The sequence below is a fragment of the Dipteris shenzhenensis genome, chromosome 9, assembly GCF_047967505.1.
Source record: "Dipteris shenzhenensis isolate YYH24624 ecotype China chromosome 9, Dip_SZ_1.0, whole genome shotgun sequence".
In the NCBI taxonomy this organism is placed as follows: domain Eukaryota; kingdom Viridiplantae; phylum Streptophyta; class Polypodiopsida; order Gleicheniales; family Dipteridaceae; genus Dipteris; species Dipteris shenzhenensis.
Genome location: NC_141604.1, coordinates 47,221,650 through 47,287,401, shown reverse-complemented (window position 1 = coordinate 47,287,401; position 65,752 = coordinate 47,221,650). Strand labels below are relative to the sequence as shown.

Genomic DNA, 65,752 nt, shown 5'->3' with positions numbered 1-65,752 from the left:
CTAAAAAATGGTGGGCAACTCAACCATGCTCACATGTCCATTCACCCAAAAGTTTGAGTAAGGCCACCAAGTTACAGGGCTAATAACATGCTTATATTGGGCGATAAGTACTTGTGTGGATCGACAACTCCCTCCTCCCTCATAGAAGGCTCTTCATGTTCCCATGACATGGACTCAAATAACATGAGATGGAATCAAAATAATGGGAGCCTAATGCAGTCTTATTTATCAAGGCAAGCACCTCTACAAGTCTTCAATTTTGACTTTGATTTGAGGCAATGTGGACATTCTTTAAACTCTGTCGCTAGTATACTTGGAAACAAGGTTGTGCCTCTACCTTCTCATCCATGTCCCTCGTGCTTTAGGCTAGGCTACTGAAAAACTTACAATTCTTCATCGGCCTCTCATTGAAGGTTATTCATGCCCAATGGCAACACAATCCACAATGGAAGCCCAATCTTAGTCTTCCATTTAAGCAACTATCCCCCCATGGATGGTCCATTGTCTTTTGATACTTTGGATTTCTAAAATTGATGATGGCCTCGCCATTCATGTAAGAGGCAAATATCAAGGATAACCAATCGGTGATCATTACAGCTATTACAATTTCCATGAACTTTTATGGTGATGTGTAAGGGCCATTCACCTTATATTTAGTGACAATGTCAAACTATTCTTATAGTGACACATGCACTGTTAAAGCATGTTCACACTCAATGTCTTGTTCACTATTAGTACATGAATGGTCGTTGAGAAGATTTAAGACAATTTACTTGATGAAGTTCTAGTTTGAGAAGTAGTTTGATAATGCACATGGACTCACTCATGCTTATGTCTATTGGTATTGGAATCCCCTCAAACCATGTATGAAATTTTATGCATGCTCCATCCCACACAAATATGAGCTTGTATTATTCTATTTCGCAACCTCAAGCATTAACTTTCACAATATTAAGTCATATCAATGCCACTATACCAATGCAAGTGCTAGCCTTGGAAAAACAAATCAAGGGAAATCATGCTTCATAAATTCCTACTCATGTTAGTGGTCGTTGTAACTCATGCTTCATAACGTCCTCTTCATATTAGTGGTGTCGATATGGCCATGTTAGCAATCATGCCAGTAGTGTGATGGTGGCAAGGAGAAGAAAGAGACTTGCCCTCAAGCCCAAAATTTCACCCCTCTCCTTAGCTAAGCACAATCTTAGCTTCTTTGTAAAGTACTTGAACCCTTTAGATATAGTGACTACAGCGATAGCTTTGTCAATAGGGTACTCTTCGCTAGAGCTGCAAGCATTTGAACCACCATAAGGGATGCCCCAACCAAGTCATTTCCATCGGATACCCACCCTTCCTTGTGTGTGTGTGAGTGAGGGATGTGGAAGGCTGCAAGAGTGAGGGGGCAGGGGGGGCTAAATTCATTCCCTCCTTGAGTCCTAACATCCTCTCTCTCTCTCTCTCTCTCTCTCTCTCTCTCTCTCTCTCTCTCTCTCCCCCTCCCCCTCCCCCTCTCCCTCTCCCTCTCCCTCTCCCTCTCTCTCTCTCTCTCTCTCTCTCTCTCTCTCTCTCTCTCTCTCGCGTGCATGCATTTGCTCGCTCTCTCCCTCTCCCCCCCTCTCTCCCTCCTCCCCCCGCTCTGTGTGTGTGTGTGTGTGTGTGTGTGTGTGTGTGTGTGTATGTGTGTACACGCATGCGCAATCGTATGTGTGTTGCATACATGTACACATTTATGTGTGCATGCATGCAAGACATGGAGGCATGAATCAGATTCATTCATGTCTTTCAACTCTCAATTAGCCAAGCTTGGAAACAAGAAGGATAGTTGAGGTTGTGATTAGATCTCTTTTCATGAGGCTAGCAACATACGAGCTAACCCATCAACCATGGTAGCACAAATGAGCCCTAGCTATAGTTTTCACGAAAGCAGGGATGGAAACCCTAACAATCGTACTATCGTACCTCTCATGTCCCCAAGCCTATGTGTGTTGCATGCATGTACACATTTATGTGTGCATGCATGCAAGCATACATACAGAGGCATGAATCAAATGTGTTCATGTCTTCCAACTCTCAATTAGCCAAGCTTGGAAACAAGAAGGATAGTTAAGGTTGTGATTAGCTCTCTTTTCATGAGGCTAGCAACATGAGCTAACCCATCAACCATGGTAGCACAAACGAGCCAACCTAGCTATCACCACGCTCAATAATTCATGTGTGAAGCAAGGATGGAAACCCTAACACTAGTACTACGGTAACTCTCACCTCCCCCATCCTTTCTTAAAACATCACTTCGTACCTCCCAGAGAGCTTCCAACACCTTCCCATGCAACACAAAATACCTTCAAAATCCTTCTTCCCCCTTTCACATCTCTTTCAACTCCCACATGTGCTTCTTTAGGTGGTGGTGCACACTTGCCTTTAGGACAATCAAGCACCTACTAGGCATGAAAATGTGAGTGCATAGGAAATTGAACCACCCAAAAAATTCCATGCACGGCTTCGAAGAATTATTGGAGCATTCTTTTATGCACAATGATTCGCAAAATAAGCTCTAGAGTGAGGACACACATGCAAAGATGCAAAGATAAAAAAGCATGCCCAAAGCTATAAAACATTCTTTAATGACTCAAAGTGCATCTAAAAATCCAAAGACAAGAAGGGTGGGGCATGAAATGGTTGAGCAAAAGTGAAGGGGAATCTCAATGTCCATTTGACCATTTGACACACACATGCACAATGATAGTGATTAATCATTCAAATTTTTTTATTTTTTTATTTTTAGAGAGAGAGAGGAAGGGGGGGGGAGGGGGGAAGGGGCAAGGACATTATGCAAGCAAAGAATGTTCAAATCACTCCAACTCTTTATGGTGAGCCTCTTTCACTCCTGATGATAGAATTTGTGCATAATGTGCCTTGAAATACAATTACACTTTGCCAATTGAATCAAATTCACCATCACTTTTAACTCCCTATAAGCCCTAGCAAGCTTAACCTTATGTTTCGCTATATTAAATATGTGATCCTCTATTGGCTTATAAAAGTGTAAGTTCTCCAATAAAAGATATAAAAGGGTTACACATAATGGAGATTTGGGGGTTTTGAATGAAATATACATATGTTCATTGAGTTAAGGTACATGGTGGCACAAATCATATAATCATCCACTCTAAACAAGTCACAATACTTTAGTATGCTTTGCAAGGCTTTAGTATGTCATTCAAGTATTAATGAATACTCCTAGTCTTCAAGGGTGGCATGTTACATCCCTATCACCCCTAGTCTTCAAGGGTGGTCAAATGAGATAAACTAAGAAAAAAAGCATGTACCTTCTTCATAAGCGAACTTCACAGCAGCCTCTTGAGCATCTTCCTCTCTGTCTTTTTTTCCACAAGTTTTCTTGCTCTGCTTTCACATGTCTAAAAGAACCAACTCCAGCTTCGCCACCTCCAATCAATTGGACAAAGTGTAGGGGACGAAAATAGGTAGGGGAAGCTAGCGCACCAAAGTCGATTAAAGATTACAAGCAACGAAAACAGAACCATGCCATAAATGTAATCGAAATAAACAGTGCATAGCACAATAATAGAGACCTTGAATAGTGTGTTTGCCAGAAACCGAGAAACCATTCTCCTTCATGGGACGTTTTCTCAGCCAAACATCAATTCGTTGGGCCGCTTAAACACCATTGCAAAAGGCTGGTGCATTAACTTGAATGAAATTAGCAGTCTACTTTCTAGTAAAGAAATATAAGAAACGTCAAAGGATCATGCGAACCAGAATAAGCTACTAGTGTCATGAGTTTCTGGCATCACGTCGTTGAGCATATTTGCGTTAGATTCCCCACAATCACTGATGCAGAATTGAGAAGTGTCGAATTCTTCCTTGATTGCAACCAAATTGTCGTCCAGTTCTTCCTTCACTCTGCGACCAAGCTTGCTTCGTTGGGCAAATCAGTCATGCGAAAATCCAGATCGTCTACTTCCTGCTTCACTTCAACGAAACCTTCTGCACCTGTACAATCACAAAGGCATCTTTGAATTAACTCTAGGGGAAAAGATTGCGTTAAATTTCGTAAACTAAGGGTTACATCCCTATCACTCACATTGAATTTCTTCACCTTACATTTAGATTGTTGTATCAAACGTCCATGATTTAGTGTTGATGATGTTTCATGAGATGAAAATTACATTTACAAAATTATACATGTTGTGCCTTAACATCCTTAGTAATAAATTCATGAAATGCCTTTATATTCAGTGTTTTATCTTAAACACATATGATATGGGGAAAGGGTCTACAATGAGATGGACTGTTAATCTTGGCCAGAATGGGTATGAAAATTAGCTACACTAAATAAAAATTTCCTCAAGGACTCTAATGGACACTCATGAGTTTATGCAATCCAACAAAGATCCTCGAATGCAAACATATAAAAAAAGCGGTAACAAGTGTGTGGGATAATAGAAGATCACTTTCAAAAACCCATGGCTTTTGTAAATTATGATTAGCAATATTCTACATAGCCATATGTGCAATGCCAAGAGGCCAAAACAAAATGTCCCTAAATTGTGGACAATGTTTTAATAGCTATTGAGCCTCACTTACCCACACAATCCCATGCCGTAATGTTGCTAAACCTAGCCAAAAAGTTCCTATTGATGCACATTCCTAGAATTGGAATGCCCTTTATTGCCTAAGCCACACATAGAAGAAATGAGCTAACACCTCAAATTTTGAAGACTATTTGTTCTACAAGATTATGTTAAAAATGTGCTCTCAAAGTATTGTTAAATAACCCAAAAGAGATAGCATGACATAAGACTAGAATGCCAATGCACATAAGATAAAAAGTTGTTAAAAACAAGGTGAATTATATTCACTAGTTCTACCCTTATGCCTTTCTTAAAGCGGCGTGTAAATAATGGAGTGATCTGACCAATAAGCAAAGTTTGTTCCGTACATAATATTTTGTATGTTGTTATTCGTCCAAATATGGTCTATAGTGGATCCATATATAGTTGTTGCCGAACTTATTAATTGTGTCATATGTATTTGATTCATAAATTGTTGTAACTTTTTTAGGGGACTTGTTTGTTTGTAGTAGTCAATGTTGAAGTCTCCGATGATGCAAGTTATTGTTTCTTTTTTGTGGTTGTTTACAAATATTGCAAGCAGTCTATAATGTTTTCTGGTTGTGTTTTTGGGTTTTTGTAGACATTGAATATTTTGTTCTTTTGGCTCGAAAATTGTAAGTAGGCACTCAGCTCCATCCATTTTTTTGTAATGATGTTCTTTCAGATTCATTTTTCTTTGTAGTATGTTGCTATTCCATACCCATCTCGTCTTTGAATTTTTTGAAATCCTTGTAACTGTAGTATATCGTCACTTTTTGCATGTGTTTCTTGAAAGTATATTATGTTTACTGCCATGAGGCTCTTTGTTGTTTGCTAATATATCCTCTTTATATATAGCAAACGATGTTGTGTTTAGTGATTGGATATTCATTTTCTGGTTTTCAAGTGTTTGCCAATCTATTTGTTGAAATTGCCATGCTAAATGTTTTTGTAGCCTTTCTATTTCTTGTAGTACCTGACTGTCGACTTTAATGTGCTTTTTTTCAATTTTGTTTAGTAAATATAAGTTATTTGGGTCTCGTACTCTTGATAATGCAGTGTATACTAAACCATGTGTACGTATACTAGTTGGGTCGAATGCGAGCGAATCCAATGATAGGCCTTGTGAATGATAAATTGTTCTTATAGATGTTGGTTGGATGGGAAACTATATCCTTGTTACAGTGTTTAGTTGGTTTTTTCCCCCTTGAAACTCCCTCTTTATTTGTGCTATTGGTGTCCATGTTGGTGGTATGTTTTTGTTGTAGGCTTCCTTGTTCTTATAGCATGTTCTTTTTCCTGTTTTTTGATCTCTAAAGAGAATCCAGACTAAAGGGTTGTTGTTGTTGTTGTTGTTGTTAGTATATGTCATGAATAGTCCATCCGCGCCATTTACTATTTCATCCAATATATCTAAGTTACTTGAGCAAATTTCTACAATCATTCTTTCTTTAAGTTGTATTTTGGAGTGAAGCCCTACTGTGCACTTTGGATCATTCGGTATTTTAATTAATTTGCTACATGTGTTATGTTTTTTGTCTATTGCATTTAGAAAGTGTGCTCTCCCTTGTAGGATTTCAAAGACTTCGGCATTGTGTTTATCTTTTAATGCATTTGTAAAGAATAAGTGTGGAATATGTTCTTTGCTTATCAGTTGTCGATGATATTGATGGTTTCTAGCTGTTATGTCATCTTCTGCTTGCTCACCTATTCGTATTCTATTTAAGATTTCGATGTATTGTCTATGTTGTTGTCTCATTGGCTGATTAAGCTCATAATATTTTACGTGCTCTCCAAATAGTATTTGCTGGTGTCAGTTCCCCCTGTTTTTTGTGAGAAGATCTAGTTGTCCTTGGTTGGGCTTGCTTGACAAAGCTCTCCACAAAATATGACGTCCACACCTCCCAATGGTTCGGCGTGGTTGTGTTTAACCTCATGCATGCGCATGTCAATAGCTGTAAATGTGTTTTGGCCTACCAATGATATCTCATCGATTACCAAAAGTTCCAATTCTGCATACATTGTTGATAATTGATGAAGTCTTTCTAGTGATAAACCTGTGTAGTTTGATGTTAACAGTGGTAGATGAAGTGCAAAGTGTATTGTCAATCCACCAATGTTGTATGCAGCTTTTCCTATGTATGCTAGGAGTAATGCCCTTGGGCTGTCTATGTTTTGTGTCTACTTGTGTGTGTAGTGTCGAAGAAGCATTTGTACTAGTAATAGTAAGATGTGCATCTTTCCTGTTCTGGCATTTCCTTAAAGAAATAATTTGATTTGTTGTGCTGGTTTAGTCCTCTTCTTTCGTGCAATGTCTTCGACAATCAAACGTTGTTTGCAGTTTAGCTTTCGAAATAATTTATGGTACTCTTTATTTTCCATTATCTTGTATGTTTTGTATAGCGTTGCAACACGTCTTGACTACTTTGGGCGGAAGTCCATATCTAATGCAAGATCGTATTGTTGTGTTATTGGTTGTTCAATTGTGGTAGACGATGATGTTTCTGATGCCATAATTTTATTGCTATTGTCACTTATTGGAAGTATTTTTTGAGTGAAGTTTGATTTGTTGTGTTCTATTGTGTTCTTGTTTTGCATATACAAGTTGTGCCAGTTGTTGTTTATTTCATCTAGTTGGTGCTCCTTCAATGTGAAAGGAAGATATAGTAAGCAGAGTTCTCTGTAATGGTTCTCTGGGTCTTTGTTTTGATTGTAGTTGTTAAAATGTATCATTCTTGGTTTTCTTTTTTTAATTATTTTTTGTGTACATATTGTGTAGTTACTACAGAATTCTGCTAGGCAAATGTCGTTCATGGTATGTGGTCTTTTCTTGTATTTGATGATGTCTTTGAAGAATACATTTGTGTCGATCATCTGCATCTTCTCTAGTTGTGTCCATCATTTTAGCATCAGAGTCCATTCTTCTGGTTCACTTGTGTTGATGTATGTGAACTCCCTAGTGTTGCTACACAGAGGTAGCGATAGTGCAATGTAAACTACTTGCCAGGAGCTAATGTGTTGTGCATTAAGTATTGCATTGCCCATCCTTCGAACCTTTCATTTGCAGGAGCTCCCATCTAAATACATTGCGTTAAAGTGTTATTGACTGCAATCGATGTTGCTTCGTCAACTTTTGCCATGTATGATGTGCAGTACGTTGCAGCTCCATGTGGATTGAGTATGAATTGTATGTCGGTATTTGCCTGCCATAGTGTCGATATGGTAGGGTTAAACTTGTTTGTGTATATATCTTTTGGATGCCGACGCAAGTACGCTGTTGGTTGGCTAGTTTTGTAGTGTAGTGCGTTTATGTACTCATTTCAATAAGTTCAAGCTGTTGCGGGAATGCTTCGAAGCTCAAACTCATTGTATTAGGATCTTGTAGTGTCTTTGCTAATTTTTTTAAGTTTTCTCTATGCTTGGCCTCATTGTTGTTGTTGTTCAGTGGCATTCAAATTTTGCTTTTTCTCATCGGCAGTTTAGGAAAGCCAAAACAACAATGCTTGTTTCTTCTCTAACAACCTTTTCGATGCTTGTGTGTTTGGATTTCCCTTTCACGTAGATGCAATAGTGCAATGTCTATTGTTATATATTGGTCTATGAATTCTATTATATCATCCATTTCAAAATTGTGTAAAGATGGCACTCCTTTATCCACAACAATCCTTTGTTATTACTTTCATTGCTTTGAAGAATAAGTTCTCAATTGATAGTGTGAATCTTCAATGTTTGTTTTTATATTCCCACTATGCAATACTTTGATATGATGTGATTGTCGGTATTCTGTATGTTCTTGGGTGTTTATAAAACAAATTGGGAAACCCAAGCTCCTCACAGTGCTTAACTTTAAAGAAGCCAAGCAGCAAGAACCGCTCAGAAGGTGCAACATTAATCACCTTGTCTTCAAAATCAATTGCCTACTGACTAGTGTAAATTCCATGTAACGTGTCCATTTCTACATCTATGTCTACCTCATTGGAAATGTTGTTGATGTCGTGATCAGTGTTGCTTCCAAGATTTGATTATAGGTTGATGGTGTGGTGCATCCAAGTTGAGTTTAGCTTTATGTTGTTTTCCTTGTACAATGGGCAAAGCAATAGTTCTTTTAGCGCACGCATTGTTAATGATGGACATACAAGACCACACAAGTAGCTGTGGTTGTACTCTAACTTTCGCTTCAAGGAAACCATGACTATTGCACTGTCGTCAATGAAATGAGGTAGTACAGTTTGTGCCCTATGCACATCTGCGAATACATTCACAATGCTACACCACAACCCATATTGCCCTTCATATGATAATTCCTAGATTTGGGAGAATGGAATCCTAATTGCTATAAGGCGAGCTTCGATGTTGTTTAATAATGACACATAATGTGTTTTTGTAGACATTGTCATGCTTTTATTATTAAATATTGGAACCCTTTGTCTCCTAATTAGCCTAGAATAAAATTGGCATAAATAATCTCTATTCTTTTGAAATTCGGATGATATGATTTGTTGTGATTGTAGGAATTCCCTTTTGCTGGTTGTCAACGCTGTTACATTGCTTCTAAAACCTAATGTTCCACAGCATACACATTCGTGCTTAGGGCTATCTACAACTTTAATCTGGTATACCTCATAGGGAGAATTTTGTTTTTTCCTTTTCTTTGTATGTCTACCTTGTGTTTTTGTTTGTGGGGTTGTGTCCGATGTCCACGTCATTTGAGTATGTAACATTGCCTTTAAGCTTATACACTTTATTCATTACTGCCATAAGTGTATGGGTTGGTGATTGAGACATGGATAAGAACTTGGTCGCTATGTCCCTTGAGGAAGTTTTTATGTAAGTCCGCACTAATTGCTCGTCAGTCATCCATAAGATATACTTTCTCTTGTTTTTTGTGAAGAGAGGATAGACAATTGGAGGTTTGAATGTCTCATCAACTAAGATTACATAAGATTACATCGGTGGCAACATTCTGACCTCCAAAAGTTTGACTACTTTTTGACCATTGGCTAGTGGTACTTCAAAGGAAAGTTGAAGTTGCTATGAAAAATGAAGAAGTGAATCATGAAGTAAGAACTAAGAAGTTGATGTTGCACGAATGAATAATGTAATATCACGCCGTGTAATTGAGAACAGTTGTGCTTCATATATAACTTTGGTGAGAAGGAACCAAGGGCTTCTTTCTAAGCTTGCTGTTGCTATGATAGATGTAGATAACAGTTCGAGCAATTGTGCGTATGTACTGTCTAGAACAAATTGTTGCACAACCTTGATGATGTCTGTGTTAAATTGATTGCAATGATTAAATGTTTTTGTCTTGTCGAGATCAAGTTTATGTAGTTCCTTCTCAAATTCCATTGTCATAGTAAAGTTTGATTTATGCTTACAATATGAAAGTAACACAACAAATACTTGAGTTACATAATTTGTTTTGCAAGGGAACTGTCTTTATGAAATCAAGCTTTGGCACTCAAAAGTTCTTTATTGCAATAGCAAGGCAAGTAAACATAGAGCAGAATACTTACAAGTAGGGCAATTCAAAATGAGGGCATAAATGCCTCTCTCACACATTTAAAAGCGACAAACTAAAGCCAGGAAGTTCTTTGGAGTGTTTTTAGTCTACATCAAACGCTATGATGTGGCCAGAGCTATTTATGGTGAAGTAACCAGTTGGCTTCAGCTCTAGAAGCATTGAGCAAACACATAGAATGTTGTCATCATAAAGTGCTATGAATGGAACCTCCAAACACATCACATTGTCCACATGCAAGCCCTAATTTGTACTGCAATATCTGAGTCGTCCTCTGTAATAATTTTGCCCTTCAAAGATGCGGTGCAAACAACTACGTCAGGAGCATCACATGTGAAGCAAAAAAGGCGAGCCAAGTCCCTACTAACATAATTTATAGAGTAGAAAAAGCAAATGTAATCTAGTAGTTGCCCATTTAGACAAATGAAATGTAAAATACCATGCACCTGCAAAATGTCGGTTATGACTTTAGGTGTGAGGGATAAGATTCATCTAAAATGAATGAGAAAGCATTACAACTTACCCTTCGACCATATCCTAGACCAAAGACTTGATTGATGAAAACTTTTTACAACTCCTCCCTTTGATTGCCCTCGGGGACGTCTCCCAAGATCGTGAAGTCAAAGACACACAATGAGTCACGGGCACGCATGTACGATACGTTTCGGAGAGTGTACATAGCTATTCCATTGTCATGGAATTCTTGAATAAGCTATACTTGGACACTCTTGTGCTCGTTCACAAAGGTTAACTAGGTCGAGAAATTGTATTAACAAGCTAAAATGCCATAATAATATTTAGAAGAAAATACCAAGAAAGAAGTATTAAGTAATCACAAAAAAGTTTTGGTATGTCAATCAACTTACAGCTGCTCAATTGTCATTGTTGCGAGGTCCATCTGCAATAATAATTTGATCGTTCGAGCTGCGCTTTGTATCCACCTTGATTACAACAAATGCAATTGTGCCAGCCACACTAGAAATGTTTCCCGAACCGGACTTTATAGCTGTTGAAGCCCAAGGGAAATATATTGTGATAGTGGTCTCTGAAAGTAAGAAGCACAATGGGCGACTCACTTCCTGCACAGACATTCCCATGAGGTTCAGCTCGCAATGAAGAGCACTTTTTCTCATCCCCTAAAAGAAGCCATTTGAGAGTCCATAAGAGTGGTTGAAAAAGGTAATCATAGTAAACAACATCAAAGGCCAAGATCAGAGGTCGAAAGAAAGCCCAATGGCATGCATGTCCTCTTGCTCACCCCAACAAAGCACTTTCATGGTTATTTTTTCTCCTCTACTTGAAGCTCTCAAGGCCTCCTCATTTAGAGAAGCGTTGTGAACAAGATTGGGAATAACTGTTGGAACAGTGTAGATAATGAGGCAAATGTTGAGGCACACTGATCAACACTTTATTCATGAGTGATTATATATATAAGCAACTGCCTCCATGTTGGTAGATCCCAGATCCACAATCATCTCCCTGATTATCTCAATCAATCACCTCCTATGATCACTCACTCATCACACCAACTTGACACACCTAACTAGAACCTTCTAGCACACCTACACTCACACACTTCTTGCATAGGACTCCAAGCCCATAGGCACACACACACACACATCAATTTGCCCCTTCATTCCCCCTCACAAATTGATGACCTCATTCTTTAGCAGTAGTACATGGGATGCTCCATGGCTTGCCCACTATCATGTGGCAACACTCATGGCCCCAACCTGTGACTCACTCATAGGATTCTTGGTTTACAACTAGGAGATGGACACAGACTATGTATGTAAAGCCCAATGAGTCCAACAAGAAAAAATCTCAAAAGACTAACAATCATTTAAGGATGGACTATCCATGGCAGAGAAACATTATTTACTCAAAACATACAATCCTAATCTTAGAGTTTAGGGCCAATGCCTCCTGGATGAAAGTCTCCTCAATTGATTCCTCATTGGTAGAGGTATTTGCAGCATCTTGGTCTGGTTCTTTCTTCTTGGTCTTCATAGTTTCCGAGAGCACAAGCATATCATTGCTAGTACAACTGCTTTGTTTTATTGCTCCTTTCTTAGTGAAGTTTGCTACCAAAAGAGTATCCTCTAGCAAGTTGACTTTAACTTTATGATCACATTTATCCCATATGCCTTCAAATAAATCAAATATGAAGAGGGTCTTACCACTTGTCAGTAGAACAAGGGCAGTGTCTACTCTTGTACATAGAAGCTCATATGACTCGTAAGTCAGTAGTGTCTTCTTGATGGCCTTGTACTTGGTCCTCCTTGTCTCCTCTTCCTCGAGCTTTGCCTCCTTGGTTTTCTTGGCTGAAACCACACTTGTGCACCCTTGAGAAGTAGGCATTATGCCAAGTCAAACATGAAGTCAACTATGGTCAAACTCTTTCCATAAGCATAGAGTTCCAAAATAAATCAAATGTGAGGTATAAACTCAATACGTTTCTTGAAATCAGAGTTCAGGGAACTAAACCAGATAGAGGAGTAAACTTTTCAATGGTCAATTGCAAGAAATAGTCAAACTTTGACCATCACCCCCAAATTTCTCCCAAATTGAAGAAACAAGAACTGTAAGCTGAAATTGGAGAGCTTCGGTGCATCAATTAGAGGACTTTTAGGTGGAAATCAAAGCTCTTGTAGTCGCCCATCAGCAGCAGGAACCATTTGCAAAGAATCGTGCCATGTTGCCCACAGTATTGCACTTGCAAAATCGTGAAGAAAAATGACGAATGCGGCTTCTTCTGTGGACCAATCTCGACCAAAATTCGAGCAAGAAGCTTGAGGCATTGCTGAGCCTCATCTAAGATCTTGGAACCCAATTGCAATAGCAGCTCCAAAATTTTGTAAATTTTTGCTCAGCACATGTCGTGTCGGCACTGCAAATCCGCGCAGAATTTCGTCAATCCCTCCGGTGGGAAGGTGTGCCCTAAGGAGAGGATTGTTGGGCTCACTGTATTCTAGAAATCAATGGTTGGATGCTACGAATTCATCCTCACAAACTCGGGGTAGAAGAGTAGAAGAAGAGGAAGCTCATGTTTGGTTTGGGGAAGAAGGTGGACACGTGGCAGAAGCTAGGTAGGCATGGCTAGAAGTGGTTCAAGGCTCTGATACCACATGTTGGAACAGTGTAGATAATGAGGCAAATGTTGAGGCACACTGAACAATACTTTATTCATGAGTGGTTACATATATAGGCAATTGCCTTTATGTTGGTAGATCCCAGATCCACAATCATCTCCTTGATTATCTCAATCAATCACCTCCTATGATCACTCACTCATCACACCAACCTGACACACCTAACTAGAACCTTCTAGCACACCTACACTCACACACTTCTTGCATAGGACTCCAAGCCCATGGGCACACACAGCAATTTGCCCCTTCAATAAGATGGGGCAAATTAGTGATTGTGGCGTCACCTCCTAGTAGGGCAGATAGAATTCCAACCATGCCAGTCCCTGCTCCAATTTTTAGACTGCTTGAACTTTGACGTGTGACTTTGTCTCAATGCGCTACAAATAAATCCCCTGAAGTACTAAGTATATAATTCACAATTCCAAGGAACAAACATAAGATAAGCAATGTGACGAATTGTGAGAAGAGACAGCAGAATGCGGAGGTCTTGACGAGGAAAGCGTTAATTTAGAGCACCATCGGTAGAAGACGAATAAACCATGGAAGGAAAGCTGTATGTAATTGCAATGCTTGAGGAAGTTGTATGCAATTGCAATGCTTGAGGGGGTTGCATATATATAGAATATAAGCATGGAGTGTGTGTCGTTGAAGCATTTGATTTTGGTATCTAAGTACTATTTCCAAGTTTCCATTTCTTACCCTCAAGACCAACATTGAGGAGCCTCCAACGCAATGAAAAATCCACTGAATCGACAAGCTTCAATATGTGTGTCCTTTGGCACTCATTTCGCAAGAAATCTGCTGCAGCTCCTTTGCCCATCACGAGTCCATTACTCTTATTATTCGCATTTTGAGGTAGATGCGTAGATCTAAAAGGGGAGCAAAAAGAGTCGGACTTACCTTTTACCTCGACATTAGATCAGAGACTCGGAGATCAGCAAATTTACTCCGATTGCATGACACAACGAAACTCGTTCCGGTCCAGGTAAGCCCTTGAGCCTTGACGGTACTATGTACACTTATCTCAACTCACCTCTCACTTCTCAAATTTCTGGAAATGCAAAATTCAAAATTGTACGTTTTTGGATTTCCCAGCTAATAAGCAAGCTAATCAAATGGGTCTGCAATTTGGTATTCTATCCAAAATGGTCGCACACACCGCGAACAACAAAACTATGCATGCACTTGAACGTTAGGTCAATCGGAACTGCGATTTGATATTATACACCATGGACAAGCCTTAAAAACTATAAAGTATTCGGGTCACCCTGATTCCCACTTTCACACAAATGTAGAATGCTCGCAACGGCCATTACAGAAGCCCCTCATTTAATTTTACTATGGTAGCTTCCAACAGGATAAAAAAGATGCCTGACCTGTCTAAACCACGTCGGACGCTCCGTTCAATAAGCTCGGTGAAAGCGCACACTTCCATTACGTCGATTGGCTGCAGATTCGTCAGCTTGCCCTTCCACCTACCGACGTCGGTGATGTCCTCGATCACCCGAAAGGATGTGATCGTGTCGAACCATGTGTGGTGGTTGGGTGTCGGGGTGCTGAACACAAAGAAGACGAAACAATCGTCTGGCTGCATCGTATCTTGAAGGGAATGATAACATGCAAGAACCCCATTAATCATCCTGAAGCATTTCTAACCAATAGCAATTCGGCCACAGATAACAACTGCAGAGACTGCCCAAAATTTTGGAATTACAGTGGGGTACGTCCTTACGACGCCCTCATCCATCTGATACTCTGTACATGCTTTACTCGAGTATACCCAAGGATCTCATTTCTAGCCAATAGCAATTCGGCCACAGATAACAGCTGCAGAGACTGCCCAAAATTGGAATTACAGTGGGGTACGTCCTTACAGTGCTCTCATCCATCTGATACTCTGTGCATGCTTTACTCGAGTATACCCAAGGATCAGGGGATGTTTCACCAACCACCTCAACAAAAAAACGGACGCTAGGTAGCCAAAACAAAGCGGGCAACAGAACTTGGTGACAGCGGAATAAGAGAAGCAAAGTAAATGCATTTTTGTGTATTGAATTGATTTGCATGGCTTGCAAGAATACCCCTGCTATACACGATCAGATCGTGAAGAAGCTACACTGCTTCATTATGCCATAAAAGGAAAAGAAAACACTAGCACCGATTGCAGGGGAACCTAGACTAAAACGTTTAAGTTCTTACATCGCGTGCTCCTAAACATGAACCACCTCAACAAAACGCGAAAAGACCGGCCGCATCGCTCTAGAGATGCTTGACGACTCGCATCACGTTGCGGACAAATAACCAAAAAGCAAGCGAGACATCATGCAGACCATGGATTCCCACTGGTCTCTCCCGAGACGGTCTCCAACAAGGCAAAAAGAAGAACACACGTGGCAGACGATGACTGCGCATGCACACGGGTGGTGATTATTCGCCAAAGTGACAACGTGGACGGAGAACATTCGACGAAGAATTAGGATAGTCACACGCGGCTATGAATAACATTCCACGATGCCCAAAACCAATATGACATTGACACACAGCTAAACACAAAAATACAAAATTAGGATGGCCAAAACCAATACAACATTGACACGCGCCTAAACCCAAAAAAAGAAATTTGTCATCTGCCAAAAAACGGACTCATCACTATACCCTTTCCTCTGGGGCAGGCCAATAACAAGAGTGCAGGAGTGTGCGTGGTCACTAGAAGCACTTTTAGATGCAAAGAGAAAAGCAACAATTTTTTTAAAGGGAGTTGGGCTATTAAAAGGCAATTTTTGTACGCTCCACAGATGGCAATTTGAAACACACAACTTAGTTAATTTTAAAACAAGGTGAATGATCAAAATCATTCATGAGGCCTGGAAGCTGAGAGAGAGAAAAGAAGAAGAAGAAGAAGAAGAAGAAGAGAGAGAGAGAGAGAGAGAGAGTGAGAGAGAGAGAGAGAGAGAAAGGGGGAGAAAAATATGGGGACACAAATAGCAAGCAAGAAGAAGAAGAAGAGAGAGAGAGAAAGGGGGACCAAAATGGGGACAAAAATAGCAAGAATAGAGGATAAAAATAGTAGAGGTGGATAGCCAATCACCCGTTTCCACGCATCCAAAAATTCACCAAACTACCACTCCAACGCGGCCACCCGGCAAGCTACAATTAGAAGCTTTATCATCTCAAAACAAAGAAAACGATTACTGTAGCCTTTCCCCTAGGCAGGCCAAAAATTACACATTCATATGAATCCATGTAGACATAGGAAGATTATTATTGTTGTTTAATAAGTGGCTAATGGCCCTCCCTCATCTCCTCCTTTCAAATTAGAGAAGCTCTCTAGATTTTATTATAGATACCCTTCGTTCTAGATCCCAACATACTATATTTAATTTTCCAGCTAAATACCTATTCTTTACCAAGTGGCGGCCCCTATTCTCCACATGGATCTTCCTTCATCAAACTAGGGGTCCTATATTCTTAAATGGATCTTCCTTCGGATCCTTTCTTTTTGGAAATCTGGATTCACTTTCCATTTTGATTGTTTTTGGACTATATCCTTGGCTATATTATTTTTTGACCTTCGAGTGTCGCTCTATATGCATTTCCTGATCTCTAAGTTCGTGGCAATTTATCTATTCTCTCTACCAAATTCTCTGTTTTCGAATCTCTAGCGTAGGGCATCTTTGGTTCCAAAATCTATTTCACAGTGGGTTGCTCTTTCATCCCCCGTCAACTTGATCATCCAAATTTACCACTCTGTAGGCAGTGGGATGTTTGCTCTATACTTTCTTCAAACCAAGCAAGTTTTCCACCTCGAACTTCTAGGTGCCACAATTAGTATCATCTAACTTGGGTATCTTTGCTTCTTTGTCAATCAGTTTCTGCAACATAGTCGTCTTCAAGTTGTTTTTAAAAGGATGACAATCCATGTGATAGTCTCTGTATCTATAGTAACTTGTAGCAAAACATCGAAATGTTGTTGCAAATTATGGTTGTGAAATCGGGGCTTACAATGGCATAAATGCCTTTTGTTGCTGCTATGTTATGCTTCTTGAATGAACTCTAAAATAACATCAATGACCGTTGAAAACTATGTTTGGTCTTGTTTAGTAATCCGGATTTATCATCAAGACATTCAACACCAAATCTTGTACTCTTTGTCCTTACTATTGTATAAACTAGCTGAATATCTAACATTCAGGAGCTTGTAGTAGACTTCACAAATAGCTTGAAATACAAATCAAGCTAGAAGAAGAGATGGGTTGATTGCATTGAAGAAGATTCTCGAAGATAGCATGCTAGAGATATGTAAGAACTAGTCACGCAATCGTGATCAATATCCGCGATGTATTCAAAGTTGGATGACCTGTGCAAAAGAACTGCATGAATTGAACTTTGAAGCTTAGTGGACTGACAAAATCAAAGTCAACATCAAAGATGAATTAATCTCCATCATCAAAGACAAAACAAGTCGTATCATAGCCGAGAATAATTTGGGCTAACATGTCTTCCATACTTCTCATTCAATAAAGCTAAGAGAAGCTCCTTTGAATCTAGTCTAGTTCTTTGGTAAGGTTGAAGGATCTTGAAGATTAGCTTAAAAATGTAGATAGGAAAAGAGCACGAATGGCTTGGGAAAAGAGTATGAAGGGTTTGTCACCCTACCACAAGATTTCACTCATTTCTATGGAATGGAATTGGCCTAGAAAATAAATATGCTAGAATAGAGACAGTGCATTCACATGACTATCTGGCTTGGGAAAGAACACATGCTTTAAAGGATAAAAGAAAGAAAGCAAGAGACATGAAGGCTATGATTACAAGTAGGAAAGGACTAGAAGTTACAATTCATGAGTTAACTAGATATGTATACAGAAAGAGGTTTTGATGGTAAGATACCAACACTGGGAAAAGATTACATAATATGGTGTGTTGTGAACAAGCTCTTATTGGCATCACAAGACAAAATGAACCTCTAAGTGTAGCTAGATCAATGATATTACATTCCTATTTGAGAAAGCGCTGGCAAAAGGCACGTGCTCTTTTACATAGTGCAAGCTTGCTAGATCTTGAGTGGTGTCACATGTAGAATCAAACACTACCAGAGGTGATGGAGAACTTCGATGATGTAATGCAAACATGCTACCCAGAACCGATCCTTCAATTCTATCATGTGAAGAGAATGGCCAAGGAGCATGCTATTGCATTCAAAATTGGTACATAAATGAGTCTAGTTGTGAGAAGTTGTAATCTCTTGCAATAGAAGTTTTTGCCCAAACTGTTGCCAATTCATATGGTGAGCATAAATTGAAGCATGTACAAATATATTCATAGTACCCCTTGTAATCGACTTCTAGTAGATAGATTTTACAATTTGGTATATTTTTATACAAATAAAAAGTTGATTGGTGGGTTTTCCACCATTCTTTTCCTTTGTTGTTACCTGATTACTGTCTGAAGTCTTTCTATACAAACTCATGACATGTATTCGGAGTTTCCTTAGGGTTGGCTGCCGCCGGGTAGCCAACCCTGAAAGGAACTTTGATTCGCCAAGCTTCGCCCTCATCTTAATACCGAAAGCTACTCCTCTACCTACTATAGTGCTCTTCTGCCTGCTATTTCACTTTAGTGCTCCTTTGCCTGTGTAACATTACGAGAGGGTTAAGAGCAGCTATGAAGGTGATGTAACCAGAGGAAGCTAGAAAAAAAGTGCTTACTTGGTGACATCACACTGCAGCATTGTGATAGCAAAGAGAATGTTGCAGACATCTTTACCAAACTTGTCAAAGTGAGGGATCAAGGAGGATTAAAGCACCACAAGAGAGACATAGGGTACCAAACACTCAATCTATTACAATGTGTATCAACGATACATAATAGGCTTCTTATATAGAGAGAACCTTTAGAATAGTCAACACTTGTGGGATCCTCTAATCCAGATCTCTCCTTCTGGATGTCCTCGATCCACATCCTCGCATCATGTAGTCCACATCCTAGGGTGGCTACTTTAATACATTCCTATACCATACCTTAGCCTCTAATTATGTGCTCATGGTCCCATATCTCAATACCTCCCCTTGGTGCCATGATCCATTAGCTACTGCAAGGTGGTCAGATGTGAGTTACAAGATCAAATCCTCCCCTAGGTGCTTACATGGCTACTCTCAGGTGGTCAGGTTTGATGATGCAAGAAGAGATATATGGGCCAAATTTTTGGAACGAGCAAGAAGACATATACAGATTATCCTTTTGCTCTCTTTTCAACTTGTAGCAATCCTTTTTCATGTGGCCCTTCTTGCCACAATGGTAACACTCAATGTTCCACGCCTTGGATTTGCTACTAGACTTTCCTCTTCCTTGGGACTTTCCCCTCGTCTGTGATCTACCCCTATGCAAATTTAAGGCTGCATCTTGCTTGTTGCCTTCCATAGACTTTTGTCTAATCTCCTTGGCCAACAAGCTACCCACAACATCATCAAACTTCAATACTCCACTAGGTGTAGAGTTATTGACAGCTGTACGGAAGGCATCCCACAAAGATAGCAATGAACATAAGAGGAATATTGCCTTTGTCTTTGTCTCAAAATTCAGCTTCTAAGCCTAAAGCTGGCTGAAAATAATATTGATCTCATTCAAGTGAGAAGCAATGGAGTTCATCTGTAGCTCAAACAATCGCTTCATGAGGTAAACTTTATTAGAGGCAGTTCCTTGTCATAAATGGCACATAATTTCTTCCACAAATATTCCGTTGTCTTCTCATTTACTATTGCGAAATAAACCGACTGTGCAAGATGAAGTCTAATAGTAGACTTTGGTAATGTATCCAACTCATCTCAATCATCAACAGACATAGCTGCAGCCTTAGCTGCAATCCCTTCCAAGGGTTTAATCTACTTTTGTATAAGCACATGCCTTATCTGTTCTTTCGATAGAGAAAAGTTTGTCCCATCAAGCTTTTTAATACTCAAAATTTCATTTTCAAACATGGAAGAGGATGCCATGATGCAAACAAAGCAAAATCCCAAGTGGCTCATATGCATATACTATGCATCCATATGAGCAGATATGGCCTAGAAGAAAATGCCACTGCAATGGCAATCCAAATGCCTTAAGCATAAACACCATCCATGGGCATATGCATCAACAATATCTCATCCAAGAGAGCATAGCACTATCTGTGCATCAACTGCAATGTGTCAAAGTTGTCCCTCAACATAAAATAGCATCCATGTGCAAAGAGTCCATCAAAACAGCATCCTGCAAGGCAATCTAGGCCTATCAAGGCATCCAACAAGGACTACAATGCATCCAAATGGCCTGTAAAGCATCCACTATGACTCAATGGAAACCACGAATGAGTGCACATGGCTCAAACAGCAGCCATAGTGATCTGCATATGGTATGCCCAAAATTATGGCCTCAAGACAATGGTCGATACTGCAAAGCAAAAAATGATATGCCTCAAACCATGGGCGTCAATGCACATCCAAAATTAGTGGTGCAAACTATACATTTCTCTCTTCTGCCACAACTCCAAAATCCCATCCGGTGATAGAGAAAAAGCCAGTCAACCATGCATTTGACTTTGAAAATTGAACCTTAGGAAAATTGACTTAAGGGGTCACCCTTATCTACCACGTGGCATCCATTTGGAAGGTCTTGGAACTTTGGAGAAATTTCCTATAGTAGAGAAACGTGACGATACAAAGATTCACCAAGCGTTCAAACCTTCACTGAATCAGAAGGGAATTTGAGGGTAGAGGTTTTACACTGTCCCAGATCCAATGGAGCAGACGGAATCATGAATGGATGCCGGTAGTGGGAGATCTGATACACGGTGGAAATGTTGAAATAGAGAAGGAAATGTCTGTCGACAGAGAGATTCAGAACTCTGTCAATCCACCTTGGAATGGCGAGCAACTTTGCAGGTAGAGGTCTAAGACCATCTCAAATGCAATGGGACTGACGGCACTGCAAATGGTGGTCTCAATCTTTGGATCCACAACACTCGGAGAAAAAGGTGTAGGTGTTTCTCCTCTCCAGCGCCTGCTTTTGTAGAAGCTATATCTTTTGATACATAGGTCAGATCGAGACAAAGTAAAAAGCAAAAATGTAGCTCTTAAAGTCCTCAACATTACTAAAGACTTCAAGTTAAAATTCCACCCTCAAATTCTGCATATCAATGTCGCTTCAAAAGCTGCTCCTGGCTCGTTGCCTCACAAATGCCTGACCAGAAAGCTCACGGGGTCTCTTCACCGTGCTTAGGAAGAAGACAAAGCGCCCCAAAGCTCTGATACCTGCTAATACTAGTTGTGGGGAGGGCTACGCTGAGAGAGAAAACGTTAGCCACTGGGGGGGGGAGAGAGAGAGAGAGAGAGAGAGAGAGAGAGAGAGAGAGAGAGAGAGAGAGGGGGGGGGAGGGAGAAAGACCTAAATATGTTGGGTGCAAAGTCACCCTTATCTTCTATGTCTTTCATACATATATATGAGTATGTGTGTACTTTAGTATATAACCGAGGTTAGTCAAGCATAGGGGCCTTTAACCCTACAATGGTATGTGCCCAATGGTCACAAAACTTTGCAAAGATTTTTAAACAAGTAAGGTCTTTTTATATATGAAATTTTCATATGGATCAGACATCACTTGTATGGTGGAACATGCACTTTTTTCTCATTTTCAACCATGGAGGTGTGCAAGTGCCAAAAAGTTGTTCATCGTTATTGTACTTGATGGTCATGAAGCTTTTCAAAGAACTTTGAATGAGTAAGAATATCATACTCTCAACATTTCATAAGGATAAGATATCATTTGCATAGTGGGACATGCACATATCCTCATTTTTTATCGTGCATGGTGGGATGTGCACATTTTTTGCATGGATGGTGCATAAGTGCCAAAGCATTGTGCATATACCATACCAATCCTAATGGTCCTGAAACTTTGCAAAGACTTCGCTCCTGTGGAGGCATCGAGAGGGATGGTACATATTGTACAAACCATGTAATGCAACAATTGGTGCAAGATTCTCTCTCTACATGAAACACAATCAATCTTGGCCACCTGATAGTGATGTTCTCTGCATCTCGTGATGCATTGGTAGACAACTATCACTACCTATCATCGACCTTCCAAGCCAATTGAAAGCTCGATTGAACTGCATTCAAAGAGCTACTCCAAAGGTAGCCACCCTACTTGATAATGCCCAATACCCTCCTAAAATGCATTTGCAACGTCTCTATCCTCCTCATCTTATTCAACTCAACTGTTTGTGCATGCATTTGTTCTTGACGCTCATTCTTTGTTCCTTTTGCGACTAATGGTATACCTTGTAGTGATTTTAATTATGTATACTGGTAGATGAACACCCTAGGAATCTAATTTTGCTCCTCTTCCTCCCCCTCCTTCATTAGGCTTGTGTGGTGAGGAAAAGTCCATTGTACATCCCCTTAGGAACTGTATAGTTGCTGGCAAAAAAACAAAGGGAGATCATTGTGATATGGCAGTCGTCCATTCATCTCTACAAAAATTGTTTTAGCATGATGGCACATATCCTCATCCCCTACCATGCCTCTCATCATGAGAAGTAAACAAAGATCCCACATCTGCCTTGCTCATCTATTTCACTACATCCTTCTACTTCATGCCCGATGGCTTTGCCCACCTATTACTATTCCTCTTTATAGATTCCAATGTGCAGGCATTGTACTCGTTCAAAGGAACAGTGCATATGTTAGACATAGTCTAATACATCCTATGACCTCTGCGACTTTGGATTCCTCCTCATGGACTTCCTCATTGATTAACACGTGTTTCTCTTCTCTTCTTTGGTGTTCATGCCCCTTACACTCCCCTTGGATGTTCCTTTATGTGCTCATGCTTTCACACCGTGAAGTCTAAGGTGAATTAGCTATGCAAAATAATGGTGTTTGCTCTCACAAGTAGGGGGTATGTTTGCACAAACTCAGGGACATTGAGACATGCACACATTAAGGGATGCTTTGGCTACATAAATATCAGAGTTCGCTCATACACGTGGGAGGACGATAGCCTACAAAATCATTAATTGAATATCTTTGCTATCTTATGCTCCCTTCAAGCCCATTATATAGATTTTGACTAGTTGCTTGGGTTGTGTATGACTCTTTTGAGCTTATGCGCTTAGATGAGCGTTGTTGCACTTTAGCTTAGTGCTACTGATACAATTAATAAACATGCAAATTGCTTTGGCCTCTGCCAAACCTTTCTCTTGCTTGTGCAAATACTTTGGAGCTCTCAAATAATACCACCTTTGGAGTTAGCCGAGGTAGATTTGTGCTCATTAAAGCGTTCTTCCACTTGCTGTAGGTTGGGATGTGCATTGCTAGTTGAGATTCCCCACTGTCTGCCACACAAGTTGCATAAGACATCTTGATCCACTTTTTTTGCTGGATCAAGCTCCTTTACTAAAATGTGCTATAGTTTTAACAGTGTGTTACAAAGTGCATTTTCTGCAAACCTCTACCAAGGCTTCAAAACCTTAGGAATAACTACCTTGTCATTGCCAAGAATAGGAGGGGACTTCTCTTTCACCCCTCTAAAAACCCACAGAAGGCGCTCTCTGCCGAGTCAGACAAAGTGGAGGAGGTGCCCTTCTTCCCTTACACGACTCGCATCGCTTGTCAATTTTAGTTACACAGCTTGGACCCCGTCGAGGGAGCGCCACTGGGTTGAGCAAGATGTCCCCAAGGAGGTCATCTCTCGTTTTTTGCCTTGCCTCTAGAACAGCCTGAGGGCACGGAAGATCTCCTACGACTTCTGGTTGATGGTTCATGGAGGGCTACCCTTGGTCCCTGGCTAGAGTAGATGTGTGTTGACAACAGATGCCTTTGTTGTGCAGAGGGAGTACTGGAGATAATTCCCCACTATTGCAAGGCTGTGCAGAGAATCTAGCTCACGACATTTTGGATTGTGGCCAACACACAACAGATGTGTTGGCCACATAGCAGATGCAAAGGGACTTCACTAGGGGGATGGCAGCATGGTTCACAGAGGGCAAGCATGCTTTTTCCATTGACCCAGTGTCACAATCTTGGCCAGGGGGTCTCCCGGATAGAGGCCTTTGACGTAGCACCACCCTCTTGTTCAAGATCGACGTTCTCACTAGAGAATAGTGTGTAGGAGACGATAGCCAGCATCACCGCCAGGAACATTTGGGTTGTTGGTTGCAATCATGTGAGGGACACATGAGGACTCCAACGGCTTACCTAGCATCCATCTAGCAAGATATCATTGTCACGCTGTGCACAACTTGAGAGCGCAGCACTCCAACTTCGAGAGGGACTGCTGAAAGGCGAGACTGCTTCTGCAAGGTTTGGCTTGCAAGGATTTTCTGCACACTTTTCGCGGGAGATATGCATTGGATGTATAGACCACCTCCGTGTTTTTTAGCCCCTGTTCCACAGACAACCTAGGCAATAAGCTAGTGCCCCAAGAACAGGCTGGTTTTTTTTCTGACAGCCTTGCCATTGTAATTACCGTTTTTTCAACTCCTTATGGGGGCTGAAAGCACAGAGGTTTTATTTTCAAGCATTAATAGTAGTTTCTTTTCTCTGGGAAAAGAAAAAAAGGCACTCTCCCCCATAAAGAGACTCTTCTATCACATATCCCTCGAGGACATAGTCCCCAAATACTAGTACAGATAGCCTTCCTAAGACAAGTATGGGGGGCACCGAGTCTTAGGTATCTGCCAGAACAAACTAAAGATTGAATGAATCTCAATCTCCTAAAGTTGTCCCTCACACATTTTAAAATTACTAAACTACTGATGTAAATTGCGGGACAAGGTACTTTTACCCTCTTTCCAATAGCCAAAAACGAGAAGTAGCACAATCAACGAGACCATTTGAAACACGAGCTCTCTCCTTTGGATTGACTATCACATGGATATAAGTTTAGAGAGGCCTAGCTTCTTGACCCCTATACTCTACGAGAAGGTTAAGTCATTGAAGAGTTCAATTCAAAATTGAAAGAAACTTGCACTAGTATGCGACCAAAATTAGTGTCACCGATGAGATACTCTTAATACAACTTAATTCAAAATTCATTCTCTCCCACTCCCTTCCATGTGCACATGCAGATACGCTTAATACCACTATAAAGCATCAAGTATCTCATATCACTAGTGTGAGATAAGAAGTGGCAAGGAGACTCGAATGATATCGAGAACAAGAAATTTATATTGTACCTGTATCATACAAAGACACCTCATTTATAGAGTGAAGAGCAACACTTGAACCTTCTAGTCCGTGACGGTAATGCTTTGTAGACTCTGCCTCAAATTAAAGCTCTTCATGGTAGCTGTTGTGAAGGCTCAGCCTCATGGGAAGTGTTGGGTCAAAAGGACAGACCATCATGAATCCATCCAACCATTCATAATCCTAGGATTTAGGAAAAGAACGTCATGGATTGTAACAAAAAGCATGGTTCTCAATAGGAAGGTCAATTGTGGTTGAGCCAAATACCTTTATATAACTCAATGCTAAACATTGGTAAATATTGGTAATAAGAGTACATATGTTAATGGAGCTTTAAGCGAGCTGAAATTCCAACCCTAACATTGCTAGAACATAGCCAAAATACATAGTTGACATAACCATCCTGAAATTGCAAACTTGGCCATGCTAAACAAGCTACAATTTCAGCTTTTACAATGCTGACATTTAGACATGTTGAAATTCCAGCCTTACCATGCTGAAATCCAGCTTCAACTCCGTCCATGTACATATGTGCATGTAACAAAGTCATCTTGTATAAACGAGTGTGTGTGCGTGTGCATGCGTGTGTGCTCGTGCACAAGAAGCCCCCATAAGATCAATAACACTTTAAAAGGCATGAGATGGAATCAGTCTTTGCAATAACTCAAAAGGCATAGCAGTGTTACATCAATAACCAATGAAAAGATGTAGCGAACAGGCACTTCCCCATGACTTTTCTGGACAACAATAATAGCAACACCTGGGATAGAAATGCTGCTCTAGCACTCATGTGGTACAAATAATTATGATTGGCATCATTTAAAATTTTTTTTGAGACAACATAGAACAATCTCCAGATAGTGTTACATGACAACATACGCCCAAATTCATCTGTATTCAGACAGTAACTTTGTCAACATTTGGAACCTTGAGCTGTTTGTCACTCATCTCATTCTTTTCTGTTCTGTACTAGTTTATAAGACTTATATGATCATCCAACAACATTTTCCCAAAGACGATGAGCTGGTTTAGCTAGTACTTTTAGGCTATGAACTGCCATTCAGAATAGCTGGCAAGTTATAATTGGGTTGTCTGGTCATCAGTACATTGAATTATGAACCCCCGATAATGCAGATCTTGATGGAAAATGATCCTGCTTAGATATCAATCAGCTTTACCGCGTCCATCCCACCAAATATACAAAGCTACAGCTAAAATACATCTTAGAAGGGCAAAAATTAACGGGAGCATTGATACTCCAAACTTGTTTTCCTTACAGCAAGTATTGCAAGAATTAAAAGAAAATACTCACAAAAATACTCTGTTCTGTAGAAACAGCAAGATTTCTATTGCAGCTGAGTAGAATGACACCAGAAAGTTACAAATGTGTCTAGAAGTACACAACCAAGATACAAATTGGGTCTAGATTTGAGCACAAACCCTTTCCATACTGCTACATGGTGTTACTACTCGGGAAGGATAGGCAATCTGCTGACACTTGTACCACTCAGTCCTAGACCTTCTGAGCAGTTATCTTCAGTATCCCCAGCATTCGTGCTTACACTCACATCGCCATCACCATTCTTGTGACAAGGAAGGATTCTCAATCGCAAACTTACCTCAGAGCCTGCTGTTTCTGTCATTAACTGATAGCTTTCTGCAAATTTAAGTTGAATAGCAATTATATCTGCAGACCTTGGCAAGAGCTCTACAGGCTGACCCTTCGGAATCACAATTTGCTCTATGGCCAATCTTGCCTCCTGTACAAAACAACTGATCAGACAAATGAATGGAAACATTTTACCCCTCAATTTTCAACCCTTCCTATACAACATGCGTGCGTGTTGCGTGTGCATGCGTGTACGTGCACGCAGCTTACATTGGCAGCATCTTCCTTCAAACTATTGGACATTTGTGGCCAATCGATGAATATATAAAACGATGGCCGCTGATTGAAATACCGACTCACTCGCTTTCATATACTAGTGTAGTCTGGAACATTAACTCTTGCTATTTCATACAGCTAGTTTAGTTTGAGGCAATAACTCAGGGCATAACCAAAAAGCTGCAAAAAAAAAGGTGGTCAGATATTGGACACTGTCGATACAAAACAAGAAAAGACTGAAAGAGGCAACATGTTGCACTCAGCCGTGGCTTGTTGTGTCTTAATAATAGTCACCACCATAGTTCCTCCGTCTCCCTATATCTTGTCACTCTGGGCCATGCTGATTCTGCACTGATGCTGCTGGTCCGTGCTGCTGTTGCTTTGCTCTGCTGACTTGGCAGCCCAAACAGGCTGACATGACCCCGCAAGATCTGACCCTATCACTAACCTAGAATCTCTTCCTCAATCCAACCAAAATCATAGCGCAAGCACCTCGATCCTCCCGACCACCCCTGAGCACGTGGGCTACAGCTCGACTCATCCATAGGCCCGTATCTAACCCACGCGTCCCATACCACCTGAGCCCGTCTAGAGGACCCTCGCTCAATACACCACCTATGATCCGCCATATAGATGGCCAGAGTCCCAGGCCTAGGTCCAAGCCCCATCCATTAGTTGAGAAGCACTCAACTAAACTCCACAATAGCACTGGCCCTCGCTCTATATAGAAGGAAACCCTATATGAATCAATCTCTATATATAGCAATCTCAGCTAAAAATAGCCATCCAGCCCTATGCTATCCCGTAACCCATGTTCACCTCCTATCCAACCCTACGTACACCATGCACATGACATACTCCCCTTCCTCTAAGAACTCACTCATGAGTTCACCAGAAAGCCCAAAAACTCTCTGTGAAGAGGAGTCAATGCCAATAACTATACTCTAACTATCAGTTTGAGTGTGCTATACTTTCCATAAGATTCAAATCAAAGAGAATCTAAGGTCAAAGCCACAATCTTTGATTACCAACCCAAGGAAAGTAAATGTCTCAATCTACACAAGGTTACATATCGTCAAGTATTCTCCTCGAGAAATCAAGTAACTCTTGAATCCACAGAGTTAGTTCCATTGACATATCCGTACACAAGCATGGAAAAATCCGTACCTGAAGGTAAATGATTCTATCAACCTTATCTATTGAGTTCTAACTGGGAATTCGCAAAAAAATATTCATCATGTTGAATACCCTTGAACTCAAAAATCTTAGGTTGAGATCCAGGAATCATTGTTCGAACAACCCCATCAATTGAGCCCCACGAGGTCAATTTCAGGGTTGCAATTTCTATCAACCCTAATTTCTTGAATTACTTAGTATTCAGAAAATTCCTCAACAGAATACCCTTATAATTCAGATTCTTGGGTTAAAATACATGACAGACTTTCCATCACAGAACAATTAGATATCAGTTCATAACTCATGATGGAAGAATCTTCATGAAAGTATCAATGGCAAATTCCTAACTAAAGATATGGTCCCTTGATCTATCGTCGGAATGGCCCTACATGAGGATATTCAGTAAAAATTCAGTTGGCTATATCCAGTCAATGGTACTATTCTAGACATGTATATAGTCAACCATCATAAGAGTAACATCCTATGTGATCCAAAGACTACGGAAATAGACAATCCGAGATCTCTTAAAACAAGAACCACTATCGGATATCTTGTATAAACTTGTGCACAATAAACCGCTCCTATCACAGGATCATCCAGTTCTTAGGATCTCTTATCTAGGAACACCAAGTTCCAAACAAGGCACTGACAGACCATCATCAGAAGAGATGCCCTCTCTGAGTTTGAGTCTAGACTATGGAGCTGCAGGGTTGAACCCAAAAAATACATGGCTTCTCTCGGGTAAAGAATCTTAGTCAATCCTTGCAAAAAATCTAAACAAGTTGCCCCCAATTCCATTCATCCTACTGGTACTTCACCCTAGAGGCCCTTGGGTATTGTTTCACACTAGATTATACCACCATATCAGAGAATCTTAAATGTAACATACCTTAGTGTCCCATACCACCAAAGTATACTGCAAATTAAAAACTCAGTGAACAATATGAGTGAATCAGGTAGCCAATCCCTCTTCAACTCAGATGACTCTGGATTGAGTCCGGGTGGCAAATCCATTCTCAATCCTTTCTTAATGTGATTATATCACCCCCTTGTGTTACAATACCCCAACCAATAGGTCAAAGAAGAAAACAAGTAGGTAGCATCCCTAACAACTCTTGAATCCTGACTATCCATGACCTTAGGCTAAAAGGGTGAGAATCAGAATGACCCCGCCTTTGAACATGATTCAAAGAAGATATCCAACAAGACTCATCTTGGTCTAATCAATAAGGCAATTAGATTTCCCTTTCTCGAATCTTGCTGAATAGATTCATGTTTGGGTTCTATTTGAAGTTTGATCTTGATGTGATTGTGAGTTATGATGTTTCTTCAAGTTACCGTTTAGACATATGAAGGTCCGGTTCAACATGTAACAAATACTCGGGCATCATCAATGTACCATATATGTAAAAACGTCAAGATATAGGCAAGAAAAGTATAATTTGAAAAAACCATCAAATCATAAATGCGACTTAGTTACAAATCAAAACCAAATTAACAAAAACCCAGTCAATTTAATAGCAAGACAATTTAGAACATAATTCATACAAAATTGGGAAACATCTGGAACCAAGAGTGGTTCAAAAGATCCAGTCGAGCCAAAAATAATTGGGTGTCTGTCAAAACTGATGATTTCAACCTCTTCATCACTTCTCAATAACTCGAGAGCGGTACAAAGACTCTAAAACCAGCTGTCTATATTTAGAACAACACGAGCCTTCTTCAATATATTTCTCGTACTAAGGGGCCAGGAATAATCTTCGATGTAGCCTCGTCCTCCATCTCAATAAAACAATAATCAAGCGAAGGTGTCTGGTTACTTTGATGTCCTTCCATGGCTGGGAAACAAGTCGCACAAGAGAGGGACTAGAAAAAAAGCAGCTGCGTCCAAACTCATGCTCCTCACAAGAGCAAGAGAAAATCTAGTGCTCCGTGGAATCAAGGAAGAAGGCGGGTAGAGGACAGCAAGAAAGATGGCAGAATTTGATAGGCTGATCGCAGACGGAAAGAGGGTGAGAAATTCGCCTTCATGCGCTGAAGTGCTGAAGTGAGAGAGAGAGAGAGAGAGAGAGAGAGAGAGAGAGGAATCCCGGGTATATAAATAGCCAGGAAGGGCCATCAAAAACTAGGCGAATTTAGGGTGGGGGCTTGATATAGAGCAAGTGCTTTCCTTGCTAGATAAAAACAAAATAGCAACCTGCTTTTTGACCAAAAAACAGTCTCGCTTTTAATAGATCTGGTCCCGCTTTTCTCCAGCCAGCCAAAATCAGCCAAAACTCGCTAAATTCAGCCACTCTCTCCTTCCAAAGCTAAGCGTCTGCCCCAATCTCATCGCCCTTGTTCCTGATGCCCGAATCTACCAAACAAGCCGCTCTCCGAGCTTATGAACGCCCTCTTTCCTCCTACTTCTCAACTGCACCAAATCTAGTTCTCTAGGGTGGGTATCTCATCCACGAGAACGCCAAATGAATTCTTTCCTAACCATCCCACTCTCAAGCGTCCCCACATAGCCAATCATATGAACAACCCAAGCGTGGGAAGTTATAGGTCAGAAACAATCCATCCTCATATCTCCTGGTGAAAGCATCAAGTCTTCTCATCGCCTACCCTCCTCAAGGAATCTCGATTTCAAGACACGTAGGAACCGAGAGAGAGCACACAGCCTAGGACGTCTATTTCTTCCATAACTCTTGTTGGAGATATCATAGTCAAAGAGTGTGTTGGTGTGTAGTACTAGGTGATCTAGTACTAGTCTGTATATGTGAGTCATGTGTGGGTGCCACATGTCATCATGGGACTTATCCCATATGCACTAGGTGCTACTGTGTGAGTGAGTAGCCTATATAAGGCTTGTATTTCACTTGTCTTGTCATACTCGATGAATGAATGAGAGCCTTTCATTATGTCTTCATTTGTGCATCATTTCCTCACACCCTAACCTTTTCTCTCTCTCTCTCTCTCTCCACCATGTTTCTAACATGGTATCAGAGCAGGTCCGTCCTGCCCTAGCCCACCCTGCCATTTGTGCATCATTTCCTCACACCCTAACCTTTTCTCTCTCTCTCTCTCTCTCCACCATGTTTCTAACATGGTATCAGAGCAGGTCCGTCCTGCCCTAGCCCACCCTGCCATGTCATCGTCTTCTCCAACAAACCCTAAACCCTAACTCTGCTCAACCACCTCTCCTATGCAGCCTGCTTATTTCCGCCTCTAGCAGCCTCCTTTCCTCAGCCGTTTGCTTCCATTTCAGCCTGTCCACAGCCTGCCTGCATAGTCAGCCGTCTTCCCTGCTGCCTTCATCCAGGAGCTATCACCAAGTATTCTAGGTGCTCTAGACAGCCTGTTAGCTGGCTAGTCGGCACAGTCTTTAAGGCTCGCGTGCACATGTGGAGCTCTCCATCGCCGAACTCAAGGTCTATGCGCTGCTGCTGCATATCCGCCTTCAACAGAGTCATTTCCGAGCTGTTTTGAGGCTTCCAGCACTTCTATATTAGCCGTTTTTCACTGTGGTGATCTGCTGTAGCATTTCGGTGTGCTTTGGACAGCCGCCTTATACATTTCGAGGCCTGGCTTTTAATTTGGAACACCTACACACCTGCTGCAGCAATTCAAACAGTGCTACATCATTTCGGACTGTCCTACGGAGCCGCCTTTTTCATTTCAAACTTACTGCAGCATTTCAAGCAGTTATCTCAACCACAAGGGCTCCTTTCGTGGTTCAGTTCTACATTTCAGAGCATAATCTTGCTGTGTTTTGATTAGAGTTAGTATTTGGAGCACTGTCCGCCACCTATCTTTGCCCTTTTTGCACACGTAAGGGCTGCTCTTGCATTTTGGAGTCCTAGACCAGCCACCATACTTGCTGGTTCTTCAGCTGGTGCTGCGAGTATGTTACCTCAGTTTGCACACGTGGAGCCTCACCCTCGTGGTGACGATCAATCCGCACAAGTCTCAACTTGGGATGAGAAGAATGACAAGGCACTAGTGCTTATTGATGTGAGGCTGGCTAACAAACTACTTCATCATCTTGACCTCACTACTTCAGCCAAGGAGACATTGGACAAGCTCGAGAATATATACGCCACATCTACTGGACGTGAGGAGCAAGCTTTATCTGCTATATTAAATGATCTATCCCTCTCTAAGGTGGTCGATGATCATCAGTGATGCTATGTGTTTGTGTTGAGTCCAATAAAGGTTCTCAGTCTTGAGTTGTCCCTCTAAACTGAATGTATTTGGAGTCAATAAGAGGTACTTTGCCTTGGGTTGTCCTCCAAAAATGAATGTATTGTCTTTTACTTTGGTTGATGGTATTGATCACCCAGTTCAGACTAAGGGGGGATGACGAGTGATGGTTTGCCCTTGCCGGTCGCAAGCTGACTGAGAAGTCACTGTCTCACGGGAGGTGTTGGATAGTTGGACTTAGTATTGCGGTGGAGGGGGGATCGGTCTACTCTTTGCGTGTTGGGTCTCACACTCTTTGCTCTAAAGGGGGGTGTTGGAGATATCATAGTCAAAGAGTGTGTTGGTGTGATGTGTTGGTGTGTAGTACTAGGTGATCTAGTAGTGTGTGAGCCATGTGTGAGTGCCACGTGTCATCGTGGAACTTATCCCATATGCACTAGGTGCTAGTGTGTGAGTGAGTAGTCTATATAAGGCTTGTACTTCACTTGTCTTGTCATATTTGATGAATGAGTGAGAGCCTTTCATTATGTCTTCATTTGTGCATCATTTCCTCACACCCTAACCTTCTCTCTCTCTCTCTCTCTCTCTCTCTCTCTCTCTCTCTCTCTCTCTCTCTCTCTCTCTCTCAGCTTTGAGGGGCAACCCATTGAATATGTCGATACCTTTAAATATTTGGGAATTGACATACCAGCCGATCACAGATGGTGGCAATGTGCACAAAGAAGGCTGGATACAGGTTGGGGGAAGTACTATCAATTTGAAAACGACTGTAGGCACACTGACACCCGGAACTGGAAGATTCAGAATATGTTGTTTGATGCATATGTGGTTCAAACAGTGTTATATGGAGTAGAAGTATGAGGGGGCAGCATCTCTCTCTCCACATGGAATGAGATTGAAAAAATGTAGAAAGCTTTCCTACGAAGACATCTAGGAGTCAAGGCAACTACCCCTTATTCAGTCCTCTTATTGGAAACGGGCAGGCGGCCAATTGAATTCCATGCACTAATCAGAGTGATGCAGTACCTAGTGGAAGTACAACAAATGCCAAAAGAAAGATTGCCACATAGAGCATGGACTGCTAGTATGAAACTTCAGAAGAATCATAAAAGCAAGATCATCTGCACAAGATGGGGGACAGATATAAGGAAATGGTTCAGCAGATGGAAAGTGGAATCATACCTGACTATGCCCCCTAAAAAGGTCAAGATGCAAGAATTCCAGTTGTCCCTACTATGCACTCTACAAACCCAATGGTTGACAACAAAAAAAAGAACCAAGCTAGAATACTATCAAGATCAAATAAATCCTTTATGCTGCTCAGCTCCACAATAGCACTCGGCCTCCCTCTATATAGAAGGAAACCTGCTATAGATAGCACAATGCTATGAATAGCTCCCTCCATATAAAGCGAGCCCTATATATGAATCAATCTCTATATATAGCAATCTCGGCTAAAAATAGTCATCCAGTCCTATGCTATCCTGTAACCCACGTTCACCTGCTATCCAACCCTAGGTACACCATGCACATGGCACAAGCCAAGCTAATGCAGCTTCAATGGACAAGCCCAAGCCCCCCACACCCCTTCACTCGAAATTACACACACCCACCCCTACCTCTATGTAGACCTCCTCATCTACCCTCACCTCTCTGACAAGGCCCCCTCACATCACATTGTCTCTCCTCATCCACAAGGACCCCTTCTCAAGCCTCTGAAGAAAAGAAATAGCCTCTGGAGGGTAATGTACCAACCCAATGAAGGGGCTTTTCTGACAGCCCACTCATACCAACACAAAAAGACATCCCAGATCAAAAACGAAATCTAAGAGTGATAAAAAAACGTGGGTGACAGAATTCTGTCAACAAAAGACAACGGAAGTTGAGAGAATTACATTTTTTGTTTCTAAAGTGGCACTATCATTTCCTGGCCAGAAAAAAAAAAGCAACATACACTAATTCTGTTCACACACGTTTAGAGCTTTTAGTGTGCGAGATCTTTTTGCGGCAGGCAGCCTAGGGAGAAGTTTGTGTTTTGTGAGCTCTCCTTGAGCCACGTGTCACAATCTTGAACCTTGATCTTCATAAAGATTTAAAGGTGTGAATTTTGCTTTATTTTGCAATGCTTTTATATCCCACAACTTTTAGGCTTGTGGCTTTTTATTATCAAAAAAAGTATACATTAGGTGAGTGTGCTTTTCGTTTCCAACTCATCATGTTCATTACCGCAAGCTCCTTAGTGCGTCGTAGCTACTTTTATTCAGTAGCAAGCATGGCTATCCAAGACCGACCACAGAGTGTTTATGCATCGACTTGAATTTTGCAGATATATCATTCTGCATCAAGGGCGATGCATGGCATCAGTGCTCTTCTTGCAAAATCGTGCAGTAATCTGCGAGCTAGAAATCTTGCCAAGGAGATATGCAAGAAACAGTAGAAGATGAACCAAAAACAACAAAGCTGCAACAATCAACGACACTTGAATCTTTTCTTAAGTGACAAAAACACTTTATATCGTTTAACATGTCCATTCTTGCAGGGCAAGCTGCTTTTGTCTGTGCATGTCTCAACACCCTATGAACTACTAGAAGGAGTTGAAGCTCTCGTATGACTACACAGCCATAGCAAGTTTCACACGTTGTCAATTGTGGGCAAGATGCTTCTTGCGTGAGCAGGTATTCGTTACATAATTCATTCACGCATCAATTAGTTACATGAATGGAGCTAGGACAAAGCGATGCAGACAATTCAAGAAGATGCACCCAACCCCCGACCTTCCGCACTCCGCGTGGCCGCAGCGCTAACAAAGGACACAAATGAATGTACACCCGCTCGCTCTCCAGCATGGATAGCAAGAAGCGCACTTTGCTGATACAAACATCTTTCTTGGTGGTATCGTTGGATGCGTCGACAGAGGTGGGAGCGGAGATGGGGTGGCCGAGGTGGGAGTTGTCGCTGCGCAATACGCATGCTGACAAGGTAAAGGTGTCAACACCATAGCCAGTCGAAATTTGAAATCATGTGATTCCTACACTTGATTTTACCGAGAGGTACTGTGCACGTGTGTCGTAATCATACAAACGGTTACGTTCAAAAGTGGCTTCTTTCAAGCTTGGTTGTAAATTGTAATGGTTGGCCACATCCTACCTCACGAAGAACCATATATTTGTGGGGAAGGACAGGGAGCCAAGTCCCCAGGGGAGGTACAAGACCAAAACACGCTGGCAAAAGACCAGGTCAATGATAATTATGAGATGGAGTCCCGTGTTGAAGTATCGAGCATATCAATACCCTTGGACATTAAGACTGGAGGTGGGGACGTCGTGTTGTGGAGAGAAAGGGTTAGAGTAAAGTTGCCAAATGGTTCTTCAAGAAGCCCAAAATCAAAAGAGATCGTGGAAGAAGAAGAACTGGAGCATGTCTGCATGCAAGATGTGAAGGAAAAGAAAACTCAAGGCACGAAAGGGAAAGTCACATTTTCAAGTCCTATGGAGGTGAAGTGGACAGATGAAGATCTTCACACAAAAGAAATCTCCAGTATTCCTCAATCGGCGCAATCTCGCTCTACAACCGAGAAGAAGACAAGGAGTAGCTTCAAAAGGCTGACTAATGAAGAGATTGTGCGAAGTGGGGAAACAAGGAAGAGCTCGAGGAGCCTAAGTCGCCAAAACTTGGCAATAGAAAAGCAAATCAGTACACGAAGTAAATAAAAGGCGTCTCTTACAAATTCCAGGACACATGGCCTGGTTAGGAACTAGAAATTAACTACTCCTGACTCTAAAATTAAAAATTGGCAACGTTGCAAAACTGCCTATAAGCAAAAAGCTCCAAAACACCACAAGCTCAGCCAGGAGCAGAAAGGTGTTGCAGAGACAACCAAGAAAGAATTCCTCGTGTTTTCAAGGAGAGAAGCCAAGAAGAAGATTTCCGTCGACAAGCCTGTCCTGCGAAAAAGCCTGATGAGGGGAAACGTTACCCAGATTGGTGGCAAACAAGAGAGATGCAACAAGCCTTTGGAGAAAAGCTCACGGGTTGGAGCGATGAGATGGAGAACCAACATTGACATGTCTCGTCTTTCTGCTTGCCTTCCTGCTCAAGATGACTGGGCACCAAACTACAAAAGCTTCCTTGTCCCCAGGACAGGCTTTTTGGTCAACAACAATGGTCAACGACCCACGGTTGCTATCATAAGATTATTCGTCAATTTGATACGTGAGCCAGTAACACTGTGGAATTGGGTGATGCTTATCGTTGGTGCAACACCCACACCTAACTACTATATTCAAAGCCAGAGCTAAGCATGTTTCAGCTGGCTTTCCAAAATGGGCCCATGGATTACACAAGGAACGCCGGTCTATTCAAGACCATAGAAGGCTTCATGGCAGATCAAGGAGCCAGGGATTTCACAAGCAGTGTGTGGTCGGGCAGCTTTGCCACTGGAGGATGATCAGTGAGGTCGTAGAGACTGGTCGAAAAATTTCATTCGATGAGGGTGTTGTATGAAGAGAACAAGGCATTGAGGCGAGCTTTATATTCCAAAAGACGACAAGAATTTGAACTTTGCCTCGCCCATCGCTCATGGTGAGGGAAGGGTCCGTTCCCTAGAATTATAACTCTTTGGGGAAGGAAGCGTGCCGCCTCCCCACCCACACACTATGTGGTTATATTAATATATATTATATATTATCATACAAAGATTTTCAAGTGCTCGTCCATTCAAAATTGCTTGTTTTCAATCTAAATTCTTACAACATTCCTCTCTTTTGATGCATGTTCTCAATGCAAGGGAGCAAGGAAAGCCAAGCTACATGCAAGATCGAAAGATATTGACACCATTATTTATATGATTTTAGTCCATGTGTAGACTGCAATGAGGATCAGTGATGAGCTCTTGTAAGCGTATTTGTTGGGCTTCAACTCTCAAATCGCACAAACAATATGGACATTGCCAAGTCAATAATGAATCTACCACCCCTGACTGTTGCAGGGAGGATCAGGTCCTAAAGGACCCTATGTCGTGTCTCATGTCCATGTTTTTACTCGTTCGCTTTTTTCCTTTAGAAGTTTGATAAAATGCTAGGATTCAAGTTCAATTTCGAGTTAGTAGTTACGTGCTCCACGACAAAAAGGCTGTCTGCCACAAATCTAGTTTCTTCATGCAGGATGTCATGGCGCCAAGTGGAAACGCATGAAAGTGGACATGGAAAAGGCTTTTAAAAGCCTACCACAGGTGGATCCTTCAATGAACAGCGCTAGATACAAAAGGGTGTCACAAGCTTCTTCCAATTAGGGCATATCTAGACTAGTAGGGTAGACCACCAGTTTTGAGCCTTCATAAAGGGACATAGGTGGGTCTTTGCCACACGATTAGGGTCCCAACTACGAAGGGAACTACGAATCGGATGTCCCTTACCATCATCAAATGTTTCAGTAAGTATGTTATGGAAATTCCATACAAAGGCACCATCGAGTAGTTGTAGCTACCATGAAAGATGCACCGTGTGTTCCCTCTACAGTCAGTGAAGCGGTACAGTGAGTGAAAGATGAACCATGTGTTCCAACTGGAGCCCAAGCAAATTCTTCTCACCAATTCAAACCATTGCACAGGGCAGCTCCAATGGATTTATTTGACCGAGTTCAAACATAATGACATGTTTCAGGCAAGTTGGTTAGATGATGAGTTTTCTGCAAATTTTCTCGAGAGCCTCAAACAATACAAAGAAGTGATGCAAAATTGTGTTTCTACTTAAGTACGTGGGGAGACAGCAGCCAACATCACGACGTGGAACATCCGCGTTGCACGCTGCAACCTGATGATGGGCAAGTACTTTGTTCCACCCAAAGCCAATCTGGTCGCCATCTGGCAAGATATCATCTACACCCTACCTGCCACATGGGAGCCGGATATAGAGCAACTGCCAAAGGGCCAGAGCATTACTGCAAGGCTTGGCCTACATGCATATTTTACACTTTCACACTACAAGAGATTCGATGGTTGTATAGCTCTCCTCCCTGGTCGTTAGCACTGTTTCAGAGATTCCCTAGGCAGTAAACTTGGTTCTCTGAAAACAGACTGGTTTCCCTTTCAACCAGTTTCTTCATATTAAGTTTCCCAAAATCAGCACCTAAGGGATAGCTGATTTGTATGGTTAGTTTTTCAAGTATTTATAGAAAGTTATTTTGTGTTTTTTTGTTTTTTTTTTTTTTTTTTTTTGGGGGGGGGGGGGGGGGGGGTCCATGGGGATGTCAACTCAATCTTTTTACACATTAGGCAACGTCACACCCATCTCCTACAGAAGGTGTGGCAAGCTTTTGTCAGTTAGGACATGGCTGACTAGAAGGCTAGACCATTGGTTTTGAGCCCTCTTATAAAGGGTCTTTGTTGTGCGATTAAGGTAGGGCCCCCTATCGAGCCAAGCGCATAGGGTAGGTATGCAGGGTCTGAGCACCAACAACTATCTAGGAAAGGTCCGCATCAGTCGAAAACAGCAACAGGCAGCAACAAGGATGTAGTGGAGCAGCCTGGAGAAAATGACCGTAGGGATGCAGGGCTATGTATAGGGCCTAGAAACCAACCAGATTTGATCGGTTGACCCACAGAGTTGGTCGACTAGATGTATTCTGGTCACCTGGGTCAGCAGTCTGGTCGGCCACAGGCTGGTCAATCAGATTAGCTCTCTTAGCCTACAAATAGAGGCCTTGGGCCTCAATCTTCACATCTAAGGCTTCCAAATCCACTCGGGTTTGTGACAACACAACACCTCTTCCAAACAATACAGAAGATATGATTCTCCCAGCGTAAAACTATGTGTTCTTTCTCATTTCTTGTAAGCTTCATTTGTTAAAATAAAATAAAATCACATCCGATCAGGCACACCCCGTCACAACAGTTATTACGAATAGCTACAACTCTTCCAAAGAAGCATTGGGCACACGTCTTATGAAGAAACACTTATCATTTTTAATGTGCCTCCTCATCAAAGGGTTGCAAACCCTCACAGGAGGACACATCTCTTCATGCACAGACCCTTTGGGCACACACCTCTTTACATGTGGCTCTTCTATCTCTACGTAGGAGAGGCCTCATTGCATTGACTACACACTTCACACATCATATGTAATACAATTTCTTGTTTTCTGTTGTCGTTAGAATCTCCTTTCTGGTCCTTAGCTCACTAATGATATTACATTACTAGGACTTCTTACAGTAAAATACATCATCAGTTAGCAAATGTTGGATTCCTAACACAAATTGCATAATACTTCACTGGGATACTAGCAAATTCACTCTCTATTTTATTCCTCTTAAATTTACACTATTACATAGTTGGGTATGTCTACAAATTATTTTATCCTTGTCGTTTTCCTTGGTTATGAATGGTGGGGTGGGGAGTATATTGAAAAGAAAGCATGCATACACCTGTATCCCAATTTGAACTTGAAAGCTGGGCACACAGTGAGTACGCCATATCAGCTATGATTCCTTTTTCATATTCATATTTATTCAGGTGAAATCATTACAGCAAAGCTCGACTCACCTCTAGGGCATCAACCTCATCCTCCACAGTATTCTTTCTGCTTACAGTCTGTGATTTAGAACTGTCGTCCACTTTCACCTTCACCTCCTCTTTTATTCTGCTTGATGAGAGGACACTGTTGATTCCCAATGTCTCCATCCCTAGAATTGTACGTAACGCCCTTACCATTTGAGCCATCGTGTTAGCCTGAAATAGCATATTCTTTCATGGATCACAATTTCCAAACTCACCTATTAATTTTTTTCGTTTCATCCAATTAACTCATAACACCATATTGTAGGATGTCAAACAAACCCTTATAGCGAAAATTGGCAGTTGTCGATATCTTGCAATCCCTCGCACCCAAGAGTTTTGTTTAAGCTTGGAACGTAATGCAAGAACTGCATCAGCTGCTCCAAGATCATCAGTTAGCTGTATAGCATCCTCCAAACCCATCACCTCAACAACTTGCTCAAGGCTGGCTTCTGTGATCTGCACTCATCAAGAACCAAGCACATAATAGTTATATACAGAAAAAAAACAATAATAACTACAGAAATTCAACTCTTACAACAAAAATGATATTTTGCAATTTCGGATCTGTAATACCCAATCCCTGCACTTTGCAAAGGGGAACTCCATTTCAATCAGTTGGCATCACTTAAAATATTGTTATTCTGCTGTGATCTCAACTTTTCATCATCACATGTGTGTGTTCCATTTGCAATCAGCTTTGATCACTGTTGCATTATAGGGGTATGATCCGGCCTTCAACTACTTAGAATCAACAGGCAAAATTGCCAAGGATGAATATAGCCATAAACCATGAGGGAGTTGTTTTTGTTTTCAGAAAAAGATTTCAGCATGCACAAAACATGCTCAACAATTTATCATCAATACACAGAAAAATACCCCAAAGGTGGCAGGTGCATAGCACAAGAACAAATAAACCTGATAGGTGTAAACATGAAGCATCTACAAGGTCTCTTAACAAGGGAATCCTCAAAGCAATCACTTGAGTTCTTACACTAACAGTCAATCGAACTATCTCAAAGATGCATAGCACCAGAACAAATTAAACCTGATAGGAGTACAAAAGAAGGGGAGCATCCCCTGGTCGCCATAGTCGTTCTGTCTTGTCAATGCCTCCAACATCATCATCATCCAAATCGTCGTCGTCGTCGTCGTCGTCGTCATATGTACTCATGTCACTTCCGCTCCCAATTCCAGGTGCAAGTCTAGAGTCGAATGAACGGTTTTTTGTCTCAATTACATCAGGAGGAAGCCCTACGGTAACTTCACCATTTTCATTCATTTGTCGTACTTCAAATAATGGAGTTCGACCTATCTAGGGAATCATACCCACTAAGCACAAGTTAGTCCAAACACGATATTTGTAGAAGCAAAAAAGGAGGAACAGCAAAACACAAAAAGAGAGATACCGGCGAGGAGAGTATCAACAGTAGCTGCAAGACTGTGATGGATCCTCCATTCAGTTCGGGAAACCATCTCTGCTGCAGCAGTAAATGTTGGTGGCCCCTTCCTCTCTAGTACACTTTTCTGGACTCCTCTTCTTCTTGCTTCATCATCTCCAAGCGTAACACACTTTATGCACCCATAACAAAGCAAAAATTGTAACGATTGACTCAGAATAATAACACTTTAGGCATCACCTTGTGTGTGATCCCTAGCAAACTCGCATAGGCACAGACCTCCATTAATTACAAGACAAAATCGAGGATCACATAATAGAATAGTAATATAACTTTACTTTCTTTCTCTATTTACAAGCACTATCTCTGTCTGTTGCTTTGCCTTCCTTTTTTCTCAAAAGGGGTTACAAAGTTGAACACCCAACAAAAATAAAGGCGAAAGCTAGGGAATATTAGGGAAGAAAAAATACAAAATGTTTCAAGCTGAACGTGCAAATAAGGAATCTGCACCTGGATACCACCTGCCAGCATCTGCAACGAAGGATTCTTTATCAAATTCTCTACTGATATTCCATGAGCTGTTCCAACAAGTTGCACGCCACGTTGGGCAATTGTACCAGCAGCAAAGGCCTCGAGTTCAGTGCCAATCTCGTCTATCACAATAGTTTCAGGCATGTGATTCTCCACAGCTTCAATCATAATCTAAACAATTATAATTTGAGAGTCAATACCAAGGCATGATAATCATTCTTAGACCCCTAATCGTGAAGTGATAAGCAAGCTCAGCTTATCCCTTTCTAACAACAGAAGACAGATTGGAAAACATAATTATCGCACCAACTTTGATATAAACAATGCTAAATCCTTCAATCTAAGTCTATGATGATAAAGCGGTTGGGTCTACTACCTGACAGTAAAGTAAAATTTATGCAGACTTGACTCAACAAGAGTGCAAGGTATAAACTTTGCATAGCAAGGACTACATGCTATGGCATCCTTCCTACATGATCAACGCCCAAACATAGGTAGCGAACATGCACAGTATCAGCACAGACGAGCCCACTCAATTCCTATAAATATATTAAGGCCAAGGGCACATTTGCGATCGAATTAGGTTTGATTACTTGTTCTCTCTAGTGCCTGTCTTTGTCATGACTACAATTGTATGGGACTAAAGTGGACAGACCTATATGTATGTGACTTGTGCCTCTTTTTGTTAGACTGTGTAAATAGAAATCTGATATCATTGTAGACAAGCATGTTAAAAAAGGAGGAGGATAGAGAGTGGAGTCTAGAGTGAAGCAAAACGAGATACAATATTGCAAGAGTGAAAATACAACTCACATGTTTAGGGTTACGTACTCTCAAAGCAATATAACAAACCTAACTAGCTAACCAACCCAAGGGGGTAAATTGCCGCTAGGGTACTACTAACATCTTACAAACCTGCCCTGTATAGTGATAGCGTGAATATGTACAAGGCAATAGATCAGTCAGCAAATGAAAGCAAGCCTAAAGCTTTGCAGAAATCTTCAAACTTTTTTCTAGGGAGAGCCTTGATGAAAAGATCCAACATTCTGATGTGTAGGACGGGAGATCAAGCTGATCTCTCCTGCGTGCAACCTCTCTCACATAATGATACTGTATCTCAATTTGTTTTGTGCCGCCATGAAACACAAGATTATTCACCACTGCAATAGCACTCTAATTGTCACTGAGAATAGGAGTAGATGGCTGCAAAAACCATATATACCTAGATGAATCCAGGAACATTCCCAAACTCATCCTCTAAAAACACAACATAGTGCAGTTTCAATCTCATGATAGTCACAAGGTTGAAAACCATAAACTCCATCATGCATAGCAAGGACTAGCTACTATGACATCCCCACTGACGTCATCAGCACCCAACAGTGGGTGTAGACCATAGTATAAAAATATGCTCTCACATACAAATCCACACACCCACACATACTTGAGCATCCATTTATACAAAGTCTTCGTACTGAGTTTCTGCACTCCGGAGGTGAAGGGCAGACTTAGCCATGACGAAGGCTAGCACTTAAGGAGAAGGCTAATCAAAAGGTAGTCCAAAATCTCGTCATTCAAGCTACAACTGCTTGTGAATTCTATAAACGTTTTCATTTTAGTCTCTCCCCAACAAGCATCTAAATCTAAATCTAGCTGATAGGGCAATGCACCATTTAAAATAGAAAGAATTATCACAATACCAGCAGGCCGCAACTTGGACGAAAACATCACAAGATGAAATTTGGATGTCCGCTAATACGGCAAAAGCATATACCTAGATGAATCCAGAAACATTCCCAAACTCATCCTCTAAAAACACAACATAGTGCAGTTTCAATCTCATGATAGTCACTCACAAGGTTAAAAACCATAAACTCCATCATGCATAGCAGGGACTAGCTACTATGACATCCCCACTAACGTCATCAGCGCCCAACAGTGGGTGTAGACCATAGTATAAAAATATGCTCTCACACATACAAATCCACACACCCACACATACTTGAGCATCCATTTATACAAAGTGAGTTTCTGTCGGCACTCCGGCTGCAAAAACCATGAAGATCTACCAAGCCATACACATTCTATTGTAGTTGTGAAGACAAACCTTTACTCAGTTTCACATGGTGATGTAGCCACAATGGATTGTCTCTTGTTGCCCATAAAGAAATTGACACTAATCTGAACCACTGCAAGTACGTAACTCAACTTTCAAGTCACCCCCCCAGCATAGTATAAACGAAGAGACTAAATACCATGCAGATATTTGAAGCCTCTCTCTTTCAAGAAAGCTTTGGCAGCATAACCTCTTCTCACAAAAGTAGAAACTGACAGTATATACCAAGCATGGGGAGGCGGACGGAGCAAGGGGAACTTGCTCTGATACCAAATGTGTGAGGTGGAGATGGTGGAGAGAGCTAGAATCTGGAGCTCTGCTGAATTCAAGTTGCAAGAATGAAGTATAAAGAGGCTCTCAACAAGACAAAACCTAAAACGTCAGGTAAACCCTAGGTCAATTAAAACTCAACCTTAGAAGGAAAAAGTGCCCCTAACCCTCCTAATTACTTAATACATTGGCCACCGCCTTAAATATTACAATATTTTCAACATTGATCCCCATCAGGCACACCAACTTACATGTTCTCTCTTGTATGTTCTTCATGCAATATCAGTCCCACGTGGAGCTGTAGTGCCCCTCATAGACAGATCTCGAGAAGTATGAAAAGAGAAATAAGACTTTGGCAAAGAGTTCACAGGTAGTACACATAAGCTAGCTTTAAGTAGCACCTCATCAATATCCAACAACTATTCTCTAAAGTCTTGGATCGTAGTCAAGTGATCAAACATTCAATCATTCTTTTGCATCAAGCTGTCTCTTTAAGTAAGAAACCCTGGCCTCATTCCTTGCCTGATACATATTCTACAAGGTATCCCAAGCTTGCTTGTAAGGAGGTATAATTGACCTCTTCAACAACAATACAGAAAGAGACATAGCCTGAGCATCTTTGTCTTTTATTTTTGGGAAGAGACGTCCAAACCCTCCCTTACAACAATAGCTACATGCAACAAACTTGCACTTGGAGGAGGAGGGGATACCTTGGCATGATGCTTTTGAAGACATGCTCAAAATTATTGCTCACCTTTACCATGCAGCATGGGAGTTCACTCAGGGCTTGGTGTTTGGCTCACAAAGGGTGACCAGCCCTTCCAATTGAAGGACGAGAAAGGCCCCCCAGCCTGGATATGTCGAAGGGCTCACTGCAAAAGTTCGCTCGCATCATGCCAGTGCCCACTTGGCATCCTTCTCACTTACCTAAGGATTCTAGCATCCACTCAGCATCCCTCTCACTTACCCAAGGATGATGCATTGGACACAATGGGCAACAACACATTTTGGCATATTTGGGTCACCAACTCATCATCGGCTACCTTAGCAAATGTTTGGGTGGACATAATATACACATTATGCTTGATATGAGAGCAGAACTAAGAGGAGGCTTTGGAGAATTTCAAAGTGTTGTGCAAGGATTGACCTACACTCTCGTTGATTGAGGAACCAAGTGGTTTGTACTCTCCCTCACACCGGCTGTTAGCATTTGCTCCACAGTTACCTTAGGCAGTGAGCTGATGCCCTAGGATGCAAATCGCAAACATTATGTCTTTTTTTAGCACCCTTGAGGATACCTTATTATTGTATGATATTTTGAAAAAGGCAATATAAGTGGTTACTTTTCATGAAAAAAAGTTATCAAACTTTGCAAATTTCCATCTCATGATAGTTACCACAAAGTTAAAAGACTTGGACTCAATTGTGCACAATGGGACTAGCGCCCTGAAACCGGTCTTCGATAAACAAAAGGGCAGTGATCTTCTTCTACTCAATCATAAACTTCATAAATAGCCACAATGCAAGCTTCAGTCACTTAAATCACTTAGCACAACTTAGAAACAAGCTTCAACAACAACAAAGGTGAGGCTAGAATGCCCCTGCTCAATGAAAATAGTACACAGTGCACCCACTAGCCCCAAATGCCTTGGCACCCCTTACGATATTTATTTAATGCTTCTGAATGTAAATGCTTTACAACAAGGATTCAACCCTGCGCTGTTCCTCTCTGCAAATCCTCTACTTGTCTTCAAAGCATCTAATCCCAGTGCACCACTAGAATTCCCACTGGCAAGGCATACTCAGGCATTCATTTCTGATCTGACACAACTTAGAGGCATTCAGGCATCCAAACCACTGGCAAACTGAGCTCAAGGCAGCCTCAAGGCTATCACATGCATCCACACTGTCCTTAGTCCACAAAAATCACCCTTGCATTTGGGTGCTTCCTAGAACCTGTTGGAGTCCTGAAACAACTGCACACAACACGTATGCACTGAAAAAGCTGCAAAGCAAGAAAGAACAAGGAAAAGCCGAACCTGGAACCAACTCCCGTTGTCTGTGGCAGAGGGGCGAGCTCCTTCCTCGCACCTATCCTCTGTCTAGGCTCCCCGCAGGGTGCAGGTGTCTTCCAGCAATCAGGAGAAGAGAGAAATGAAGGTAGAGAGCGGAGGGTGGACAAGAAAGAGTTGTAGAGGAAAGATGGTTCACAGATCTGTCCCGAAATGATTGCCTCGGGATCTGTGCCTGAGTCCTCCTAAGAGAAGGTGCCAAAAGCAGCAGGGAAAGTTCCTCATGAAGCCTGCACTGGTCCAAAACAGCTCCAAAAGCCACCACGCAGCCAAAAACATGTGCACAAAGGTCCAACACAGCAAAAGACAACCCCGGGCACCTGCTCAAGGCAGCTGAACACGTCCGTACGAACGTCCGTACAGTCTGTACGAAAATTTTCAAAAAGTTCAAAAATAACTTCTGGCACTTCTTAGAAGTGCGTACTAGCCTTGAAACAGTCAAAACATAGTTAAAACGGCTTAAAACGGCTGAAAACAAGCTTGAAACAGCTCAAACAGCTCAAAAACTACACAAGAACAACTGAAAAACGTCCAACAACTCTGGGAGAGTGAGGGGAGAGAGATGGAAGGTGGGGGAAGGGCATGCTTACACATGCATGACAAATGGCATCTCCTCCTTACCATTTGCCCCTTCATTAAAGTCCTAACTCCCATACCAAGGACAACGTTGGTTGTCCTTGGGCCCAAGTTTTAGACCCCTCTTTTAAAGCCTTGGCCTTGTCCCTAAAATCTATTGGTGCACCTAGACTTTGCCCTTAGAAACTTCTAGGAAGTGTGCACTTCCTCTAGCCAATCCCTCATGGCCAAACCAATGTGCACAAGCAAGTGCACTTGAGTTATCATAATGCTCGAGGGAAAGTGCTTCTCAAGCAAGCATACGGCTTTGATGGATTCCACCCTAGCCTTCTCGATGCTTGATATGGAGATCTGTTTTTAAGATATCCACCTATTTCACATGCCCATGTAAGATATATTCATAATCAGTCTACAGATTATTCAGCTTAAGTTGAAGAAAATGCAATCAATGCGATTTGATAGTAAGCATGCCTCACAATACCACTAATCTTGAATACAGCATTTCTAACATCTTCTTGTAAGCACCCTTTTATTGTAATTGGGAGGATGAACTATCAAAGCAACAAAGAATTCATGTCGACAATATAACATAATCATAATTATGCTAAATTACAACACTTAACCATAGTTAACCTTAGGTTAAGCGTAGGTTGAGTTACGAAGATACTTTACATCACCCGTGACATACCCTCCTCTTAAAACAGCAAACTACCTAGGTTGCTGCTGAAAAAGTACAAATAGGTTAAAATAGCCCATACCAGAATATACATCATCTGTAAGATACAACATGCAATGATAATATGGGCTAGGAGAGCTCGAGAGTCCATCCATACATCAATGCATCCTCTATGTCGAGTGTCGCAAACACCCATCATGGAGACCTCACGGCAAAAATACTATCAGCAAGCAGCATCTCGGGTGAGACAATCGGTGCCACCAAGCGATCTCCATATATATGAGCAATATGAATCAAGGAAGGGGAGGTGCTACCCTCCTCTTGAGCACCAGGCAATGCTCCAGAACTCTGCTCTGCTGAACCTATAGGAGCCTGTACCATAGTTGGCGCAAGCTGAAACGCGTCGAGGTAGAGCTGCAAAATCTGAGGTGAGTCGGCTAAGTCACCCTCCTCCATCCACCTCGCATCCAATGCAGGATAATTCCTGAACTTCAACAGGTAGCAACGGGAAACTCTACCTTTCACTTTTCTTTCCATATGTGCCAAAATCTGTTCCGGAACCAAGATTTCATCCAACACTTCCACCTCGGGCTGATCCTCATGCAGCAGGTCAACAGGCACATCACCCTGGAAAGGCTTCAATAAACTCACATGAAAGTCATTGTGTATGGTCCAAGCGGTAGGTAGCTTCAGCCTGTAAGCTACATCATTAATGCGTTCAAAAATCTGAAAAGGACCATAATACCGCATTTTCAGCTTTGTATACACTTTCGTCTTGCCTTTCATCTTCCTAAGTCATGCTTTTTGAAAACGCAGCAGCATCCAATAGCCCTCTTTCAAGAGCAACTTGCGGCGATGCTTATCGGCTGCCCATTTGTGCTTCTCTTGGCTTTTCTAGAGGGTTGTTTTGACCTTCTGGTAAGCAACATCCAAACTTTCCACAAATCTGTCCACTTCAAAAATCTCCTCATTCGTATGCAGAATGGGAGGTACCTTCCATTCTCCTACCACAATTTCAAAGGGGGCTTTCCCCGTGGATGAGTGTACAGTGTTGTTGTACGCGAACTCAACAAGTGGCAAAAATTAGTGGAATTGGCTTCTTCAGACTGCCCATCAGATTCAGGATGGAAAGAGGATGAGAAATTCAGCGTGGTATCCATTTTCTCAAAGATACCTCTCCAGAAAAGGCTTGTCATCCGCGGGTCTCTATCACTGACCATTGATTGAGGCATCCCGTGATGTTTAAACACATGAGACATAAAGAGTCTCGCCATCTAGTCTGCTGTAATTTTCTTTCTGACGGGAATGAAGTGGGCCTGCTTGCTGAATCTGCAAATAATGGTGCATATCCCATCGTGTCCAAATGGTGTATGAGGAAGATCAAAGTTAAAATCCATGGCAATGCTCTGCCAAGGTCGATTGGGAATAGGTAGAGGCTGCAGCAGTCCAGCCGGCTTCTGCCTGTCATATTTCACCTTTTGGCAGGTGATGCATGTCCTGACATATGCCTCGACATCTTTCCTCAATGATGGCCAAAAGAAATAGTGCTCCACAGCTTTGATGGTGGCATCAATGCCTCTGTGTCCTGCATAGGGTGGAGCATGACTCTCTATCAACACTTTGGGCCTCAACTGTTTCGTGACAGACAATCTACCATGCATCATCAGAAATCCATCTTTGAGAGTATAGTGCTCATGCCTCTGTCCATCAACCAACTGATCATAAATCCGTGAAAAATCAGCATCATTGGCATATTGATCCTTCATGGCATCAAGCTCATCATGATATGCAATGGTCACTGCTGAGACTTGTGGCTTAACAGACACTGCATCTGGAGTGGGCTCGCGTGACAGTGCATCTGCAACAACATTCTTCATCCCAGGCACATGCACAATCTGAAAATGAAACATAGAAAGAAAATTTGCCCACCTCATATGCTTCTCAGACAACTTTCTCTGAGTGAGAAAGTACCGTAGTGATTGACAATCGGTCTAAACACGAAAATCAGTGAGAGTGCTCTCAACGGAAGCAAGAACGGAAGAGGGAGAGAGAGAGATAGAGAGCCACACAAGTTTGGTGGGTGCAGAACCACCCTAATCTTCTTTTTCATTCATTTATATATGTGTTTGAGTATTGTACATAACCGGGGTTAAGGCACAGTGACCTTTAACCCCCACAACTTCCCACTTAAAGGACAATGTGCCTTTAAGGGAGAATAACTAGTGAGCATACTATCCAATGCCCATCAATACACGACAATACTCAAACCGCTGACTAGGTAGACTCTTCGTCAGCATATCTGCACGGTTATCATCTGTATGAACCTTGACAAGCTCTATGCGCTTGTCCTCAAGTACCTCCCTGATGAAATGGTACCTGACCTCAATGTGTTTGGTCTTTGCATGAAAGACCGGATTCCGTGCTAGCTGAATAGCACTCATGGAATCACTATGCAATGTCGGTACACCTGTATGAATCCCCAAATCTCCCACTAGCCGATCAAGCCATATAGCCTCCTTGCAACCCTCTGTGGCTGCAACATACTCAGCCTCTGTGGTAGACAAAGCAATGCACTTCTGTGCACGAGACATCCACGACACTGCACCACCTGCAAAGGTGAACACATAACCAGAAGTGGATCTCCTACTATCCACATGCCCTGCATAGTCTGAATCTGTGTACCCAAGTACACGCATGTCTCCTTTACCAAAGCAAATGCACATCTCCTTGGTACCCTTCATGTACCTCATGATGCACTTAACTGCCTCCCAATGCCTCTTTCCTGGATTAGCCATATACCGGCTAACAACTCCCACTGCAAATGCAATGTCTGGTCTAGTAGCTATCATAGCATACATAAGACTCCCAACTGCTGATGCATAAGGAACCTTGGCCATCATGGCCCTCTCCTCATCTGATTTGGGACTATCTGTATGACTCAGTTTCACATATGGAGGCAATGGAGTACTCACTGCCTTCCCCCCCTCCATATTGAAACGCTGCAATACTTTTGTAACATACTCTTTTTGTAAAAGCCAAAGGAGTTTCCTACTCCGATCACGCGTGATGCGCATACCAAGAATATGACCTCCAAATCCCAAATCCTTCATATCAAAGGCCTCATGCAACTTGGCCTTTAATGCATCTAGCTCATAAGTATTCTTGCTAGCCAATAGCATATCATCCACATATAGTGCCAGGATTATCAGGCTACTATCCTTAGCCCTTTTAGTGTAGAGGCAGTGATCAATTTCACTCCTTCTAAAACCCTGGGACCGAATGAAAGCATCAAACTTCTGATACCATTCTCTAGGTGCTTGCTTAAGACCATAGAGACTCTTTTTCAGCTTGCAAACTAAATGCTCTTTGCCCTTTTCTTCAAAGCCTTCCGGCTGAACCATGTAAATTTCCTCATGCAAATCCCCATGCAAGAAAGCTGTCTTGACATCCATCTGCATAAGCTCCATATCCTCTATTGCCACTAGTCCAAGCATGCATCTAAGTGTGGTCATCTTCACAACCGGAGAGAATATCTCATCAAAGTCCACACCCTTCTCTTGCTTGAACCCTTTAGCAACCAAACGGGCCTTGTACCTAGGCACATCATCACCTGTGACCTTCATTTTGTAGACCCATTTACATGGCAATGCTTTCTTTCCATGTGGCAAAGAAACCAAGTCCCAAGTCTTATTCTTCATAAGTGAACTCATCTCTGATTGCATAGCATACTCCCACTTGCGTTGATCCTCACGCATCATAGCCTCTCTATAGCAAGAAGGCTCCCCGCAATTCAGTAAGCATCACATAGTCTACCCCTGGAACAAACCTATCAGGCGGTCTAGACACTCTAGATGTTCTTCTCAAGGGCATTTCAGCTTGCTGTCCCACTTGCATATCAGCCACATTTGGCTCATCATTTCCACCAATAGATGATCCATCATCTACCCTTGATTGTATACCTGTGGGAGTACTTGGTTGTACCATTTCTTGCACATTTGGTGCATGGACAGCTTGCTGTCTATCAACATATGCAGGTGGATTCACATCCTGGAAAGTGATTCTCCTCATTTCCACATCCCTCATGGGTGCCTTATGCATCTTCTTCTCATTGAAGACCACATCATGGTTGCGTATGATCTTCTTTGCTTCTGGATCCCAGAGACGATAGCCCATCTCTCCACTTTCACCATAACCCAGAAAGATGCATTTCCTAGACTTAGGATCTAGCTTCTTTCGAAGCTCTTTTGGCACATGTGCATATGCCTCACACCCAAATATACGCAAATGAGAGTAAGAGGGCTTCTTGCCACTCCATGCCTCTTCAGGAATACCACCATCCAAACTCTTACTAGGTGATCTATTGATCACATGCACTGCAGTCTTCATTGCCTCAGCCCAAAAACCACCAGAAAGACTTGCATTGAAAAGCATGCATTGCAACCTTTCTTGAATGGTACGGTTCATCTTTTTTGCAACTGGATTTTGCTCTGGAGTACGAGGGGATGTAAGCTCCCTCTTAATCCCACGAGTATCACAGAAATGCTGAAAGTCATGAGAGAGATACTCTCCACCATTGTCAGTCCGTAGGCATTTAAGCATTCTACCTGACTGATTCTCAACCAAGGCCCGCCATTTCTGAAATACCTGGAACACATCACTCTTCCGAGCTATAGCATAAGCCCACACTTTTCTAGTTGCATCATCAATGAATGTCACATAGTATTCAGCCCCGCCTAATGACCGTGTAGGCATGGGACCACATACGTCTGAATGCACCAAATCAAGCATTTCAAACTCTTTCTTTCCCCTTCTTTTATGGGCTGATTTAGTTTGCTTTCCATAGAGACAATGCTCACAAAATTCAAAATCAGAGAAACTCAAATGTGGTACATAACCCAAACGGCATAAGAGTTTCATTCCATTCTGGCTCATGTGCCCCAACCTGCAATGCCACAAAGAAGTGCTTGGCTGCTCGGTTATTGCAACAACATGATCAAATACCCTTGATACATGTAAGGGATACAAAGTCCCACACTTGGCACCCCTAGCCAAAAGCATAGAGCCCTTTTGAATTTTCCAACTTTGAAAGCCAAAAGTGGTGTGAAAACCAACATCATCTAGCTGACCCACTGAAATAAGACTCTTGGTCAGCTTAGGCACATGTCTCACATGTTTCAAAACAAATGCAGACCCATTTGCAAAAGAAAACTTTATGTCACCTACTCCCACTATGTCACATGCATAGTCATTTCCAAGATGCACATAACCTGTCTTTCCACTATCATAAGTGGAGAACCATTCCCTATGGAGAGTAACATGGAATGAAGCACCAGAATCCAAAATCCAATCCTGGGAATATGCATCATCTGAAGTCGTAAGCAACTCTGCAGATAAAGTAGACATGAAGAGAACGTCATTGTCACTATCATGTGTGACTGCATTGATCTCCTCGATCTTCACTTTTCCTTTGTCCTCCCTTGGACTCTCTTCCTTTTAATTTGCACCCCAATTTACATTCTTTTTCTTATCCTTTTGCTCTCTTTTCAGCTTGTAGCAATCCTTTTTCATATGGCCCTTCTTGCCACAGTGGTAACACTCAATGTTGCGTGCCCTGGATTTGCTACGAGACTTCCCTCTTTCTTGGGACTTCCCCTGAACTGTGATCTACCTTTGCACATTTAAGGCTGCATCCTGCTTGTTGCCATCCATAGACTTCCGTCTAATCTCCTCGGCCAACAAGCTACCCACAACATCATCAAATTTCAGCACTCCACCAGGTGCAGAGTTACTGACAGCTGTACGAAAGGTATCCCATGAGGATGGCAATGAACATAAGAGAAATATTGCCTTAGTCTTCGCATCAAAATTCATTTTCTGAGCCTGAAGCTGGCTGAAAATAATATTGAATTCATTCAAGTGAGAAGCAATGGAGACCCCTTCCTTCATCTGCAGCTCAAACAACCTCTTCATGAGGTAAACTTTATTAGAGGCAGTTTCCTTCTCATAAGTGGCACACAGTTTCTTCCACAAATCTTCCGTAGTCTGCTTATTTACTACTGTGAAATAAACAGACTCTGCAAGATGAAGTCTAATAGTAGACTTTGCTAATGCATCCAACTCATTCCAATCATCCTCAGACATATTTGCAGGCTTAGCTTCAATCCCTGCCAAGGGTTTAATCTGCTTCTTTTGAATAAGCACATCCCTTATCTGTTCTTTCCACAAAGAAAAGTTTGTCCCATCAAACTTTTTAATGCTGAAAAACTCCTTTTCAGGCATGGAAGAGGATGCCATGATGCAAATAAAGCAAAATCCCAAATGCTAGTGCCTGCAAGAGAGAATCACACCAAATACCAGGTGCACCCAAATGTGTATGCCACAATAGAGTGAAATATCACCAAAACTCAAAACTCAAAGCATCTGACTCATGTGCATATACTATGCATCCATATGAGCAAATCTGGCCCAAAAGAAAATGCCAATAAGTGCCAAATGACTCAAGCATAAACATTGTCCACTGGCATATGCATCAATAATGTCTCATCCAAGAGAGCATAGCACTATCAGTGCATCACCTGCAATGTTTCAAAGCTGTCCCTCAGCATAAAATAGCATCCATGTGCAAAGCGTCCATAAAAAAATAGCATCCCACAAGGCAATTTGGGCCTATCAGCGCATCCAACAAGGACCGCAATGCATCCAAATGGCCTATAAATCATCCGTTGCAACCCAATGCATACCACGAATGAGCGCACACTGCTCAAACTGCAACTAGAGTGATCTGCATAAGGTACGCTCAAGAAATCATAGTCCCACGGTAATGAGCGCTACTGAAAATAGAACCTGAGATGCTTGAAAACATGGGCGCCATTGCATAATCGGACTCAGCAAGAAAATCTGCAAATATCTCTCTTCTGCCAGAACTCCAAAATCCCAACCAATGAGTGAGAAATGGGAGTCAACACTTATCCACTGCCATGTGGCATAAATCTAAGGTTTCAAAACCTTAGTATGAAAAATGCATAACAGAGAGACGAAATCGAATACACAGAGATTTATAACTCTGAAAATCCTCCACCGAATCACGCAAGAAATGACAGGTAGGGGTTTTTGGGCGTCCGGAACGCAATGGGACAGACGGTTTTGGAAACCGTGGTCTCAATCACTGGGTCCAACACACGGGCTGAAAAACGTTTTTTGAAACAGAGCTATTTGTAAACTCCACCGGAGTGCGAATAATGAGCAACATAGAAGTTTTAGGACCTCCTGAGTCCACCGGAACTGACAGATCTGCAAATGGTTGCTCCAAACTTGAGTTCCAACACCCAGGCAAAAAACGCAGGAACTGACACAGTGACTCAGAAATCCAATGAAATGATCCCAGATTCAGGAATGAAGGTGTTTCCAGGCTCCTGAAGTAATGTGGACACCAAAAGCAAGCAATAGTCTCCTCTACAAGTCAATACGGAGTCTCTGTCATCGAACGGAATAGGGAAAAGCTCAAAAAATGACTTTTTCTTTGAAAGCTCTTAACAGGCTCTAAAAACCACTTCGTAAAGCCAAAGTGACTTTTCCAAAGGTTTCTCCAAGGTCTCTGCACACTCGGATGCAAGTAAAGTCACCCACAAAGCTTCCCACAGAGCTTCTCCTTCCTCCCACAGAGCTGCTGAGCTTCCAAGCATTCACGCACGCTCAGCTAGATCACCCGGGCTCTGATACCAGTTGAGAGTGCTCTCAACGCAAGCAAGAACGGAAGAGGGAGAGAGAGAGATAGAGAGCCACACAAGTTTGGTGGGTGCAAAACCACCCTAATCTTCTTTTTCATTCATTTATATATGTGTTTGAGTATTGTACATAACCGGAGTTCAGGCACAGTGACCTTTAACCCCCACAAATCAGCACCCAAAAGATAATGCTTCCAGGTCGAAAGAGCACGTATGACAGCCAACATCTCTTTCTCATAGATGCCAAAATTCATTTCAGCACCTTGGAGCACTCTTCCATCCTGCATAAGTACCCCTCCTACGCTGTTCCCACATGCATCTGCTTGGACAGCGAAGGGTTTGCGAAGATCTAGCAAAATAATCACAAGATCTGAGCAGAGTTGCTCCTTCAGTAGGTCAAAAGCTGCAATTTCTTTGGGACCCCATCTGAAAGTGACCCCTTTCTTCAGTAAGGCATGTAAAGGAGATGCAATCTCTGCAAAATACCGAATGAACCTCTTGTAGTATGAGCACAAGCCCAGAAAGCTACGTACTTCATGGATGTTCTTCAGGTGTGGCCAATTCCTGATGGCCTCTACCTTGGCAGGGTCCATCCTAACTCCATCCTTGGAAACAATGTGCCCGAGAAAATGGATCTCACGCATGAACATCCTCTGGCTGAATTCTGATCTGGTGATAACCACTCCTCAGATCAATGCGGCTGAACATTCCAAACCCCTGTAACCTATCCAAAATATCATCTATCCGCGGTATAGGGAATATGTTCTTAATGGTAATCTTATTAAGGGCTCTATAGTCAATGCACATCCGCCAGGATCCATCCTTCTTCCGGACCAAGAGCACGGGTGAGCAATAAGGTGAAGAGCTGGGCTGAATCAGCCCCTTCTCTAGCAGGTCCTTGACCTGGTTCATAATTTCCTCTTGCTGGGCTGCACTGACCCTGTAAGGAGGTCGGTTAGGACAACTGCTACCAGGGATTATATCTATCGTGTGGTCTTCTGGCCTTTCAAGGGGCAACTCCTGTGGAAGTGAGTCAGAAAAACAGTCCCTAAACTGAAAAAGAAAATCTGTCCGCTGTTTTTCTAGCTTAGAAAAATGAGACTCTTCTTCTACTGTCTTCTTTTCAGATGCAAACACTAAGCACGTTGAAAGATGCTTTTTCATTACGTTGCCAATGGCAGAAGCAGATACAACAGGGATGGATTCTCCCTTCAATTTAGCATCCAGAACGTGGGTGTTGCCACGGTGAGTGATTGTGATTGTTTTATTCTTTGTATCCAAAACAGCCCCAACACGAAAGTGCCAAGGTATCTCCAGTAACACATCACAACCATTCAACGGCATAAAATAGAACTCTTCTGTGTCCACGTAGCTCTGAATATGCATCCGCAGCTTGCCTATCACCGGAGTAACTGACTGGCTGAGTCCCAGACAAGCCATATCTACATCACACAAAGGACCATCTCTTCTGCCCTTATTCCTAACTTTCCAGCCAGCTTTGGAGAGATGAAATTGGCCTTGGCTCCCAGATCGAAAAACATCAAAGCTGTCTGGTCTCTTATCTTGCCCCATGCCCGGCATAACTCTGTAGCATCTGTATTCTGAACAGCCCCAATCAAGTCTGGCAAAAGACCAGCAGTGGGCTTGGGCTTTTTATTCTTCTAATCAGTCCTCTTTTCCTCCTTGTGCTCACCTTGCTTAGAAGGAGGGAACTCCCGATTCTTATGTGGGCATTCAAAAGCCATGTGGCCTTCCTCCTTGCAAATATAACACTTGTTGGCATCATAGAGAATTTTCTTTTCCTCATCGGACATGCGGGTCGGTACTCGCCTCTGTCCTCCAACAAACTTTGCCTTCATGGGCTGCGAAAACTTTATGAACTTCTTAGGAGATTCCGTCTTACTACCCTTTGACCTTGATGTCTCCTGTGAGCTTCCTTTGAACCCAGAAACTTTCCCTTGCATTAGTGCATAAGCTGTAGTGGCATTCTCAACCAACTGAGACATATTGGAAACCCTTGTCTTCGTGCAGTAGTCCTCAATCTCCTTTGGCGACCCGCAGCAATATCTTTCAATTTGCTTGGATAGCGGTACATGTCTGTAAGAATTCACTGGCAGTAGGGCTTCCCAAAACTTCTTATTGTAGTCCTCCAAATTTTTGCAATTTGCAGCATCCAACCTGTACCAGGCGGTCATGATATCCACCTCAAAAGTGGTAGTGAGCCATGCTGCTGAGAAGACCTGCTTGAATTCGACCCAAGTGGTAGGTTCTCTGCCTTGCAAGAGGAGGTTGGTCCACCATTGGAGCGCATTGCCCTTCAAAAAGGTGGCTACCTTTCGGACTTTGGAGGACTCTGTGAAGTGTCCACCTGAGTAGGCAGCATCAAACTGTTGCACGAATGTCAAAGCCTTCAATCTGTCCTCCATCCCATTGAAAGTCTCAAACTTGACAGTTGCCCCTCCCTCCTTGTAATCTTTCAATTTGCCTTTAGGGGTGAGATTGTCATAAACAGGGGGCTGTAAAAACGGTGGGGGCATCACTACTCCCGCATTCTAAGCCGTTCCAACCGTACCCGTGGTGGGGTTTGGCATTCCAGGTCCCACTCCCTGCATCTGTGGCATATTCCAAGTATTGCCCATTGTCCCAGCATTCCTCTCTGCATTCCAGGCTGCATCCCAATGTTTGAGTACATCATATTGGCATTTGCAAGAGACATTCCACCCATCATAGGTTGCTGGAAATTCTGCATTCCCGGCTGCGTGCTGCCCATAAAGCTACCTGGCATTCCGGGTGCCTCTACGGATGGTGCCACCATTGCCTGAAAAACTGATCCCCCTCCGAAATATCCTGGATGAATCGTGGGCTGAGGAAGGGCTTGCTGTCCCTGATTGACTGAATGGAAGTTATTGGCATTGCCTGCTACAGGGGTGATCGAAGGCATCTCTTATGGCTGTCCACCGAAAGAAACATGCCTAGGGGTCTTCTTATGCTTCTTATGTTTCTTCTGAGATGACTTTTTGCTTCCAAGGGAAGCAACCATAGGGGGAGGAGCTTGCATAATCTCCGTGACAGCATGTTGCAACTGCGACAAGGCTCCCGCTACACTTTGCATTCGTAGCTGAAAAAGTGCATTGGGATCAAGCTCCTCTGCCTCATCTACCTCATCCTGTGAGTCCTCCGTGGCATGCTCAGGAGAGACTGGATGAGCCCCACTGTCCTGCTGGTCATCACCCCCACTGGTATTGTGCTCCTCTTCAAAGCTCTCTCATGCTTTGTCTTCGTCCTACCCCTCTTGCTCTGAAATGGTCAATGACCTCTCACGGTGTGACATGCTTGCTAAGATTGATGGCTATAGCAACAATTGCACTGAAGGTGTCCTTCACCCAACACTACCAGGGCCCACCTCTGTAGGAAGATGGTGACGATCCCGGCAATGGAACCACTGAAACCTGCCTTCGATAAACAAAAGGGCAGTATCTTCTTCTACTCAATCATAAACTTCATAAATAGCCACAATGCAAGCTTCAGTCACTTAAATCACTTAGCACAACTTAGAAACAAGCTTCAACAACAACAAAGGTGAGGCTAGAATGCCCCTACTCAATGAAAATAGTACACAGTGCACCCACTGGCCCCAAATGCCTTGGCGCCCCTTACGATATTTATTTAATGCTTCTGAATGGAAATGCTTTACAACAAGGATTCAACCCTGCACTGTTCCTCTCTGCAAATCCTCTACTTGTCTTCAAGGCATCTAATCCTAGTGCACCACTAGAATTCCCACTGGCAAGGCATACTCAGGCATTCATTTCTGATCTGGCACAACTTAGAGGCATTCAAGCATCCAAACCACTGGCAAACTGAGCTCAAGGCAGCCTCAAGGCTACCACATGCATCCACACTGTCCTTAGTCCACAGGATCACCCTTGCATTTGGGTGCTTCCTAGAACCTGTTGGAGTCCTGAAACGACTACACACAACACGCATGCACTGCAAAAAGCTGCAAAGCAAGAAAGAACAAGGAAAAACCAAACCTGGAACCAACTCCCGCTCCATAGCAGCTCCAGAACAGCTCCAGAAGCCACCACGCAGCCAAAAACATGTGCACAAAGGTCCAGCACAGCAAAAGACAAACCCCGGGCACTTGCTAGAGGCAGCTGAACACATCCGTACGGATGTCCGTGCAGTCCGTACGAAAATTTTCAGAAAGCTTAAAAATGACTTCTAGCACTTCCTAGAAGTGAGTACTAGCCTTGGAACAGTCAAAACAGAGTTAAAACGGCTTAAAACGACTGAAAACACGCTTGAAACAGCTCAAACAGCTCAAAAACTGCACAAGAACAACTGAAAAACGTCTAACACCTCTGGGACAGTGAGAGGAGAGAGATGGAAGGTGGGGGAAGGGCATGCATACACATGCATGACAAATGGCATCTCCTCCTTGCCATTTGCCCCTTCATTAAAGTCCTAACCCCCATATCAAGGACAACGTTGGTTGTCCTTGGGCCCAACTTTTAGACCCCTCTTTCAAAGCCTTTGCCTTGCCCCTAGGACCTAGTGGTGCACCTAGACTTTGCCCTTAGGAACTTCTAGGAAGTGTGCACTTCCTCTAGCCAGTCCCTCACGGCCAAACCATTACAACACTTAACCATGGTTAACCTTGGGTTAAGCGTAGGTTGAGTTACGAAGATACTTTACATCACTTTTCACGTCCTCGTGACATGCTCTAAGCTAACCAATATGTTTTCATTTTTGTTTACCTTTTTATGTTGTTCGCATTGCATCACTTTTATTCAAATTTCAAAATAAAATCAAATACATGTGTTGCACAAAGGGTATTCAAAATTTTTAGGTTAATAGAGATATTACCTTTCCCATTACAAATAATGAATTGCTAGTCTACTTCTCTCAAAGAATGCAAGCTCTTTTATGCTAGAAATTCAAAGTGTTCGCATGCGTAAACATCCTTATTTGTTCACATATTCTGGTATTTGAAGAAAGAGCCACTTCCTATATTTCAGCATTTATCTAGTATGCTTACTTTATGTTGCATGGCAACGTTAGGAACTTGCATTCTTCGTGCCCGACCAATTCCTGAGTGAGGAATGTCTCCATCACCAGCAATTTCATTGGATGTATCTACAATCACAACTCTCTTGTCATACTCATCAGCTAGCAACCTTGCTATGTCCCTGCAAGACATAGTACAAACAGATTATTGTCATTGTGGGACAACATGGCCAAGCACAAATTGAAAAAGAAAATACAATGGATGGATTCACTTTCCTTTTGTTTCAGGCCAAAGAAATGAGAAAATCATCCATGAGCTAAGGCAATATTACACTTTAAATAAATTGAAGAGAATGTCAGCAACAAATTTTATCTTCTCTAGATCTAAACAGATACAACAAAACCATTGAAATCCTGTAGATACAAACTAGCAGCATCCATCTCAAGCATCTTTATCAATAAAGCTTTTGCTCATGCAAGTAAACAAATAGAAGGGACATCGTAGATATGCTTCAAACACCCTTCACAGACACAGGAGTATCCAAGGAAGGCATATCCTGACCATATGTCTCTGCAACAACAGCAAACTGCCATAATTAACATGGCCATATGCTGCATGCCATAATTCTGCATTTTTCATTTCTGGAGTAACTGTTGCCACACATGCATTAGACATATTATTGTCATGTTTATCCAACTGGTACAAGCTTGATTCAAAGTGTCTGTAATGACTATCTAATAGTTGTTTTCTCTATCCCGAACAATGCACTTATCATCCTCAAAAATGACAGCAAAGCCTCTTTTCCCAAAAGAGGACACAAACAGCAAATTCTTCTTAATCCTGGGTACATACAAGACATCTTGAAGGCATAAATCAATCCCATCAACTGATGACAGAAAAATCCTCCCAGCTCCCTTTATAGGGTATGAAGAATTGTTAGCACTGGACCTATTTTGCCAACCGGAGCAGGCTGCAAATCTGCAAATAAATGTTGGGTTTTTGAGTGCATGCAATAGAACATAACAGTCACACACCGAAAAGTAACTCAGAAAACAAATAACCTTCCAGTTATTCTATGTTATCACATCAGAAGATTCGACACACGAAGACGTAATGATCTCATATGTATATGAAAACCAAGGAGGGACAAGCCCGTTTTACAAGAATCCAAACACCATGCCTGAACCAGATCGTGTTTGTTGGCTTACAGAAAGAAGACTCTACGACATCGACCAAAACCTGCTAGCAGCTGCCTGACAAATCTATTACGACTCTCATTGTACGAGCTTGGAAAAAAGGAAGGAGTACATTGCATGCTCATAGATTTATAGGTATGTGGTATTGCCGCCTCAGCCACCGCCACAACTTGCTGCGAGCATCTTCCTAACCGCAATGCATCGGTTTACCAATCAGCATAAGGTTAGTTCATTCATGCATGGACCAATTATATACGAACTCCCATGCCATTGGACCATGACTGACACAAGGCAGGATAACACAAGACAAGAGCTCCACAAACACTTGAATCTTTGCCTCATTGGATCTCCTTGTTCATACACACAAGGACCAAATGTCTAGTCACTAGTGGAGTCTGGACATTGATGATTGGACCAGTGAAAATCAACAATGTGAATTCAATCAGCTAAATGTCTCCCTACCGCTAACCCCACTGACTTTGCATCCTTTTTCCCTTCATCACATAGCACATCCGGGCTGGTGCCACTACAACCTTGACATGGTCGAATGGGAATTCTTAGAGGTTGATCGCTGTTGGTTTTTATTTACATCCAAACATAGTATATATACCTAGATGAGTCCAGGAACATGCCCAAACAGACCCTCTAAAAACACAACATAGTGCAGTTTCAATCTCATGATAGTCACTCATAAGGTTTGAAAACCATAAACTCCATCATGCATAGCAGGGACTAGCTACTATGACATCACCACTGACGTCATCAGCGCCCAACAGTGGGTGTAGACCATAGTATAAACATATTCTCTCACACATACAAACACTCACACATACTTGAGCATCCATTTATACAAAGTCTTTGTACTGAGATTCTCTCGGCACTGTAGAGGTGAAGGGCAGACTCAGCCATGAGAAGGCTAGCACTAAAGGAGAAGGCTAGTCAAAAGGTAGTCTAGAATCTCTTCATTCAAGCTACAACTGCTTGTGATTCCTGGTAGGTGAGCAAGATGCCATTTCCCACAACTCATGTAAACACGCAAAAGCGCACATCTGTTATTGGGATTGGCAATAGCGGGTGACGCAATATGGGAGAAAGCTACATCAAAATGGCGCCTTTGAATTATTTAGTTTATTTTTTAGGCTTCTGTTTTGACTGCTTTGTAAAGTCCAAGGATAACGACTGGTCATCAAGTTCATGCTGCATCTCAATTTCAACATTGGTATCTAAAGGATGCATCAGCACTTTCAGGATGATTGATATACTCATATTCAGGGAGATGTCCTTTCACTGAGGTGCGTCATGTCAGTTCAAGCGGATTTTAGAAAATCATAAAGATAGGATAAATGGTCCTCTACGGAGAAAATCGCTATGTAACGAAGATGACACCAACCTGATCGCAGTGGTCTTGCCAACACCAGGAGGTCCCATAAGCAAGAGAGAACCCCCACTTTTGACCAAATCTCTTGCCATTTCTGCACTTCCAGATATAGCTCTACCAACCCGGCAAGTAAGGCCAACTATTCGTCCTGACCTGTTCCTTATGGCACTGATTCGATGTAAAGTGCGATCTATTCCAGCACGATTGTCATCGGCAAAATCACCAACCTGGAAGAAGACCACCACTGAGTTATCCAGGATTAAGCATCCTTCTGCACAATTGGACTCAATGAATGTTCATGGTTTTCTTTGTTTCGCAGCCCACGAGCTCATTCCCAGTTTAAAAAGGGAACCTTTCAAAAGCACTTCTAGAAGAAAAGAAAGAAGATCGTTCAAAACGAAGCCAATTAGCATGATAGAAAGATGAAAAGCTCACCAAAGAGATGGCTTGCTCCAAGTCTGCGATTGTCAAAACATCGTCGGCCAATGGGCAATCTCCAGATGGGTATCTTGCCACCGGCTGTCGTCCCAGGTCCAGTACTATCTCTATTAGCTGCGGAAGCTCCGGATGATTTTCTAGCCTCTTTAGGATGGGAGGTGGGAGCAGCTTTAGCAACTGATTCAGCTCTTCCTTAAAACCGTCCGAAGAGGGAGCTGCGGTGGAGGGGAAGCAATAAGAAACAGCCGCATGAGCGCTACAGAACAAGAAACGAGGCTTTGAACGTCGAGGACAAGGAAGGCAAGAGCACGTGGTGCTCCTTGGAGAAACGCCATCGAAAAGTGGCGAGTCTCTGAAGGAACCCACAAATGCCAGTGCGCAAAGCTGAGGGGAGGAGCTGGATTTCCATGGAAACGAAGGAAGACGTGCAGCAATTTCCATGGCAGTGGAGAAGAGAAAAGCAGGTTGAAGAGGAAGTTATCCAATTGTGGAAAGGGCAAGAGGTGAAGGGGACCATGGGAGGAGCTTAATAGCTCAAGGAACGATTGAAATCAAATATGGGTGCTTTGTTTCTTTGTTTTTGTGTGTGTTTGTGTGTGTGTGTGTCTCTCTCTCTCTCGAGCGGTGGCTCGCAGGCAACCACAAACTCTCTAGTGTGGAGTAGAGTGAAGTAGAGTAGAGCATGAGTGAGGCCCATATTTGGATAATTATTTGGAGTAGAGTCAAGTGGGTAGAGCCCATATTTGGATAATCATTTGGAGCAGAGTGAAGTAGAGTAGAGAATGAGTGAGAGTGATTTAATTTTGCATAGAAATTAGATAGATAGAGTGTGTGAGAGAGAGAGAGAGAGAGACACACACACACACATATAGAGAGAGAGAGAGAGAGTTGCCAAGAGCCTTTAGACTAAGTGGCTAAAACGTGTGGGTGTGTATCGTCCTGTCTTGAGTTCGAGCTTAGCTCAGGACTCTATCTGGTCACCGCGATGTTGGCACTTTCAATTTCAATACAACACCCAATAAGAAAACAGAAGATAGAGTGCATTGAAATTCTATGCGTAATTAGGGGGTTTTGCGCCCATCCGGACAACATTCTCTATCCACCAGTGCGCGGTTTCGGCTTTCACACCCAAGTGGACACCATGCAGTAACAACTCAGTTGGTATCCTAGTCGTGCCCAGGCGATCACAAAAACTTGGGCAGCCTCCTTGTGCCACCCAAGACAATCCAGAGCTGTCCAACCAATCACCAGCACTGTCAGCCTGCAAGCGAGAATTGAACTCAAGCCTTCCAAGATGGACTCTCGAGTATCTACCGCAACAGACCAGCTCTCTTTGATGTATTAATGACTGCACATTTGCAATGTTGTCCACCTCTCATGAACGCCTCAATGGACTAACGCTCATTTTTCCTCAAAGCATCGCGGACATCGGTATTGGGGCTTCACCCATCCGCACATGAAGGTGAACCCCCCCTTAAAGAGAGTAGTAACTGAGCAGATGACTTTTGTGAGAATTAGATTCCGTTCTTGGGGAGATAGGAACGTCGTCCAACTGCTTGCAGCAGACTAAGATGACAAGATTGCACAAGTTTCTTGCTTTTGGGACATTCCCATGATAAGATGGCTCACAGGTAGCCACAAACTCTCGAGTGTGGAGGAGAATAGAGTGAACTAGAGTAGAGAATGAGTGAGGCCCTTATTTGGATAATTATTTGGAGTAGAGTCAAGTGGGCAGAGCCCATATTTGGATAATTAGAGTGAAGTAGAGTAGAGAATGCATATTTGGATAATCATTTGAAATTCTATGAGAAATAAGATAGAGTGATTTACTTTTGCATAGAAATTAGATAGATAGAGTGAGAGAGAGACAGAGAGAGACAGAGAGAGAGAGAGAGAGAGACACACACACACACATAGAGAGAGAGAAAAAGAGTTGCCAACAAGGTTTAGACTAAGTGGCTAAAATGTGTGGGTGTGTATTTGCCCGTCAAGCTTAGCTCAAGACTCTATCTTGGTCACCGCGATGTTGGCACTTTCAATTTCAGTACAATAACCAA

The 65,752-nt window shown here is 42.2% G+C and overlaps 1 protein-coding gene and 1 pseudogene across 3 annotated transcripts; both read right to left on the bottom strand.

Moving 5' to 3' along the window:
- Positions 1-26,414: 26,414 nt before the first annotated feature.
- On the bottom strand, positions 26,415-64,348 carry LOC147898745 (protein SEEDLING PLASTID DEVELOPMENT 1-like). 3 transcript variants are annotated; one of them, XM_087379001.1, is made up of 9 exons: positions 63,693-64,348; positions 63,270-63,484; positions 60,714-60,864; positions 42,218-42,409; positions 41,717-41,879; positions 41,356-41,618; positions 40,638-40,766; positions 40,296-40,481; positions 26,415-27,271 (listed from the first exon to the last, which is right to left on the bottom strand). In XM_087379001.1, the coding sequence occupies exons 1-9, from the start codon at positions 64,134-64,136 to the stop codon at positions 26,978-26,980; spliced, it is 2,037 nt and encodes a 678-aa protein (XP_087235127.1). In that variant the 5' UTR covers positions 64,137-64,348; the 3' UTR covers positions 26,415-26,977. The 3 variants fall into 3 exon arrangements, with proteins under 3 accessions (XP_087235127.1, XP_087235128.1, XP_087235126.1); XM_087379000.1 differs by having other exon boundaries at positions 26,436-27,271; positions 40,590-40,766; XM_087379002.1 differs by lacking the exon at positions 42,218-42,409 and having other exon boundaries at positions 26,418-27,271; positions 40,590-40,766.
- Positions 46,551-58,209, bottom strand: LOC147898746 (uncharacterized; annotated as a pseudogene).
- Positions 64,349-65,752: the final 1,404 nt, after the last annotated feature.

What these genes read in the sequence shown, in the direction of transcription:
- LOC147898745 (XM_087379000.1), bottom strand. Translation starts at nt 64,136, where the DNA reads ATGGAAATTGCTGCACGTCTTCCTTCGTTTCCATGGAAATCCAGCTCC. An exon ending in GGCAAGACCACTGCGATCAG is followed by an intron (nt 60,865 to 63,269) that starts GTTGGTGTCATC and finishes TATGTCTTGCAG; the next exon opens with GGACATAGCAAGGTTGCTAG. An exon ending in TGCTGGCAGGTGGTATCCAG is followed by an intron (nt 41,880 to 42,217) that starts GTGCAGATTCCT and finishes GGGTGCATAAAG; the next exon opens with TGTGTTACGCTTGGAGATGA.